Source organism: Callionymus lyra, chromosome 6, assembly GCF_982586985.1.
Source record: "Callionymus lyra chromosome 6, fCalLyr1.hap1.1, whole genome shotgun sequence".
NCBI lineage: Eukaryota > Metazoa > Chordata > Actinopteri > Syngnathiformes > Callionymidae > Callionymus > Callionymus lyra.
The window spans coordinates 27,590,747-27,662,835 of NC_141823.1; the positions used below are offsets into that span (position 1 = coordinate 27,590,747).

Below are 72,089 nucleotides of genomic sequence, written 5' to 3' on the forward strand. Positions count from 1 at the left end.
AAAGACGCAATTTCTATGTGCAAAGGCTCAATAAATGTGGTATAGATACTCATTTTCATGCTGTCCCCATAAAACACAAATTGTCTGTTGATTTCCCAAAATGTTCAATTAATTGCATGCTTGAGGTTTGCAAGTGTTTTAGTACATTAGCAAATCTTCCCCATTGGTTTAATTGCACTGCACAGGAGGTGAGGTCACCAATGGCTCTAATCTAGTGGTACAACCGGAACAGAAAGATTTATTTTGATCAAACACTCACCGCTCTGTCCCAGACCCAGGAAATGAGGACTACATTTTGACCATCACCATCATGTGTTGAATCAACATGAGGTTTTTTCTACGAAGAGAAGTCATTACCGTTCCCGACAGTTGGTTTTGTGAAAGGTAAAACAGGAAGCTGCCTGGGATTATTCCCATACTTGCTCTGTTTAATCCGCGACAAAATGTATCTCTGTGTAAACCCTGGATAACAGATTTATCTGGGATAACATCCGTGTCGTTCCATCCTCTCAGAGGCCAGAGAAACAATAATCCATCTCTCTTTACAACGGGGATGTTAAACAATGTGAGCAGATGTGGTCTGAAGCCTGTGAAATTGAAGGCAGGTAATCTCTTTTCCTCTCAAACCACCACTCATACATTTTTAAACCCGAACATTAACCTGTGGCTCTAAAGATTATAGCCCAAGGTTTTAGAGGATTTGGGTTTGGACTTTATTTACTGTCTATATTAAATTCCCGAAAAACTCTTTTTTAAAACATTTGTCAGCAAAATATTAAATAATGAATGGGATCCCCGTGATGCAAATGGTGTGTTTACCTTTATTTATTTTAGAATATTTTGTCACTCAGTCAAACATATTCATGGTCAATGACCAGGTCTGGTTGCTGGAGATTTTAGTTGGGAAGGAGAACTGCGTCCACAACTCAAGAGCGCCACCAACTCACATATATCTATCCACTGCGGCCATCCTGGTGGTCATATCAGGAAGTGTCACAATTTTTCATTTTCCATGCTTTTACTAATTCCCCGAAAAAAATTAAGTCAAAGTGACAGTGATTACTTCATTAATCTGTCGAACGAAGCGTACTGTTTAAGCATTGTCCAATCATAGCATTGCATGCCGATATGTCAATCAAACTAAACAGCTATTCCTCTACCCTTTGTCCTCTGAGCTGCAATGAAGAGTTGACACTTAAATGCTGCACAGCTTGCCTTTTTAGTTCAAAATATAGCTTCCTCATATGCACCTTTTAAGCATTTTGCCGCTTAATGAACAGTTCAACTGCTTTCTTGATAAATTTTACTTAAAACAAAATAATAGTTGTTGTTTAGACTCCTTGTAGTGTAAGATGATCTGTTAAATTTTTTTTAAAAAGCTATGAAGGCGTGGCCATAGGCAGATAAGAGTAATTTAAAAAGTAGTTTCCTCACTATGTTTCAAAGATAAAATATATTGTCATTACTCAATAATATATACACCCACCAAAGAAAAAAAATCATAAATTTAAAGTTGTCATCTAATCTTTCTATGATGACACAACCATATGATCTCGAGGGCGAAAGACTGTATTAAAAAAAAAAAAAAAGAAAAACCAATTAAACACATGAAACATGTATGTATTGATTTGAAGGTAAATAAAGTTAATAAATTACCAGCATGGCTCACTCTGCCTCCTGGAAAAATCAATATGGAATGTGAGGTGTTGGCGCTGCGCTTGATTGCCATTGGGTCAATACTAATATGTGGGTGAACTTATTAAGATCCAGAAAAGCGCCACCAGTAGATGTTGTCGCTGCCGTAGTCATACCTCTAACTGTGTTAATCTGGGATCTTAACAGGGTTGTGCCTCATCTTTTTAGCCTGTCTTGGTGAAGATGCAGTTTGGCTGATAGGGACGGTGGACACTAAAGAAGTGCATTAGGCCAGATTATCTTGAGTCTACAAGCTCATCAGAGCAAGGCTGCAGGTCCTTGATCTGGAGAATTAGCATGACACAGTGCATGTCCAGTTATCCACGTTAAGACGCAGTCGGCAGGTCAAACTGAAGGACATTAGACCAGGCATGTTTACGTCCGAGTACTTAAGTCCATCCTTTTCTTAATCATTAATAAATCTATCAAGTTTGGCTGGAAATACAAGTGGTCCAGCAGGTGCCAATTTATCAGGCTCATAAAAATAACCACTTTAATTATTTTAACGTATTGTAAAAATAGATGCATGCTAACTCATTTTAAAGACAAATAGTTAGTAGTTGAATAAAATATTGTTGTATTCCTTGACATAGTTCAGAGTCTAAATCAGGGGTCACCAACCTTTTTACAAATACGAGCTACTCCATAGACACGTGTCACACACTCCTGACATTACTTATTATATATGTTCATCTAATATACTAATCAATCATTGATTGTTCAATATTTTCCAATGAACAAGCCCATGGACTACTACTTGTCCGTGGGCTCCCTGGTGCTGGGAAATAAAAATGTCATGATCTACCTTTATATCTTTTAAAAATGGGTCCTTGACATAAATAAGTAATTATTTTAAAACGGGAAAAGAACATGATGCTGTGTTTAAAAAAATGTTTTTGACTTATGACTTATTCAGCAACTAGCTAGCTGTACCTCTGAGACAAGATGCTAAGTCAGATTTCAGACATTTGAAATGAAATGTCCTTTATTCTCTATTAACTATGATCAATGTATAATTTAATATATAACCCACATAGTAAGTAAGTAAGTAATATTTTTTTATATAGCGCTTTTCGAGACCAGGGTCACAAAGCGCTTAGACAATCAAAACAAAACTCAAAAAAGTACATACAATGGAGACATTGTGAACTCATACTTTCCACGTGACTTTCAGCTTCATAAGTTACTTTTAAAGTTAACTTCCTTATGTTACTCTACAAATGTGACAACCGTTTATAGAGCTCACACTATTTTCAAAGAATATTAATATTTAAATTTGCTTAATATGCAACATAGTGAAAACGGGGATATTACCCTGAACTCTTAATTCATTATTTAATACGTATTATTCTCGTTTCAACATTTTTTACATTAAAATATGTCGAATAAGAGGTGAGGTGTGAATGTGGATAAGGAGGATAAGCGGCCAAAACAATTACCTAATAAAAAAAACAACCGTTTATACATTTGGTTTTCTCTTTCCATCAAAATGACAGTAAGTGCTTCATCAAAATTCAAAGATTATCTCAAAGCTTTCAGAAGAAACGTGAAAACACAGACCAAACAAAGATTAGCTATAAGCCATATTTTATTGAGACAAAAACGAAAAATACAGTGCATTACAGTAATGCATTACTTTATGAGACTTTACCAACACTTTTCCCAAAACGAAGGTCTTGAGGTACAACAATTTTTCAGGCAATAAGATTCATTAAACATGTATATAATAATTAAAATAAGACAACAATCAAATTGAAATGTATCTATTTTAAGTGAATATAAGTTATATTTTAGGATGATATTGTGTATTCTCTGCTGAGCGGATCATGACCTGATTTGAGTACAAAACAAAGCCTTCATCTCGATAACAACTTCAGAAGGTCACAGGAGGACCCGGTTCAATAAAACCCAAACACATGCAACCGTGCACACAGCCACACGGACACACCAACTTCCTCCCGAAGGCAGCGTAATCGCAGATTATCCCTTCTTGGATCTTGTTGATCTCATCTGGCACCTGCAGATTATCCCTGGCCACTCTGTGGGTCAGAAGCACACCTATATTGAGCCAGCCTGATGGTTGGCAAGTGGACAAGGTAAAGTAGGGTAAACAGGTGCAACAAAAGAGACAAAGAAATAAGTCACAATATCATGACGTCAAAGATTTTTTCTTTATATGCTTATACCGGTGCCTTCTGTGTCTTGTCAATCTAAAAAGCGTTTTATTTTAAGTATAAAAAAGGTAATAAGGGTGTTTTGAATTCCATAATTCCATACTGTATTGTCATTATCAATATATATATATATATATATATATATATATATATATATATATATATATATATATATATATATTATATTTAATCAAAAACATGAATTAACACGTAACATATACAACATATACTTTTTTTTCTTTTTTTTTTACAACACCGAGACATTGTTTCTTTAAGTGAAATACAGAAGGCAGTAGATGAATCAAATTCTTGTAGGAGACAATTTCTCAAGATGAAATAAAAATCTGTACTTCCTTAGCTAGTTGCTAACAATGCAAGTTTCATTCTGCCTTAAAATATACTACTGTTGTATCTCCAATTAAATTAAAAACAAATCCAATGAATTTTTTTAAATTAATTAATATATTATTTCTCAAATGAAGGTAGTAAAGATGAATTCAAGTACTCCGTAATAATGACTCAATAAAGAGGATAGTATACGCACGCACATTTGTAAATATAAATATATGTGAGTTGAGACATTTAGATGTTGTAACAAAGGGATTTACCAGAGCTGATCTATTAAGACATCTGTGAAGGAACATTATTTAAAAGAGAAAGTAAAGAGTTTTTAAATGCTCTGTGGGTGCATTAATCAGGTCGCTCTGTCACACCGGGTTGTAATGAATCACTGCCCGGGCTCCGGCCCTGACCTCAGAGGTCACGCTTTCATAGGCGACCACTTCATCACTGAACAATCTGCGGTGCGACTGCAGACAAAAGACTCAACTTCACCTGATGACCTTGCTTCATGATCCACGGAGAGAGGTCCAGCAATCAAGCAAACAAACAGGAAGTCAGAGGAAAGAGTTATCAAATTATACTATGTGTGTGTTTGTTTGAGTGTGTACGTGTGCATGTGTGCGTGGATTCTTCTGAACGCTTGTCTTGACATGGTTCAACAAAGAACACAACATATCATAATAATTTAAAATGGCCTTGGGGTTCAATAGTAAAGAGAATAAGCTAAAAGGTCACTGGTTTCATGTGATTTTAAATTTACCTTTAAATGAATGTGGATAAATAAAATCTCTAGTTTAGTTGGTGAAATCTATACAGTTGGTCTATCCGACACAGCTGGCGTTATATATCTTAGTATATTTATCATCCATCATTTGTTTTCCATAAATCCATTATAAATAAATTACCCCAATGTGATAAAAATCCTAAAATCGATTAGAGATCTGAATTGAGGACGTTTATTTACTGTACATAAAAATACATTTTTGGGGGGTAAATGTTCCATTCAAATCTGATTCCTTTAGGTTGTTCGCATGGGGGGGGTTGGAGCATATCCAAGCTACCTAGGGCGAGAGGTAGGGGGGACATCCTGAACAATTCGCCTGTTGCAGTTAAAAAGATGAAGGTCTCTTTTATGATGATTGATCTTTAATACACTGTAGATTGTTCAGAATAAATCATTTGAAAACCATTTGACGACAGAATAAGCAGATGCTAAACTACTTATGCTGAAACATGGTTTTTCAGCTCTGTCAATGCTGATGCCTTTGGTGTGATCTTAAGAAACACGTCCTGTTAAGAGCTGGGCCGGGGAAGGCATCAAGTTGCCTCATAAATATTTAATACATCTTTTGTTTCAGTGCCTCAGCATATAATGCAAGGATGTTAACATTTTAAAGAACGCTTCATGTCTTGACAAGTCAACCGGAAAATTGTAAAGCAATGGAAACGTGTGTCTTTTTGAACACATGACTATGCATGACTTTGTAAAACACATTGTGAATAATTCTATGTGATCGAATAAGATTATTATGTGCAGCCCGTTGCCGCCCTGAGCAGCTGGGATAGTCCAAGCCTCCGGTAGAACATGATTAAATGAATTTTACGCTTTAGAACTTCTGTGCATTTAGAACCTTTTTAGATACGACTCCTAAAATATCATATTAGCGTACATGAGCATGGAGCGCTACTGTTTGTTTCTTGTAATAAAAAAAACCCATAAATAAAAGCATCATATTTAGTGAGAGTGATACGAGCGCAGTCAAAATAATTTGGGATGAAATTATGTGGCACATTTATTTTATTTTTCATCACAGGACAATGTTGAAGATTTATAGTGGGAGTCACATCTGCTGAAGGATAATGACAGGGGTGAGCCAAATGTGTGTTTGTGTGTATGAGTTCATAGAAGACTAATGAGTCTCCTATGAGCTATTATCAGTACCTTAGCTGGGTACTCCGCGATAATAAAAGCCAACATCTCAGCGCTCCCTAACCTTCATCACAACACACCACACTTCTACTAATGCACATGATAAAACTTCCACTTATGATGAACACTCTGTTCAGCAAATAAATCATAAAAAGTGAGATAAATATAACCCTCTGAACTAAAGTTATATCCATAACAAACTGGCCTAGCAGGCATATCATGTACATAGACAAGGGTGTTTGAAACTTTTGTATGTTATTATTATCAAATTCATTCACATTGTGGTTAATGTAGTTACATGTTACAGTTACATGTCGTCGAAAAAAGGAATGTGTAGTTAATTTTCTGAACCTGGACATTTTTTCTTTAGAAAAATAAATTTTGTTTTAATGTTTTGCTTGTTAAGTTTTAGGTTTTTACGGTTGGAACTCATCTACAGAAATGACCTGACAATCTTTTTTCAACCACTTGAGTTCAGAACAATGAGTCAGATTAAAGGAAATTCCTGCATCAGTAAAGTTGTTGCTTAATTCACAGGTCTTCCAGTTTGGACTTTGGACTGCCCCTGTGCAACTGTGCTTAAGTAAGTTTACTCTGTGTTTTCTGGTCTGTTTCCAGATTTCAGGCTCAAGCAACTTAGCTAATCATAAGCTAAGAGCTGTAGTACATGTCACATTTTGTACGGTGCTTGTATTTCGAAAAGCTTTATTTTGCCAATCATGGGTTTAAGTAAAGTGAGAAGGACAGTGCTGAAGTAAAGAAGTGCATAATGTGAATTAAAGTACAGCAGCAGTGAGAGCTCTCTGCAGAATGTTCTGTAGGTGACGCGGAGGAGGCTTTTTCCACAAGTCAGATATGGGAAAGTTGGATAAATCTCTTGTTTTCCAATGGAAGACCCCTGATCTAAACTCTCTAGATGGGGTACCAGAAGATTTAAAGTCAATACAGACTCAGCCAAGATCAAGACACTACCAAGAATCGACAATAATGAGACAAGATGAAAATAAAATAAAATAGTAAAAACATAATATACAAAATGACTTGCTGGAGCTGAAAACATTAGCATCATATTAGAGTCTACTTGGTGCTGTCCATTGAGCTCTGTAGAGTGGACTGTAAAGAGAGTGTCAATGTTTGTCACATGTATCATTAGCCCCTCCTCCCTCCATTATTCTTCTAGACCACTATCACGGAGAGAACCTGAGACCAAGATAACACCAAGACCATGAATAAGTGGTCTCAAAATACAAATCTAGATTCCATGGTGATCGGTCCAAATCAGAATCAAAATTCAGTTAAGTCTCAAATCTTTGGAATTAATCGTAAACCAAAGCAGGACACACTAAATCTGTCTTACGGGGTTAATCATCTGTTCAGTTAGTTTCCACGGAAAGTCCAAACACTCAGCTCTGGAGGTGTTCTAAGAAGGTTTGATTTAGTCTAAACACTTGACACTGAATCAAAGGCTACACATCCTTAAGGTATACTTAAAACTTTAAATCACTTAACTGCACCTTCTAGAAATGCTTGAACAACATGTTTACTCGAGAGAGCTAATCCCACCTCCAGATCACTTGGCTATGTTTAGCTGTAACATTTGACTACATGTTTCTGCAACTTGTTGTTTAGCTCAACACTTAAACAACAAGTTACAAGAAAAAACTTGGATAGCGCTTTACTTAAGGCATATCTCTCACACAGGAATATATAAGTAAGTAAGTAAGTAATATTTATTTATATAGCGCTTTTCGAGACCAGGGTCACAAAGCGCTTTAACAATCAAAAACAATACTCAAAACAGTACATACTTCAAAGATCAAGACAACACCGAGAACAACAAGTTCGAGAAATTCAAGGAAAAGCCTGAACAAATAGAAACGTCTTAAGATGTTTCTTAAAGGAGTCAGTAGACTCCATCAAGCGCAAAGAGAGAGGAAGATTGTTCCAAAGCTTAGGAGCAACAGCCTGAAAAGATTTCTCTCCTCTGGTCCTGAGCCGTGTGCGTGGAACCATCAGTAGCTATTTATTAATACTATGCTTATAAACGTGCACTCTATAACGCCTTATAATCACTACTCCTTTTTAAAAACAGTTTATTGAAAAAATATGTCCTTTATTCCTCCACAGTACTCCCACTTGATCCCCCTCAAATGTCCTTTGCCGCCTGTTTCCCTCTGTGGCTCCAGATACCTGCTTTGAAGGTCTGCCTTGCTCACTAGAGATGTTGCACGTGGGCTGTTGTGACAGTGGCCCACAGTGTAATGACTATACCAGTAAACGAAAGTAATAATATTGTGAATATGTTTTGCAATGGTTAGTGTTGTTCTACCACAATTAAAAGTATATAATACAATGTATAAGGCATTATATTAGTGAGTATACGGTATATCAATAATTTGTATGTATTAATGAAGTTTATAAACAAAGTTTTTTTTTGTATAATGCATTATCTATGTTGCCATTGAGTTTGTAACCATTATAAAGCACTGTAATACCAAGAACATTCTTCATTGTGTTTAATGATTATTAGTATAAAACATTATGATCATTAATGGGTTTTAATAATTTCAGATAAACGTTTTTTTTACGGCATTATGACGCATTATTAATATATTCAGAATCTGTTATAGAGATACAGTATGCATTAAGTGTAAACACAAGAGCTTTGGCCACAATTACAACAGGAAAAGGATTTTTTTTAATCCAAAATGTAATCAACACTGATTTTTATACACAAAGACAGTACAATGTGTAAGAGAGGAAGTGTACGTCAGATACAGTGCATTACATTGTTAATATACATTCCAGCTATAACTTGTTATTGTCTAACTAAATAATAGTGGGCCAAAACTAAAACGACAGCTCATCCCTCTGACTGGTATACAGTGTAGCATTGTTATCATATTATTTATAACTTATTTTAAATCAAAATTTATTGATCGTTTTTCCCCCTCCATTTTTACCCTTTTATCTGTTTACATCTGCCAAGATGTATATATATATATATATATATATATATATATATATATATATATATATATATAAATATATATATGTATATGCTTATAAGTAGTGTATCTTAGAATACGCTTGCTCGCACAACACTCACTACAGCTCAATACAGAAGTATATACGAATGCTCCTTCCCAGGTGCAAAACAAATAGACTCAAGGACTCATTCATTCCTCGGGCTATTAAATTGTATAATTCTGAGTTCGGGGGCAGGAGTGGAGTGAAAGTATCTAAATGTTATTTTCTATGTTAGTCTTTGTATCCTTTGTCTTTGTTGTTTTTCTTTGATCTATGTTTTTTATCTTTAGACTTAGATTGTATCATCTTCTTTCTCTTTATGTTCTTGTTCTTATTTTCTTTTGATTATTTTTTATGAAAAATTGCTGTATTTTCTGTGGCAATTGGAAAAAAACAATTTCAATAATATTTTACCTAAAGTTTTACCTTACCTTACCTTACTAGTGCTATTTTCAATCTTATTGAACTCGATACTATAATGATATTGCTTTGCTTAAAACGATATCCAATCATGTAATAACATACGTGTTGTAAAACAACATTAGTAACGATATAATAAAGTAAATCAACTCAGTCAATCGTATAATTGATTTGTTTCTGGATTGGAACACACTCTTGGAATTTTAATTATACAGCGGATACAGCGTACCAATAGATTATGATATTTATTCCTTGTCCAGTGATTTAAAGTTTTCTGTCATGGGTCATTAAATGGAAATTAGTTGTGAAACAGAGTGTCAAAGCCACTGAATCAATCACTCTCGGACATAAGGAGTGATGATCGCACAAGTGAGGGGTGAGGTTGACATCCATCCATCCCAGCTATGGCTCATCATACATTATGGTGGAATTAAAGGCGCCTCAGGACATGACACTCCAATCAAGGGAGGGACAGGGAGAGAGAGGGAGGGAGAGAGAGAGAGAGAGAGAGAGAGAGAGAGAGAGAGAGAGAGAATCCCCGGGGATGATCATGGTGGAGAGAAGCGGTAATCCCGTGCAGCACAGACATAGACGAACATACTGACTCGGATTTCGGAGCTTTATTTTTCAGCCGGGGTGGGCAAAGGTCCAAATCGTCACGCTGACAGAAGTTTTTCGATGGCCCGGTTCTGGAGGTCCAGCGGATGGGTACCATGAGGAATGAGTAGCGCGAACTCTTCCAGGAGTTCTGCCGGGATGTGAGCCGAACTTGTGCTAGAATGGCCTCTTCCCTGAGGGATGGCAGCTTTCCACCTCCAGCATCATCATCCGAGCGGGGACCCTCGGCGGCTCTTCCAGCGGCTCGCCGTCCTCTCCTCCCTCAGCATCCTCTGCTTCTCGCTCGTCTATCTGCTCACCGGCTGCTGCGAGACCGAACTGGCGGAAAAGTTCGACGCCAAGTCGCCTGCGCTGAACTTTTTGTTGTCCGGCCCGTACGAGAGAAACGGGAGCGTCAAAGTTCCCGATGACGGGGACCTGGAGGCGAACAGCTCCGGCAAGGAGTGGACCGCCAGCAGGAGGCTGCCCCAGGCTCTGATCATCGGGGTGAAGAAAGGAGGCACCAGAGCTCTGCTGGAGTTCCTCAGACTCCATCCGGACATCCGAGCCCTGGGATCGGAACCACACTTCTTTGACCGGCATTACGCACGAGGGCTGGACTGGTACAGGTAGATTCAAGCACACAAACTAGATCTCTCCAAACTTTTAAGAAAAAATAAGTTTTCTCACTCACTGATGGATGTTTAAGCAACAAATAAACCAGCTTCCATTTGATCCCTTACACTTCACCAAGTGATTTGACTGTCATTTACATAGTATTTGAACAACCATCAATGCATCACATATTCATACTTATTCACTATAGTTTGATAGTAAGACTTATGGTTATTACATTACTTATTATAAGTACTTAAATAACAAAATATGGCCACCATTTTCATTTAATAAGAGGAGAAAAAATTACTTTGGTAAACTTTTGTAATGGACTCAAATATACACATTAAAGTCTTAACTTGGGGCACATATAGACGAAAAAGAAAAAATATATATAAATCAAAGTAAGTGGGCTGATTATGTATAGTACAATAGCTTATCAAAACCGTTCAAATCCCTAAAGTTTTCAATTGTTTGTCTCAGCAAAGGTGTTTTTGAGTATTTTTAATTTCATATTTTACAATGACTGTTCAAGGATGTTTGCTTCATTTCATATTTGAGTCATCTATAGTTCTCACAAATTAAAAAAACTAATTCTGATTCAAGGAGCAATTTAGGCTGTAACAGGCAAAGAAAAGGAGTCCCATTAAAAGTATTGTCGAGGTAAATACATAACTTTTTGTCGCTGGAATTGAGCATACAGCAGCTTTATTGCCATTATAGTGTAATTTAGACCTACATATTTTTTTTAACTTATTTTCACCTGTTTACTATAAAACAAACTACTTTCAGTTGTGTACTAGCAGGGTTAAGATCACATAAAACCCAATTAATAATATAAAATCAGGCCTAAAAGGTAAGGTTTGAAAACAAAACAGAATAGTCAATTGATTTTTTTTCAACCACTTAAATATGCAGCATTAACATGATTTTCATCTTCATTGTAGCTTTTCCTGCATGAATCAAATTTAAACATTCAAACACTTTAAATTAAAACTCAATAGAAAAAGAGTGAACAGATTTGAAGTCAAACAATTTCCGACAAAGGCTGTAAACTGCTAAGGGATTTTCAAGTGTCAATGATTTTTTTCCTCCTGATTTATGATTAAAAATTGCACAGCAGACCGATAGACTGTATCTCGCCTTCTCAGGCAGCAGGTGTATCGTTCACTCTAGGAGTGAATTTGACGGGAGAAGAAGCGGTTGAGACTTTGCTATCACACGCCGGGCCTATAGAAAAGTGACTTATCATTGGAAACATGATCAGAAGTTTCAGTAGCAATTAGGATTGTTTGCATACCCGAACACAAGCAGAGTCATTCTAGGAAGGTTTAGGTGACAATCAAAGAGACTCCACCATCTGGATAGACCCGTCTGCTCATCTATATGTGTGTGTGTGTGTGTGTGTGTGTGTGTGTGTTGAGTGGGGGAGTGGTGGGGATGATGCTGCAGAGTAATCATCTCTGTAGCCTGTGCCAGATGTTCCTGTTGTCATGTGGCTCTTGTTCTCAGAAGCTTCCATGAAATCTGAAAATTCACACACTGAAAAAACAGTGAAAGTCTGGTGTGTCTGTGAAGTGAGACTCCTGCTGTCAAGTTGTTCCGTCAAGCAGATCCACCTTTAAGGATTTGGAAAAGAATCCTAATGTAGGATTATTAATGAGTCCAAATCTGGTCTTTACTGTGAAGCCAGATTATATCGGGGGCTCAATATTAGCACCAGCTCAGCTCTGATGTGACCTCTGTGTGTAACGACTTTAAAGAGAAGTCCAGATTACATGAAGTGATTTGGTTTCATCTGTAAAGTAAGGATGCAATTCTAGACTGAAATCACAGCCAATCATCTTCTATCAATTCACCTAATAAATAATGATTTACTTTACACTGATGACTGCACATTTTTCTACGGTTAACGGTTTAACTCAGCAGACAATTGACTCGCTCTCAAAAAGGTGGCACGTCACAGCTTGTAGGTATGCACTGCCAGAGAGCAGATTTTGACACTGACCGCTGCCTACAACAAGGATCATGTGATGAACAAGAAAATATGATTAATCAGAACGTGTGTTCCAGTTCTGATAAGCTCTAGAGTCTAGAGCATGTCATCAGTAGAGAGACTGACTAAATACCAGATCATAATCTTGACCACGTCTGCGTTCACTTGACATTTATTGAAGTAGACTGGCTTATCAGTTGGCCTCTTTCATAATTAGAGTTCATAGCTAATGCTTAGTCATCGAAATGTCTAGCTAAGAGCTGTTGCACACCCTTTATTGAAGACTCAAGTGTATCAGTCGCTGGTTCGATCCCAGTACCAGACTAGTCTGTGTCGTTGCGTACAAGACACTTAACCCTAGATTGAGTCTGATGATTCTGATGGCTGGGTGCATCGCATCCTACTGCTACCAGTGTTGGATTGTTTGTGGGAAATTGTGAGAAATTCATTCAGTTAACGTTGCATTAGATTTATATTTGATCTTGACCCTTGTGTTATCTCAGGGTCAAAGTCACCTCCCTGGCTTCCTTAAATACATAATCGGTGGCTGAGGTTCTTCACCTTGACCCAGAGGCAACACAAGGAATACCACAAACACTTTTGTTTGGGGTCTACAAGTCCCCTTCACCCCGAGATAACCAAAGGGTTAAAGTGGAACATTTCTACTCACCATCATGTCAACTAAGAGTTGGGATTATTTTCAGCCAATCAACAGCAGCATTATCAAGTCTTGTTCAAGTGATTAATGTAACGTCCATATTGTATTGAAACCTCAACATGAGGAATTGTTCCAAGAAACTTAATTGAGTATGTATTATAAGTTTGTTTGAAGCAGAAGTTATCAGTCTCCCAGTTACCACCTGAAGTCTTGCCTCATTCAAAGTGTTACATTAAAGTACACTATTTTATTGGGTAATACATCAGTTAAGGAAAGACAAATGACAGAAAGCTAGATTTCTCATCAATGCAGGGTACAGGAAGTTGTCATGTACTTGACGTTGAATTGACTCATCCTCCTCCCAATCTATAGGTTCTTATTTTCCAGTACGTTTCTCTCCATTTTATCCATCATTCTACCATATGCGTTGTGTTGACCATTGGGCCAAGCGCCCAGCCGTCTGCATCATTAAAAGATCCCTGCTGTCCGTTAGCAGACTGGCCTGTGCGTTTGCCGTGTGTGTCAAACCAGGTAATGCGAGTGTGATACCAGATTGTCACGTCTCTCCCACGGGCCAGATGCTCCTCACAGCACGTCCAACCACTTGACATTACTGTCACTTCTGTCAATTGACCTCTGACTCTGGGTCAGTTTGTCTGGGAGTTAATGATGTTCCCTTCACTTCATCACAAACATGCCGGCTGTATCTCTTTCAGCTGTTTGCACAGGGACACACTAATATATGCTCTGGGTGTTACAGTGTTTGCATTCCTTACTGCCCCCATTTACATGGTTTGGGATCATCCATGCTGCTCAAACACAACCAGCAGGCCGAGACCGACAATACAGCAGATGCTCACATTTGGTATGTGATGTAGATACAACATGTCATACAGATGACCTAATCCCCAGTAGTTGCATCATAATTCAATGTAACATGGCATGGGTCAGCGATTAAACACAAGTGATCTATTTAATGACAATCTTATCATATACAGAATTATTATTAATGTTTCACAATGTGCATCCGAACATGCATTAGAGTGTATTGAGGTGTTATTGATAAACTAAAATATTTTTGTTGGTGAAAGATTTCGGTACCCAGACATTAGTCACATGATCAAGACTTCGGTTGATTTGCTATAATGTTTACAGTATTGCCTCATGCAGGAAGAATATCTGTTTACCTGAGACATTTTGAGGTTACGCCCACAGATGGGGTTGACATGCACAGATATACAGTATATATAAGTAAATGTATAAATAAAGGATTTCTTCAATGTCCTTCTGCCTGCCAGCATGAGTTGAGGCATATTGTGATACATAGATCTACGTTCACATTTATCTGTGTTGTGATTGAGTGGTGGGAGAAACAATTAATTTCAGTGAGTTTTTTTTCAAGCCATTATTTAGTGAGACTAAACATTTAAATGTAAGTCTTAGGCAGCTTTTGAAGTGAAGGTATTGGTTTTATGACTGATAGCCAGCCCTACTTGAGTTTGCTTACAGACCACCATGTGCTTCTTATTCTTAATATGGTATATTTTCCTTCCCTCTCTTGCATGTCTGAGAGGTACGGGAACTGTGCTATTCTAAGGATGTGTTGGTTTGCAACCTGGACTGTGACCTTTTATTGGATATCATATATGATTTTTTTTCTCAAAGGTCAAATCTCTGCACATTCTTTACATTGGTAGTGTAGTGAAATCTCAAGTGTGAGGCAAATAGTCACAGTATATTGCAAAAGATTTTAGTCTTTCTCAAAGGTGTCAAACTCAGGCATGCAAAAATGTATTTATGTATTGACGAGTCTCTTACATTGATTTTAAACAGAATAACCTGTAAGTCTCTTGTTTTGAGAGATTAATTAAATGTCTTATTAATACAAAAATCTTGTTGTCTGAGGCTTAAGATATATGTTACATTAAACACCACTTTTTTTTTACAAATTATTCCGAATAAAAAAGCTACTGAATTTGGCAAGTTCTGACTGCAAAAAAAATAATCGAATTAACATTATTAAATAATTATTAAAACATTAATTTAAAATGTAGGAAAAAAAAATCTATAAAGATTATTTTAAAAGGATTTTCAATTTCAATTAATGAACAATGTGTACAATCTTTGCAGAGACAAACGAAGGTTACATTGTCTTTTTGTTCTATCAGAGCAGACAGCTGAAGTCACCTGGAGCTTAAGCTTCTCTGGTTTCTCCAATGAAGTGAACAGAACTCTATCTCCCATCTAATCTGTTCAACTAAAAACATTTAGTTTCATGTGGCAGAATCTGATCAGAGGACAGATCCACTAATAGCATCTGGAGGGCAGATTGCATCAGGAGTGGCACTGCGATGGATCCAGAGATGGCCAGTAAGTTTCCTCTCTGCCGTTCTGTCTGGGATCGATACCTCCATCTCCTCTGCCTGACCTTCGGTTGACTCTGGCATTAGAGAGCACAGCAATGGTCAGCTCAGCTTCTGTTACAATTAACAGGAAGCTTTATCCTCCGCTGGTTTAATCCCCCACCCACAAGCCCACAAGGGTCAAGTTACTCACAGCCTCGCCCCCCCTGGATTTATCCACGTCCGGGCTGTACATTTGCATCTTACCCATGATCCTTCACAATAGAATGATGGCAGGACAAGTCGAAAGAAAAAGACAGGAGGGAATAAAATGGGGAAAAGATAAGGCTCGACTGAGCAGGAGGTGAAAGGGTCAGTGATGTTACTGCAACCTCTCTATCTCCCCTGACCTCTGCTTCAACCCGAGGGACCGTCATAGAGCCGGACCTCTGCGTGTGTGTCTGTGTGTGTGTCTAAAACAACTACCTTCAGTGACAGTCTAGACAATGCGCTGCCCTCCAGACTGTGCCACAGAGAGTTATCAATATATTATTGACTTTTAGTGACTTTAAATGTTGTTTAATGACTTGGTATTGGCTGAAGAGAAGGGAAAGTGAACAGCAAGCGAAAAGACTAAATTTGATCTGCTTCATTTCTCAGAAGTCTAGAGCTGACTGTGAGATTATGGGAAGTTCATCGGCAGCATGAATCTATGAGCTAAAAAAAACATACATTCTGGAGAATATCTGATTCCATTAATGCCATTGCAAAAACACTCCTGCTGAGAACCAGCTGCCTAATGACTGATTAAGTTAAAAATCATGTTGCTAAAATTCATTCTTCCAGGTTCATACCCATACATTTTTGGGGGGGTTGTGCTGCCCTGACACAACACATGGGTCTTTTTGTGTTCAAACAATGGTAAATAATTGCCTCACAAATCAAGCAAAACAAAGAGGAAGCAGTGTTAGTTGTACAGCAGCATTAAGGGAGCGATGACAATAAAATGTTTGTTTTTTTGTGGGTCTGATAGAAAAAAAAACAAAATATATTTAGAAGTCAGAGTTCGTCATGGTTCCTTCATCTGAAAAATAAAAAAAGCAAACTAAAGAATAAACAAGAACACAAACAAATTATTTTATACATAATTATTAATAATAGCTTCTACATAAACCATGAAGGCAACAAATTACTTCCATCATTAAAAATGAACGAAATTATATTCCTTTCAGTGAAGCTATTAGCAGTAACATTTTGAAAAGTTGAGAAAGTGGTGATTCATTCTCCATTAAAATTTGATGAGACAGTGATGAAGTATGAGGAGGAGGGGCTGAACGAGCTTTGGACCGGGGTTCAGGTGTGTTCTGTCCTGCACTGGAGGGGATCACCCACCAGACCCAGACGGGTGTGGCCATCAGGCTCTCATTAAGACCCTCTCATGGGATTTGAACACCAAATGTGGGAGGGCTCAGGACGCCTGTGTGATGGATGTCTCCTGGAAGTGGACAGGGCAGAGCCACAATAGGTGGACCCTTTAATAGCTCCCCCCCTAATCCCCCTCCTCCACACAAACACAGTCCAAGTGGTTGAGAGGTCCCTCGATAAAACACTCATGCATGCATACACAATCAAACACAATGAAATTGTGTTTCTGGCTGATAAATTTGCAGTCAGGTGTAGGTGAACAAACACACACACACACAAATTACCACTATGTCACTGTAGTTCGTCGCTTTGTTTCTATTCCAGACTGAGCTGGAAAAGGATTTTTTTCATATTTACAAAGTGTGAACAATCTTTTATTTCTTTATTCATCTCTTAATGTGATATTTATACCTCTAAGAGGTTTTAGGTATTTTTTAGTGACATCTATATGACTTTCTACTGAAGGCTATTAGTGGGAGATCGACAGAGTAAATGTATATACATATACAAGATATGTATATATATATATATATATACAGTATATACATACATACAGTATATATTAAATAAAATTACAATTACTTAAAGGGTTAGTTAATCCAAAAATTCAAACTTAACTCATATTCTACTCACCCTCATGTCGACTAAGGGTTGGGATTATTTCCACAAAAATGTATGGCTCATCTTTGTCCAAAAAGATTAATTTAAAAACATCCTCAACATGAGGAATTGCTTCCCAAAAATGTAATAAGTCTATATTTTTAGTTTGTTTACTAGCAGAAGCTGCTAGGAAAACAGCCTTAATCGCTGACACTTGTTTTTCAACAAGGAATGACATTAGGCAGAAGCCGAGAGACTTATAACTTCTTCTAAAAACGAACTTAAAATGTTTTTAAGTTTAAAGTTTTTTCGGTACAATTAATGACGAGGCTTCAATACAAGATAGACGTCACAGACGACTATAATGAAGGTATTTGGATGTTTTAATTGTGTCTTTTTGGACGATAAAGACGAAGACAACTGAGCTCCGCCATGACCTCCCCTTCAATTTTGTTTAAATGTATTTAGTTAAGCAAATAAAAAAACATTATATTTAAAGTTATTCAAGTCTCTTTTCCAAACAGCTTTTACTATTTAACCAGGGGTGAAGGGTCTGAGAAAAAGGAAGTTAACTGGTTACGATAAGCTGCAACTTTGTATGCCATGAATGATGAATGAATGATAATTTTGTGTTGCCCATATAAAAAAGTTAATTGATGAATTCATTAAATGCTGCAATCCTTTGCCTTTTACTAATGCGATGCGTCCTTCTGGCAACCTTCCTCTCATTCACATACACCAATATAAACAGCATGTCACTGATGGGACTCCGGAGGGCCCCCACTACCCCAATCTCCACCTGCCACTCAGGGTCCCAGCTGGGGCCCAGTGTGCATTATTATTATTCCTCAAACACCAACACTTCTTCTTCCTGTGATATCCAACGCTCTCTCCCACTGACCCTCTTTGCACTGTCCTGCTTATTAACAGTTGCTATCATTCCTCACAGAGGCCCAGCAGGTCAGGGCTAATTCACGAGGGAGGCCCGCTTAAATATTAGAGAGGGGAAAAAACGAGGTCCCTCAAAGGGAAAGTGAGGTTTATGATAAGCTGCGGGATAATCCCCACGTTGATCAGACTGGCGGTTTGATCTCGGCTGCACTGATAAATGGACAGCGTCAGGAAGTGTCTGTAAACAGAAGCTTTAAACTGCCAATTAATGCAGCTTGTTATGTGTTTGAAGGCTTCAGTCCAGAACACATGCTGCCATCAGCTGCTGCTTTTTTATCGATGCTCCTCTGGGCCCACATTCTTATGATGATACGTTGGACGGCAACTGCAGTATCTAATTGGATGTTTTTGATGTTAAAAGACCCTTTTTCAACCCTTTCTATGAAGGGTTATTCTATGAATGATCTAATTTTCTAACCTTTTTATTGCGATTAAGTAACATTTTTGCTCAGAAAACATTAACTTATCTTTACCGCCCCAATACAGGATTGTGTAATTGGAGAATTACAGAATTTTGATTCTGATCTTCAAACCTAATACACACAACTGTTTCCCCAGTTGTAACCATCTTGCTAAACTAGCAAGTATACACTTAAGCAAAATTTTCTATAATCAGAATAAGGAACTTTTGTTTGAAACACAACCTATGTTTTTTTGTGGTCCCATATAGAATAAAAGAAGAGGATGAGATAACACACAATAGAAGCAATACAACAGAGAACAAATCACCAATTCACAACACTGTAGATTTTATTCCATTTATTTTAACATTCTCTTTATCTAATAAACATTATGAGGTGGTCAGTTAAAGCTAAAAATACAATGTTACTGACAGAAATGGCAAATAAATGTATCAAGTTTCGTGAGGATTTGCCTCCTTCATGTAAATGTTATAAAGGACATAAAGCATGTTTTTTATATGGAAAAAACTTTCTTTAAAATTTAATACAATGAAAATAAAGTCATTCTATTCAATAAAAAAATGCTAGATTTAGTAGAAGAGATAATTTCTATAATAAAATATTGAAAACTTTGGGGGGAAAAATGAACATTTTCTTAATTATGTTGCTGAATATGGTGTTCATTCAATGTAGGACTTTCCAGGAAGGCATGGAGAATTTTTCAGGTTATCTTGACATGTTTTGAATGATTAATGTGAAGGTAAAGAGCAGGACTATAGGGAGATAGAGGAACCACGTGATCATGCAAAATCTTATTAACTGTGAGGTCTTTAAATGATAATTACATAACATCCTACATTACAACAAAGAAACCGTCAAAACATTAAAATATCACATCTAAAGATAGTCTTAAAGAACCTTCCTCTGGCAGTTGTGGGAAGATCAATACATAAACTAGAAGTACTCAATCGACTCAAATGTCTCCAGTGCATAGTTAGGGTTTATAACATAAACATGTTTATAACATAAACATATCCTGCACAGTATAATGTGTTCAGCTCAGCAATATATCTATCGTTTCACAACTCACTTACACCTGTAGACAACTTAGAAAATCAATCTCTGTATCTGTGCGGACTGAAGATGGGAAGCAGAATACCTGAAGAAGGGCCTCACAAGCTAAACACGGAGAGGACCTATATCCGCCCAAACAAGAAATGAAATGGCCAAAAAGTACAGATTAAAGCAGGCTAGGGTTTTTTAGAGTCAGATTTCCTTTTACGCGCTACAGCTACAAAGAGCAGGAATCTGAGGAATTAGTTAAATGGTTGTTTCTAAAGTAATGCAGTTGTGGCCAGACGGTAACACATCTTCATCTTCCTGTCATTTGTGTCCAAAGTGGAGAGTGTGTGCAAAATTCATCATGGAAACATATTTAAAGAGCACGTCTGGCCGTGATGGTGCTTTTACCGGTGGCGATTAGCTCTTTGTGATGATCTAATGGTGCGGAGCTCCGTTCACGGGCGGACTGCTAATGGAGGCGTGTTTGTATCTCCTCCCATCATTCCTTCATCCCTCACCCTGCACTGTCACTTCAAAAAACCGGCTCTGAACACACACACTGAAACACACCGACACACACGCAGACTGCCTGGCTCCTTCTGCTTACAATATTGGAGTAACAAAGGAAGTCCTCAGGCTGAGTGTTGAGCACATCCTCACACTGATCAGATCAGGTGAAGTCATTTTCTGTAAGTAAGTGTCCAGACGGATGTGTGTGTTCCTATTGACAGGAGCTTGTGTTGCGAGCACGGTCGAAACTTTAGCGGACACGGAGCCCAACCTGTCCTTTAAAATGTCCTGAGTGAAGGTTCAGAAAGTACAGAGTCGGGTAATCTGCAGAAGGTGTTCAACCGATCAAAATGAAAAACAAATTACCAGATAAAATGGTAACAAAACTTTATTTGTCAAAATAAAAAAAGGTTTAATTTATAGATCAATTCTGAGTATACCCTGCATTATCATGAATGCTACTTTTATTTTAACCATGTTAAAATCTTAACCTAAGATAAGAAAAGATGATGATGGGGTGTCCCCTACCTCTAGCCCGTACAAGCTGGGATAGGCTCCTGCGCCCCACGACCCACATAAAGAAATAAGTGTCAGAAAAGGAATAAATGGATGATTTGTCTAATTAAAAAAAAAACATGTATAAGCACTACACTATAATAAGCATGTCTTCACATTTTTTCACATGTTTCTTTATCGCTATAAAGACAGCAACCTCTTGAGGTTTATTTTTGTTTTCATGGTAGATACGTTTCATTAAATTAATTATTTGTTTTATTTGGTAGTCTTTTGCTGACTTTCCTGCCATTGTGTCTTTATTCTGTTTATTCAAACGAATAGAATGAATAGTAAATAAAAATGCATTTTTGTACACTCTGACTGTCTTAATATTATCAGTTTAATGGTTCAAGTTGTGTTTAAACTATGTATCCACTCTAGACTATTAATGTGTCAAAAAACACAAATCCACCAAAGAGTTAAATGAATACGCCAGTCATTTAAAGTAACAAGGGTGTCTCATCCTGAACGTCGCGTGTCCTCAAATAGCCAGGTTTATGGCAGGTGAGTTGGCATATGTCGTACAGTCTCCAGCTGGTCACGTTTTAAGCAGCTCTAAGTGAGTTCCATCTGTGGTGACTACTCTCAATAGGCTTCTCTCTGCTGCTATCTTCTGTAAAAAAAGAAACATAAAACAGCATCAAAACATGTCATTATTGCTGAGTTTGGACAGTTTGGACAACATCATGTATGTCAGAAAGGTTGATGCAAAATATCAAGATATACTTCTTCTTTCTTGTAGAAGCATGATGCCGAAAGCGTTGGAGGGCCAGATTGTGATGGAGAAGACGCCCAGATACTTTGTCAACGTGGAAACGCCAGCACGGATCCATGAGATGTCGCAGGATGTCAAGCTGATTGTGGTTGTTCGTGACCCTGTTACCCGGGCCATATCTGACTACACTCAGATCATCTCCAAAACCCCTGACATTCCCAGCTTTGAGAGCCTTGCCTTCAAGAACCAGAGCACAGGTCAGTTTCTGGTTACCTTACCAAGATGCTGTCAAAATACCACGGAAGAAAGACCACTATGCAGACAGCCAAACTAAACAATGCCTTTCCTTTTTATTTTAAAGGTCTGATTGACTCACTTTGGAGCCCCCTATGGATCGGCCTGTACGCCCAGCACCTCGAGCGCTGGCTGGCCTGGTTCCCCCGGAGTCAGATTCATCTGGTCAGCGGCGAGAAGCTCATAACTGACCCTGCGGGGGAGTTGGGCAAAGTCCAGGACTTCCTTGGCCTACAGAGGATTGTCACAGACAAGCACTTTTATTTCAATAAAACTAAAGGCTTCCCCTGTCTGAAGAAGCCTGAAGGGAGCAGCAAGCCTCACTGCTTGGGTAAGACCAAGGGGAGGACTCATGCTTCCATCGATCCACAAGTGTTGCAGACACTAAGGGACTTCTACAAGCCTCACAACCAGCGTTTCTATCAGATGGCCGGCCAGGACTTTGGATGGCAATGACTTGGTGTTAACTGCATATGGAGTTTGGTTTTGTTGGTACTGTTACAAGAAAGTATTTGGAAGAGTAAATTAAATGTTTTTGAGACCATGACTTGTATTAGAGGTCAGTCAAAGGTGAGGGTCATATTCCTGTTGCGCCCAATCCCATCAGCATTAATGATTCTACCTTTTAAATATATATATTTGGGCAAAACAACAGTCTTATCCTGAGCTCTCTCCTTATATTTTTATGTGGTCATAAACAACTGTGTGGTTGCTTTCGGTTACGGCTGTAATAATAAATATTTCTGAACTAATTCAGAAGCCCTTGTTGAATCCTTGGTTACTTAATGCAACAGGAAGCGATGGGTCCAGCATGAGAATGTGACCACCAGCTCAGATTTAGCTGAGTGCTTTTTTTCTACTGATGAATAATGAATGTGGATTAATGGATGTAGGTGTGTTGGTCCAGACCTGCGTGTCTGTCGAGTCAGGCTCAACCTCAGACGCTTCAACTGATACAGGGTCTGATTCTGGTTTGCATGTATTTGCACTGGTCTGAGAGAAAAGAATAAAACTATTTTCAGGCAAATTAAAATGTCTTTTTTTCTGTCTGTTGATATCAGTTGAACATAAAATTGAAACTGCAGATTTCTATTGACTCTGCATACTATTCAGGTAAGAGTTACTATGAATATTTAACACAAGTTTTAAATACAATCATTCATTTTTAACTTGTCCACCAAAGTCTCTCCAACGTATCCAGAATACGTTGGAGAGACTTTCCCTAAGGTCTCTTCCAAGTTGGACATAATCTGAACAAGGAATAGTCCACACTACCTTATTAAAATTTTGGGGACTTGATTTGTTATCTTGTATCCACACATTTTGAGACCATAGATGAGAGCAGGTACAAAAAAAGTTCATTTAGAGGTTCATCGTTTTAGCTCAGCTCTTTATTCAGCATTAGACCGATACAGGATAAACAATCCTACCCATCCATCCTTTAGTAATCCTGTAGTTTGTCTTTCATGTCATAAATTACTTGTTTATACTCCACCACACTCAATGTCTCTCACATAAACATCAGTCCATAAATTAATCCATACGTTCATAGGCCATTTTATGTTCGATCATTCCGAAATTACTCCCACCAGAAACCCGACCTCCATCGTCTCAGAGACGTGACCTTCAGGATTAATATATGAGTTGGTTTCACTCCAGGCTTTACATTGGAATGATTGACACGAGATCTTTGAAGCGCACACCTCCTTACACGAGCACTATTTACTTTCATCATACATACATTCGTTTTTATTTTTATATATGTCCACGTATTTGACTTGTTTCTAAAAATTTAGAAAGCTGAAGCAACAGTGACATCTCTTGGTCAACCATGGAAATGAACTCACATTTAAAAATGTTCATCTTCTTTATTTAAGCGTCTTGTTTAATATATAGTCAATGCACAATAAATAAATTTAACGAGAGAAAAACAAGCTTGACAACATTTGATAACACAATAAAAGCATGCCTGTAAAAAACAGAAGCAAATTAAAAACAGTGAAATGTATCTTAACTTTTAATTTGATCAGAAAAGAATGAATACAAAAAGTAATCCCATGAATGCACTGACTGTACGTAAACATTTTAGTAGTAATAACCTCAAACTAGTGTGAAGGAATGTGCAGTTCTGAGAAGAAAAACATTTTTTTTACCAGGAGTTTAAGCAGTTTGTCACGTGTAGGAAGTAAGAACACAGAACATGCTGTTACATGAGAGTCATGCTACTGTGATGAAAGGCACTCACCCTTACCTTAAGAGAGTTCTATGACAGAATTTGTCACTGACCCTGACTAACCATGCAAGGACAAACATATATCTTCTTATCGAAGATATTCACATAAACTGGACCACATGTTGCTTCTAAACATGTTTGTCTTATTGTGTCCACAAAAGTCCCCGTTATCAGTTCAGTTCTCATTTTAGCAACATTCTATAAAAGATGAATGAATATTTTGTAACCAAATATGTTTTCATCTGTGCAGCTTTCTGGAGTATTCCTGAGCTGCAGGTTACAGTTTAAGTCAAAAGTGGTCAAGTATGTGATGGCCAAGTCAAATAATGCTAACAATGCGTGTGTCTTCAGAAAATTCTTATTCATACACTTTTCAAAGAATTGCAATAATATTTATAATAAAAATAAAAACATTTGCCACAGATGAGTCGAGGGACCCTGTCCACTGCAGAAAGAATGGAAAAACTGAGCTTTCCAACTGCTTGGATTATGTTCAGGAGCAGACGTTGCCTACTGTGTACGAGATAACATCCCAGTGATTTACTTTTTATGGTCTGTTTTAAACCACTTTTGTTGCTTTGGCACGTTGATCCAAAATGTGTTTTACAGAAACCCATAGCCGATAGTACAAGTGTATTAAAAATTTGAGTCGCAGCATTTCTTCGACTTTATTGTGGATCAAAGGACCTCTCTAAACAAAGTTACCTACATTCATATTCTAACAGCAAGAGAAAAAGACACAATATCTCTGCTACTTGTGTGATTTCCCGCCTATTAGCTAAAGTGATATCATTGTCAAATAGATAACTGAACATAACGCATGATAAATAACACTTCAAATTTAAATCCAATATAATTTTCTTTCGTCGGCTTTTTCCTACTCCGCCAGAGGGCGCTATAGCGACATCAGAGAAAAAGTGATGTTCTTTGTTTGCAGGAGAGATAAACAGATTCATTTTGTTTAGTAGTTATCACGTTAATCTTGTTTTACATAAAAAAAACAACACTTTATAAAGAACAATTATTAACAGTGTGAGACTTTTTCCACAATAAAGACACACTGCTAACATTCACAAATTCTCGAGAATTTGGCATCCTATGGATCAGCAATGGAAGTCTACACTCAACCTTCTCCCATCATGTGGATCAAATCCCCAATTTCCCCGATGTGTTTTCTAGCAGTATTCCTCCCCTTGTGCATCCGGCAGGTCGTTCAGGTCCAGGAAGATAGAAGTGTTGGAAAGTTTGCGGCAATTGGATGAGAGATCGAGGAGCTCTTCGGCTGTGCTCGGCACCGAGCTGATGTACATGTCCCACACCTGCTCCGGAGAGTCCAGCTCCAACAGCTTTTGCTTGATCTTCAGGTTCTTCTCAATGTTCCTCCGCTTGTGCTTGAACTCCAGGATGGTTTTAGTGTAGCGATTGATGGTGGTGACGGATGACGCCATGCACGCTGTGAAGGAGCTCCAGGCTAATCTGGGAAGGACAAAAGTAACATAATGGTTTCATATATTTTCTGAAAGATGACATCTTTACTTGCATATCTAGCAAAGTCAACATAGTCCCATGACTTTGGAAGAAATATTTATAAGACAGTGGTGGACAATTACATGTCCTCAGGGGCTGTTGTGAGGGGGCATCAAGCAAAAATGTATAATATTTTTTTTCTGTCCTTTTTGTTTTTCGTTATGTGATTATATCTGCCCATGTTCCAATACTCACATGTACGACCAGCTGTAGTCCCACGTCTGAGGTTTCCAGTCCTCTGGGCCCAGACTGACAGTCAGCTGGAAGGCTGTGGTGAACATCATGTGGGCCACCATCCCCAGCAGGCCTGCGCATGGGATGTCATTTTAATTTTCAACCACTAGATGACAGTGATACATTGCTTTGAGGCTACGTGCACATTTGGCATTGTTTCCCGCTAAAATCAGAAAACCCATCACTAGATTGTTTTTTAAACATTCACCATCAAGCCAAGAAATACATTTTTAATATATAAGCATAAAATGATTCTTCTGTGGATTAGACTCTCTCTGTCATTGTAATGAAAACATGTGGTCATAGAACCCAGGGATAAGTAATTAGCACTGAACTCCTTATAGAGAAGGTTTATTTGAAAGAACTTTGAGGATACATAAAGGTCAGAACCTGATCTGTATGACACTAGACGGCTCAATCTACAATCAAGTAACAAAATAGGCTTATCTACAGAGCAACAGCATCTGTATAATTAGAAATGTAACAGCGGAGCTCTACTACAGCTCATGGATTTAACTTCATGTTCCTGAGTCAAACAACACTGGTAACTTGATTTTCATTTGATTTCTTGGAAACATAACATGTGTAATTGGCATTGCACATTTGATTTGACACTTTGGCCATCACAATGTTAAATGTTGCAGTGTATTTTGGGAATTTTAATACTAGATAATTATTGTATATAAGAACAATTATTAGATTGTAACTTAAATACATATATTTGATGTGATTTTTCTTCATTTTACTATGTCTATGTCTATTTTCTGTTTCAATATTGTTTTTTCAACGGTTATATTTATTCTTAATGCTAATTTAAGCATTATGAGTCCATGGAACATTTCCTTTTCTCTGGAATGTTTTCAAGTTTACCCTCAGCATCATTTGTTTGGGTAGTTTCAAAGGCTGCAGTGAGAAGAAAGAAAACGTGCACAGGGGATTGAAGAGGAGCTCCCTGATCACCTGTAACCAACAAGGGTACAGCCTTTTTTTTTTTATCCCTCAATTACTACACAATCCCCGCTTCTCTTTTCCTGCTACGGCAACATCCGAACATTTGAATTCCCATCTGATCCTTGTCAGGGCTCATGTTTATTCCTGCTGTTATCCCACTCATAGTATTACCATAATGCTATTCAGACCAAGCACGGCTTTGTGTCAGGATGAGCGTAACACTGTGAGCTCTAATTCATGTAGAAAAAAAATAATAAAATAAAGCAGGCCTGCGCTGCTCATGGAAGGTCGTGTTATTTCCAGCAAGTGTCCGTACAGGTTGTTTATTTTTAAGGTGCCAGAGTACTCAACAAGGACACAAGGAATAATGGAGAGAACAACATTGAAACAGACAAGAGCGGTAATTTAACCTTAAACATCCAACCTTGAGATATTCTACTTTAGGTTAAATTGGAAAAACTAGAGCTTATTTTAGAGAGTAACTGCTCTAAAATAATCTCAGTGGACAATAATGACTCTGCTCCTCTATCATCCACCTCAGTACCCCTGGGTAGACCTTACAGGAAAGGCTGAGAACAAGATTGCTAAAGGTATCTTGCCGGGATGCCAAACTTGTAAACAAGGGATAATTGGTCCACATTTTAGGCAAAAAATGTCAAATTCCTTACCAGTTACAGTTGAACTCACCCAGGCCTGTGCTTTATCATTGCTTTATAATTTTTTTTGAAAAAATGTCTTTGTGCTTTCTATACTTTTGAGTTTGAAGATCTCATCTCCATCTTTTACAGATGATGTAGTAATGTTGGTTTCATAAGGCCTGAACCTTCTGAACTCAGCGTTTGGATTCACTGCCCAATGTAAAACATCCAGATGAGACTTAGCCCGTCTAAATACGGGACAATGTTTCTCATTCAGAAAAAAAAGGCTGGAATATCCATTCCTGGTTGGAAGCAAGATGTAGCATCTTAGGGTCTTGTCCATGAGAGAGGGAGAAATTTAAGCCATGAGGTCTTTGTATTTGTCAGTTGTCATGAAGAAAGAGTTGAGCTTGAACGTGAAGCACTCGATTTACCAGTGGGTCTATGTTTCCATGATTTTTTCTCATCTCATACTGTAGGCTCAGGAGCTTTGCACAGTGGCTGAAAACAACAAATCGAGGTACAAGAAACCAAAATAAAAATGATCCATCTAGACTCTTTCTTGAAGTCGACAATGAGGGAGGCTAGTTAAAGCGGCCCTAAAAACTTTTTAGGATGACTCCTGAAAACCTACCTCTGGAGCTGTTTCGGGCATATTGCATGGAAGAGAGCTTGTGTAATACATGACAAATTATTCAAAGTATTAAACATAAATTGTATTTAAACGAAATAGAAACCTCAAGATCAATCCCAAAACTAGCCCTCAAATTAAGGAATGAGGGTCATTTGGGGACTTAGAAATGGGATTAATCTTAAAAGCAGATACCTCATCGAAGGTCGTCTATTACCGTTGACTGATAAGTCTGTTGACAACAACAGAACCTTCAAGAATGGCGCTAGCAGCATTGTTGAGTGAAGGCTTTAGGCATGTTTTTACGATTATCAGCTGCCAGACTAAGAAATATTTATCAGAGAAGAATTTTTTGACACATAGACATACTTCTGAATCAAACGCATGTATGAAGAATGTAGTCTTGTGCCTATAGATTTCTTAATGTAGGTTAACATTGTGAAATGGCAACGTTCAAAGAGAATTAAGAGCATTGATGATGATGATTAAACTTTTGCATACACTGTCACACTATTGACTACTTTTTAAAACGTCATTTAAAGTTTAGATTTTTAAAGAATTTAATCAAAGGGGTTCATTGTTTGACAGATGATGAGTAGTTTTACTGCTTTCTGCTTGCCACAACTTTTCCACAACATCCTCAACACTTTCCTTTTGATATTAGTGCCAAAGTCTGGCGGGAAACTCCTCTCTTCAGCCTTAGAAATGATTTTGCTAGCAGCTATCTCAGAAACGTCTACACACATTTGAAGGCATCAAAGACAGGACAATATGAAACAAACCCGGGTGAGCTTTGTGATTTTAATAACTGTATAAGTGTGTATTCTTCAGAACCATAACCAGCGGTCCCTTGGTTATTCATCTTAAAGAAAAAGTTACAAAACATGGTAAATGTAAATTAAATAAATAAAGGTTAATGCTGTCAGTCATCCACACCATAGAAGAAGTCAACTCACACAACGTTGCTGTGATACTTCAATCAATAGAAGAACTCTTATCGTTCTTTGAGTGCTTTCTTTATATCAGGGGGATTTTAGAGTTTGATGTTGCAGATCTGATAGCCAACGGGTCCCTCAATATAAAGTCCATTACAAGCACAATAAAGAACTTCTTATGAAGTGTTTCACAAGCTATAACGCAACAATAAAAGAGAATGAAATAATTATGTTTTATATTGTTCCTCCTTGCTTTAGCAGCTTTAAATGTTGAGATACAGACAATTGTAGGTGTAAAACTACAAGGAAATTCTTCTGAATAATGTGTCTGTGAATGAGGTTTTTGGAGGTATTTGGTAATCTGCTAACTGAATATTTATTTGAAAAGCCATAGGCCTTGATTCCAGTGAGGAAGTCTTAGTTAGCACTTTTCACTTCGGGTGAAGTGAGTTATTTTAGACCTTATTTTGTCTAATCAGAGTTAAGTAGCACTCAGTTACACCCTTGCACCTTAAGCAAATACAAAATGAAACAGCAAATAATCATCTGCTAAAATTACTATCAATCACACCTAAATATGTATGAAAGCTGAACTAACTTAGTATGGTGGTCAGAGAAGGTTTCATTAAACTTTGGGGAAATTTTAAGGCAGAGATTATATCAGAGGTAAATTATGGCGTCTGTCGCACATGTTAACACGATAGACAACAACATGCAACTGATGAAATATAGGGAATATTAAATAAAACGGAGTGTAGGAGATGTATCGCTTCTGACTTCGTATATCATGAAAGTTAAGCTAAACCAAACATCCATTGCATGCATTCCTTAAGCGAGAGTGGTTCCAAAAACCTTTTACCCATCATACATCTCTTTAAACTATCCGCGATGTTCATATATTTGATAAGATTAAATGACCAACTCACTCTGTTTCCGGTGTGGTTAAAATCTGTGTACAGTTCTGTTAGCAGATCCGTGTTTTGATCCTTGAGGGTTTGAATGGCCTATATTAACAAATTACAAATTATTTTCACATCATCAAGTGAATTTTTTATAATCGTGTGACCTGAAGATAATTATTGTTTAAGACTTTATGATGTAACAGGAACCAATTATACAATGTAAATTGGAAAAACATTTGTCAAGCCATCTAAATGATTTGAAAATTCGAAATAGTTTTCTTGATGGCAGAACAAACCTGACACAAAAGGTTTAGGTATATGGGAGTAATAGAAGATTACTTGTTGGGAATTTAAATGTAGAAAATAATAAATGGGATAATATAAGTACAAAAATGTATACCTGCAGAAGGGCCGGTGTAAGATAAGCAGCAATGCCATCAAATGAAGCAACAGCATTTGTTCGCAAAACAAAATAAAGTCTCCAAGTGACTCGTCCCACAATATGTTTAAATCTTTGTTTTTTTTAATCATGATTGGCCCAATTGCATCGTCTATCCTAGTGAATCACACAAAGCAGCAGGTTACTAATGACTCACTCAGACTATATTTTATTACTCAACATTGAATACAAATCTTTGTTTGAGTGCTGCTGGGAAATATGCAAATGAAATTTGCGTAGACAATCATATTTGTATTCTGCACTGCTGCACATGTGAATAGATTAATACATAAAATTACACACTAATGGTAGTATTGCTCTGACATTTATGATCTATTAGTCATTCAGCCTTGGCTCAAAAGGAGAGTAGTGATTGTGCCTTCCTTTCAAATCAGTCCAACAGAGACTCAATCATTCTCTCTGAATGCACCTCCAGGTTTAGCGAGCTGCATGGGAGTTCTTTTGCAACCCTGACCTACAGTAAACATGTCCTATATCACCAGTGTATTCAGATAAACATTCAGAAGAAGGAGCCCTGTCTATCCTCTGCATCTGCTCATAACATCCGCATCATTTATTGCCTATGCTGCTTCTTGCACACTTTAAAGGGGGTCTGAAGCTTACAAAGTGAAAATAGATGTTCTGTTGGCATCATATATATATATACATATACTGTATATTCGCCTGATTTTGTAGAACAAAACATCAGCCCATTGCTACATGCGTGGTCAGGTTGACTCCTTAAGGCTTAAATACCAATAATAATAATAATATTGGCCACATCCCCAGTAGGAAGACAAGTAAACAGACATGTCATTTTCAAGGCCTTCAACATTTTCTGAACATGCAACCCTGACCTACCTTCTGTTGTGCCGCAGAAGAATACAAATAATGTTTTTATCATCTAGTGACTTCTGTACATGTGAGCTCAGTAGGATAATTAGCTTTTTACATCTACAAGCTTTGAGAGACCCATGGAATTTAAAGGATGTACACAAATTGTTTATAAAAATTCTCACACATGCAGCTTTTTCAGATGAGATTGAATCAACTTAACCCTGAAAACCTCTCAACCGGGTCTCAGGGTGAGGGTGACCCGGCGGTCTGAAAATAAATGTGTTTATGATATCGCTTGTGTCGTCTCTGGGTCAAGGTGAACCACATCCACTACTGCATATGTATTTATGGAAGCCAGGGAGGTCTTTTGTTATTTTGGCATTTTGGTATATGCAGCCATCCTGACAAGCCACCATATGCTTTCAGACACTGAACATTTCAAAGGATTGTGAAATTGTATATTTATTGTGGCACATGCTATGATGTGAGAGAGACCCAGATGTTTGAGTGCCATCTTGATTCATGTTTTCTTTTGTGTGAATATCTGAGTACACTCAGAACATATCGTATTTAGTTAGCTCTCTTTCTGGCTCTACCTCTAAATAATGCAACACCACTATTAATAATTATTGTCTTATTTTAGACTGTTTAGTGCTACCTATCACTCCTTTAAATCTTTGGTAAGTGTTTATGTTAGCTCAGGTGTCTTTAATCATCCTGATTTCAAATATGTAATATCATGAAGCTACTTCCAAATGTAATATCAAAGCTTGATTCTTTTCACCAGTGAAATTTAGAATAGGATCTACATGGTGCATCGAAATTCACAATTCGGTAAACATACTTTACTGTCATACGTCAACATTCCCCTTAAACAGCTTCCTCAGAGTCGGAAGCACTTCTGTGTGACACAATAGATCAAACGTGAAACACAAAGAACCCAAGCAGACGTCCAGTAGTTAGCCCTGCGGCTCTTTCACACGACCCCTCGATCATCTCAGGTGTGTAAGTGGACCGGTGCAAGTCATTGTTGTAGAGAAGAGTGTGGCACACTTTTGATTTAATGCCCACGGTGTCGTGGAGGGTTCATTTTCACAGAGTGGATTAGAGGGAAGGTCACCACTAAGTCCTCCACAGAGAGAGAGGGAGGCTGCCGGCGCGCGGTAAGTCCGCACAGAAGCTGGCAGTGACCTGGATATGTTGAGAGAGAAACACCAGAGACAAGAGAACTCTGGAAATGTATTAGCCTGCCAAAATAAAACCATTAGACTTCCCATCCTTTTGTTCCCGTCTAATCCGCACCATGGTTTCTATCAGTGGCTTCGGCCCCCGGCGGACTTTACTAAGCATCACTTGAGTCTGAGGTTGAAATGTAGAAAAGTAAAAAAAAAAGTTTTTTAACGGGTTTGCCACAGTAACTGAGTTGTAGAAAATACTGAGGGCGATTTTGGTTATTAAATAATTACATTAATTGTTAAAATTACATTTCTCTTTATGTTTGAAGCTTCTGAATAGGAAGTTTTTCCCCCTTATATGCCTGTGTTGATAAGGCCTCATGATACAGCATCAGTTGTTGATACACTCCTGTATCGTGAAGAAGTGTCTTCATTTTAAAAAGCCAATAGATGGCACTTTTTGCATTATTATATTTGTCTCCGATCTATTTACTCAATGAAACCTGGCAGCATTTTCATAGAGAGCCATCTGGTGGCCTTTCAAAGGTAACTGCGTAATGATACAGCATCAAACAACTGATGCTGTTTTATATACCAATCACTAATGCCTGTGTATGTGCTTCCTACATTGCAAACATTGCTAACAGTTTTAGCAGATTCCTTGTATTGATGTGAAGAGACAATAGGTATATCAAAAGGAAAAGAAGAAGCTGAGAAGACTGAAGCTTCTTCTTCCTCCTGGCATCACTGAGATATTCTATCTCTCCCTTAACAGCCTCTCCACACCTTCCATGGCAGCCTCAGGGACCGTGTTAAAGTCAGATGAAGCAGAAAGTGGCTTGTTCCTCCATCAAGTGCAGCCAGAGCAGGTGCAGGTAGGATCAGAGTACATTTTCTCCAATATTATTTTTCTGATTCACTCTGTCCAGTCATAGCTGGAGTTTGTGCTTTTTACATACCTTTTTAACGTAAGGTTTGTGAAGGCGACCAAAATTAATGATCATATTTTATGAATTAATGTTCTTATTTATCTATCTTACAATTGAGCTTGTGTCCAACCAGCAACTATTATTTGATTCTATTTTATTTACACTTTTTCACAGGTTTCTGTAGGTAAATTGAAATTTATCTTCAGAATAATACTGTATATTTGACATATTTAGCTTATGGTTGTGATCACCAGCACTGGTTCACAGTAATGTTTCAATTTGGCACGTGAAGGAATGTGAAGGCAGTAAACAGTGTGACAAAGGTAGAAGATGTGCTGCAGATATATGCAAGTCAAAATAACCACAAACAGAATTTTCCTTTGGTGTCCAAGCTAAAATTGTAAAATGTTAGAAAATTACTTTTTCTTTTTCTTTTCTTTAATTTACATAGTGACAAAGGGAGTAAAAAAGGACAACACAGGGTTATAACAGTATTTGGTCCGTCCTGTGGTGAGGTATACCTTGTCCATTATTGTTGTGGTAAATTAAATATTGGACCTGATAGAATGAGAGCTGCACATTTATATATGTTTAAGTTAGGCATCTCTGTATCATTTCACAAAGATCGATTGTGAGGTTTCAATGTTTAATATTTATATTGTTACTATACTACTGGTGCAGATCTAGTACCCTGCAAGAGCATGCGATAATGCAACTGTAGCAAGGAGAAACTGCCTCTAGGCTGCATTAGATTAATATTTTTAATAACAGTGAAGAACCAACCTGATAGCACAGTGAATATGGCAGCGAAGGCGTTGAGCTTGAGGCCGTCGATAACATTTCCAAACTGACAGACCTCTATCGACATGAGGATGCCCCCGGTGGCCAGCAGGAGGATGTACAGGCACTCGGCAACGATGCAAAGCCACAGCACCCCTGAGGAGAAACTTGGTGTTATCAAAGCTGGGTCTTGTCGTGTGGGGGTTGGGCAGATATGCTTGGGTGAATGATGGAGGAGATGCAGCGAGCCAGAGATGGAGAATATGGGTGAACAAGGGCAAATGGAGGGTGAGGGAGTAGAGAAGTAGTGCGAGGGGGGGGGGGAATGGAAGATGTTAAAGGTAGACCACTGACCCCCATCATGCATGTCATTAACCTTCAGAGTCAGTTGAAGGACATTGAATCCACCTAGAGACAACCGATTCAGAGATCGGGCTGCTAAATATCTGTGGGCCTGTACTGTGTGTACAACCCTCTGGGGGAGATTTCATCACCTGGAGTTCACAACAGCCTGCATTATTAAAAACAGAAAATGAGAGCAGACATTTCAAGTGGTTTATAATAATTGACAAAAGCCTCCAAACAAAGAAATGTGTTTGAGTTACTGAGTATATATTTTTTGCCTAGTACTGCTGATTGGGATTGTTTTCTGCTCTCATGACTATATAGAGACACTTAAATTATGAGAGAATACTTTAATCAGATTTTCAAGCTACATTTGAATACTTACCATTGATAACTGGAGATCTTTGAGTACCTCATCAGACAGATCGTTAGATCTATTCATTTGACAAGCCTAGCTATTTATTATTAATTAATCATTGTCATCTCTTTTTAAATGATACAGCCAAAAAAGCAACTTTTGAATACAAAACTTTACTTATACAGTTTGCCAACTTATAGTGTTAAGTGTCGAAGTTAAAAGTAAAAAAAAACAATTAAGTGTCATGAGTGATTTTAATTTTTCAGCAGAGAAATGAACTTGTTAAATCCTTTATTTTACTAGTGAAGTTGTAATAGAGACTGCAAAGCTCTAACAATGCACACAAACAACATGTGCATTGTTTACAAAACAATATAAATACTTTTGTATTTCAGAGATCAGTTTCTTTATGTCATCTTCCCAGTAAGTTCAAATAGGAAATTAAATTAAAACAGTTTGGTGGTCACATGATACACATACAGACAAAGTTATGTAGTGAAGAATATGGTTAAAATAATAGTTCGATATTTCTACTACAGGAGTCATAATTGTTCAAAGTTAAATCAATCATTACAGAAAATAAGTTTTTGAAGGTCAAATATTACTAAAGGCTGCTTTACAGTTTTTCTCAGTTGCTTTGGTGCTTTTCTCAGATCAGAATGCAGGTTATCCACTAGGTTTTGCAGTTTGCACTTATTGTTTTGAGAAATGCACTGAACTGTTGTTCAAATGCTCACTGATGTTCGCGACTGAGAAAAACTGTAATATTAGATTCAGTCAGTCTTTCAGTGTTAGTAAAATAACCCCAAACACTAAAGAACATATTTCAATTCAAGTTCCATGGAATGTTGATAAAGGGACAGAAAAACTCATTTTTAGATCTACCAAACTTTAAAGAAACCGTCATTCTCTGTGCTGTAACATTTCTGTGTGGTGTAAAGTTTGGGAATCATACTGCCACTGGCTGTTCCATTAAGGTTGTGGCTTAAAAAGGACAATGTCCAGATAAAACGGGCAATAATGTTTTGGGTATAACTTTATATAGGTAACTGAAGGTTTTCTTTCTGCACTTTATCATGAATTCAACTATAATGTTCCCATAAATTACTCTGTCTGAAGGACATAACTCCCATATTAAGATTCAGACATTTGACTCTAGGTGAGATCTTTTAGAAAATCAATATACTGTATACATTAACACTCTCAGGTTTGACACCGAGGTTCTCCAGATTTTGGAAATGTGAGTGAATGGAGAAATCATTTTAAACAATTAAAAGGTTTCTTTAATTAAAAAAAAATGGATTCAAGCTCTGACATTGGTAGTGGAAGGTGCACAGTCTTTGATCTCGAACAATTATGATGCTCATTGTGAAAATTATTATAGATGTTGTGGGTACATACCTATCTTCTTCAGCTACACAAAACTTATTAAAGTGGATGAGTATCACAGCTAAATATTGGAAGCTATCTTAGATGAAAAAATGCTAAATACAAGAAATTATTGATTATTTGAATCCTGTTCCTGGAGCTTCACTCATCAGGGAATAATGGGAAACATCGAAAAGATCGAGTCAAAGAGGCGTACTATTATTACTGTCATCAGACAATTATATCCGTACAAAGCAGAGGTAACTGAGAAATCACAGCTCTTATTGTGGGCAATCTTTTTTTCATGATTATCTAAATCAGAGGTTGGAAAGTTAAATTACCAAACAACTACATCATAAAATGTGACTGTAATGAGAGACAAGCGAGCCAAAATTACAAAGTGATCCAGAAAAAATAATGAAAAAGCCTTATGAGGGCCACATAAATACCATTAGGATATATATCCTTAGGATTAGAAATAAGTGTATCTCACTGTGACATTGTTTGTTTTGCGAATACACAAACAAACCAAGATACAGATCAGACTTTTCTTTGTAATTTCCTGTGTGATGGAGACAGTCTTCATCTGACCATCAGCAGAGCTCATAGACGCTGACATCAGTCATGTCCACTATATTAATAAAATAACCTGCCGCTCTCACGGACGTGGACTGCTTGTGCCAGTGGCTTGGGCTTTGTTTTGATGTGTAGAAACAAATGACCTAAAGTTGACCTAAAGAGATTTCTTCCCCTAACAAACCAATAATTTGTTGTATACAAAGAAAGCAGGCAGAAGTCGCTGATGAATTCAAGAATCTCGTGCAGGTTTTAGTGTGATGGGTGGTTGACAGGAGTCAGTTTGAGCTTCAAAACAACGTACCTCTTTCATTTGACGGAGCAACATAGAGGAAGCTTCGGCAGTTTTCACCTGCAAGCAAAACATGTAAAATGTATAAACTACAATTTAAAGCAGCAGAGGATTGGAGAGAAAAAAAAACAGGGTGACACAATTTTTGATTCACATGACAAGGCGTACAATAATCTTTTTGGGGAATTGGAAATTACAACCCAATAAGGCAATACAGCAAACAAATTGTCAGCCTAAAAGAAGATACTGTTGTTAAGGAAAAACAATCATGTTTTAAAGTCCAAGTTGCAAGAGAACAAGTGGAAGAAGAAAAAAAAGGTCATAAAGGGATAATAAAAAATCATGGTATATAGGCTGCGAGAGAATACTGTAATTTTATGTGATCTGAATTAAGCATCACTGATGCTTACCCGTCCTTTTCCAACATGCATTGTATTAGAAATAAAGCTCATTTGTGTTTGAAATGGTTTACCTAAACACTGCATACAATGTGCACATTGTATCTGTGATGTCATCTGTTTCTGAACAACGGATTTCAATCCAATCATAGGTCGCTGACATATTGGAAATGTAATTTTCTGGTTCAGGCAGATTCGGGTCGAGCAGGCTGAATTATGAATGGGCAATAAAACCCTGGTCATTTAGTTGAGGCTATGGCGGCTAATAAATGATCACTTGTCAGTCAAGTAAACCACGCCTACTATTATGCAAATTGAATGGAAATAATAAAAGGGGATTGAATAAAAGAGGAAATGTTATAAAAGTACAGTCTGTGATGATAGTGAAACAAGTATTTAAGATCGTGTTTTGAGCTTAGCTGTAATTATGCACTTCCACCTTGGATTCACTTTGAAATACCTGATGTTGCCCCATGTATTCACATAAACAAAATAATGACTCAGCATGGGCTGTTTGTCACAGATTTTTTGCGACACAGTCTTGAAAGGTGAGTAAGCGAATTAAATGATTGTCTCCGGTCTGTCTCCATGTGACCATTCAGCAACATTAATTCAAATAATTCACCATCAATCGTCATTCGAGATGACCAAATTCATCTCTTCAGACGACACAAACAGACTTCAGAATTCCTGTTTTGATTCCCTAAGTGGACCATCAGTGGATTAGGCATAACATTTCCTTCGTCAATGAGGACATTTTATACTTTAGAATAACGTTCTCATTCTAAACGAGGAAAGTAAAAGGATTGGAGAAGAAAAGAAAATAGATGTAAAGATCAAAGTAATATTAAGAATATGAGGGCTGTAAATTCAGACACATATTTCTCATTTCTATTCCAAGGAGGCACAGGTGGCACATCTCATTTGGCTTTATGCTTTGATCCAATCAAGCAAATCTAGGGATATGACACTGAAATTTACTGATGTCCTTAACTCGAGTCACAAAATCCTTTGAATCATCTCATCAGTATTATACTGTTTTCGTAGAAGTGCTAGAGCCTCAATTTTTGGAATGTGGTTGATATGATTATGAACAATTTTTGTGTAAGTTGTTGTTGACTTCGAAAGAGAGGAGGGTGTATTAAAAGTGATGATGTTGGCCTTAGATGTTAAAAAGTGGAATAAAAGTTTATAACAATAGATGTTTTAATTGGTCTTCTTCAGTTAAAAAGTTACCATGATAACTGTCTGTACAAATATAATTACCTGCAACCAAATATCACATTCAAATTTAATTGACAATTGACAGATGACATTTTCTGGCATTCTTCCTCATTGACATTCTTTTAGGTTTTTGCAGGAAACATGACAGATGATAGATGATGTTACACAAATCAATGTTATCCAATGATTTGTGCCGCTATGTTTAACAGATGGATAAAACCTCCTTAAGCAGCTGTTTCAGTAGCTCTACCCTGGGTAACTGACCTATGACTGAGCAACTTAGCTGCTTTGAATAAATCATCCAAAATAAATCTATTTTCTAATTAATTTCAGGCAAAATAATTGAGACAAGAGATTAAAACGTACTTTAAAAACCCATACAGAGAATACAGACCGATTGACAAAATAAGAGGAGCTTTGATGAATGAAACTGTTAAAACTATGTTATATTTTGGACTAAAAAAATACAAAAATATTAGAATTTATAATTAATTTTTGATACGTTTAGAAAAGAGAAAGTTCAAGTTGAAATGAACGAAAGAAGAATATTTAATGAAACGTTAAGACCAAACATTTAATCTCAGGATGGATTATTTTTTAAAGAGGATTCTGAATAATTTATTTGGGTTTCTGTTTTGTGACAAAGAGATCTAAACAACATTAGTATAAAGGAGATTACATGGCTCCGGTTGCGCCTTGCGCGCACGGCTGACCCGCGCGTCCTGAACCCGGGGCTCCGGCGAGAACACCTACCGGTCATGTTGATGTTCTGCTCGCAGGAGAACCAGATGCCGGTGTGGAACTTCCTCATCACGTACTTGTCCTCCCCGGTCTCCCAGATGTACTGGACCAGGCGCGTATCGTTCAGGTTGGAGCTGTTGAAGCGGATGCAGAAGGACTGCTTGGTGGTCACGGGTCCGGTGCAGAAGGGCTTGACCACTTTCCGGGTCCCCTCGCACCAGTAGCTGGAGGTCAGCGCGGACACGGCCAAGAAAAGAGCCACGAAGTTTAAGGTGAGCGCCAGAGAGCCTCTCCTCCGCCGGTCGATCCCCATCGCGGCGCCCGGAGCGAGCGGAGCTTCGGAACTTAATCCCGCCGTGTCGGACCGAAGACGAAGGTGACTGGACCTCCTCAAAGCCTCATGATCTCCTTCTTCTTCTCCATAGATCCGTGGCCACTTATCTCACTGAGAGTGTCCCTAACTGCTGGAGCTCCTCTCTCATCTGTGGCCGCTCCAACTGAGGCTCCCTCTTTATACCCGACCTGCACGCACACACCAACAACACACACCAGCGCACATTACATGCATCACTGTTTTACGAGGAGGAACCCGAAATTAAAGCTGCTATTTTACATTTTTATTTACAGATCATGTTGTTGCAATCATAATGAAGCAAAACTAAATGCAAACTTGCTCATGGATATGTATCTTTAAGGCTGGGTTTGATTCTAAATATGATCAATGTGATACAATTATGGACTTAAATTTTTATTGAAATTGAAAATGGCTGGAGAAAAGAAAAAACAAGTCTGAAAAAACAAGATCAGAATAGAAAAAAAGTTGACATAGCAAATGTATCTCAAAACACATAAATAAATGAACTATGAATTATTTTTCCATTATTATGTGGTTACATCCATTTATATATATATTATGACTATATAACTGGTTTAGTCTGATGTTAAATTACAATTTTGAAATGAAAAGGATCTATCAGATAAAATATAAAAAAATCAGAAAATGTTTTACTGATTATGGCAAAAGACATTGTGGATGTCTCAGTGTTTGTGTGTGTGTGTGTGTTAGTGCATGTCTGTGTGTGTGTACATGTCAACCAGTTAGTGTAGGTCAGAAGAAAGGTCACAAAGGAACGAGAAAAAGACAGATAGATTTTAGTCTCTGGGCTCTTGAATACTCTTCTTCTAACACAACCTACTCCTTTTGTGGTGATCTTTCAGCACTCAACTGTATTTTAGATTAAAGAAAAAACATATTGACTAAATCCAGAGAATGTGCAGGTTAAGCCATGTATTTACAGTTTTCATCCATAGATTTTTTTTTATAGTGTTCTATTTAAAAATGGCTGTCTGACTAATGTTCTTTTTATTTTCCTCAAATTAACTTTATTAAGTGTTTCTCATTTTTTAATTAACTGTGAGTTTTCGATTTACATTCCACGCAGAACTGTGGAAAATTTAAGCAAGAAACCAACAAAATACATTGATGGATCACTATTGATCGCAGCATTCCCGCCTACTTAACCCAGCAGCCTATACTATTCCCCAGGTGACACTAACAAGGCTGTGCAATCCGTCTGTTCGTCGAGTGATAAACTTTCAGCTGGGCGACGGGTGGAGAGGAGAGCAGTTATTGCAGTGGAGCGATGTTTTCTCTCGCTTTCTACTGAGCTTAATTAACTCCACAAAATGTTGCACAAGTAAGGCGATCCTGCTGAAGTGGCACTCAGCCTTGAGGGTCTCTGGTGTAATGTGGCTCCGATGAAAAACACTTCTTCACACTCCAGAACTACTTGAACAGAACATTCTTCAATTATTTGTGTCTTTGATGCTAATTTAGGTGCATAAAGAGAGTTGAATCCACAATCTTCCAGAGGTGGTTGCAGCAGGTCCAGTGGGTGAGTGTTGCAGAAACACTTGAGTGGTTTACACCCTCGCAGCAAGAACATCTGAATCCTGCTGGACTAAACACTGACGTCACAGTGAGTAACAGCAACATTGACTATGGATGGCAAGTCTTGGATGATGTCGATCAAGTCTCTGAAGAAACCCTGAATCAAGGGAGCACAAGTTCATGAGGGGAAAATGTTCTAGGGTTAGTGGCTTCTCAATGTTTCTCCATGCAACAGCAGCGACGAAAGCTGGTGATATGAGAATGAAGCTGCAGTAAAATAACTTCTTTTTTTTTTCAAAATAAAACAATATTATTATATATAACAATATAATAGATAATAATAATAATATTTCGGCATTATGTTTGCAGAGAAATTGTGTTGACAAAGATGTGCGTCACAGGTGAGTACCAGTGTAGTGAGTGGTTGACGAAGTTGCATGAGAAGAAAGTGTTTCAAATTCATCATAATATTTCTGTATTATAAAGATTAAAAAAAAACTTTTTTTTTCGTTGCTTTATATCAGTTTTTCTCCCCGGTATCTTGTCTTTACATGTTTTATTGTGTTTATTTTTATTTACATTCAAATTTGCTAGGTTGGAACGTGTACGCTTCTGTGACAGGTTGAAGTTGTTGTAACCGTTTTTGTAAATTATTCTTTTTTGTACAGTTGTACTGATGATCAAATACACAATTCCACCTTTCAAACATCTGTCTCTGTAATATCTGAAAACTGTATATTTTTCACCTTGGTCTGTTTCTTTTTTTCAATAAAGAAAACAATTTTATGTTTCATCTAGGTTTCTTCAGAATCAAATATCGAATTCCAGACCAACTTTATCGTTGAGAGAACGTCCTTTGGCTGTAAACGATTGGCATACTAGATGTCCCCTCACTCCTGCCAAATAAAAATCTGAATTGGCCTGTCAGGACAACAGTTTCTGGATTAGATGTTTTTCGATGACCTACTAGTGATAATTTTAATAACAGCGTAAACTAGACTCACAAGGTTTTATTTGACTGATTCAAAGCTTAAGAAAGTAAAAAACAGCATTTAGGGTCAAGGTAATAAAAAATATTTAATGTTCACCTACAGTCGATATAACTGATGATGTTGTGACGAGGCACCAACAAACTAATACTTTTTGTCAATGAAAATCAAATTTCCACTTTATATGATGATAAGTGAAACACAATCGTTTATCGTTTTATAACAACTATATGCACATTTAAAAAAGAAAATCTGAACAGTCATAATTCACAAAATAGAACAATCTTACTTTTATTTCTATAATTCTCCACTGCGTAACTTTGTCTTGAAGTCCCGCCTGGAGAGTCATGTGACCATCGAACTGGTTTATATCAGTGGGTCAGAGACAGTGTTTTAATATGTATTTCTTCTTTCTCAGTACTGAGAGACTTTTTCAAGTTGTAGGTAGAGCCTTAATGCTTTGTTAACAAAAGTGTGGGCTGTAATGTGTCAATGTTTTACAGTTAGAGGGTTCTGACACTGGAGGGGGCAATGATCTTTTTGTTAAATCTTACATATTGCGGCTTTAATGCAAAGGTAGACAATGTAGACAAATACATTGAGTGGTGCATTCAAGTAATTTCATCTCACATGGCATGCTTATCAATTGAATGAGAATGAATAATTCATCAATTATTTTGGCCAATTGTCTAGTATCATATCATTCCAATACTACAAACTATGGGGGGACAAAAGTGCTTCTGGTGGCCATATTTCTTTCTCTATGAAAGTTTGACATCCTGTCATGAGGGAACCATGTCAGTAAACACATGACCACACTTGCTTTAGCTGTAATCCAATTTAACGGTTCAATTTCTCCCTCTTCTCAGCTTTCCAGGAATCGAAGTGCAATCATCATAATTATTATGGGTGATGTATGTGTAGCTCCTCTTCACACCCCGACCGTCACTTTGTCACTTGTGTAATCAATAGAGGGATGTAGCATCTCACCGCGCTGATCTATCACTCTCACATAGAGTGCTCGATCCTGCAGCTATTGTGAGTGGAGGCAGGTAGTCAGTCACCCTCAGCTTGATCTATATGCTGACTCTTCAGGGGGGATGGAGGCTGTACCCAGAGCGAGACCACCACCACAGATGTTTGACTACCCCTGGTGATACGATTGAAAAAAAAAAACTGCAAGATGCTATAGATCCTCTCTACATGACATGACCTTCTACGGTGGGGGATGGCGAAAGATCGCTGACTGCATTTATAAATATGAGTATGAAGCCGAGCATAGTCCTGTTACAGGGAAGCAAAATCCCTTTTTTTAAACAAGTGATTTCTATCGATCTATTGATTATAAGAAGTCACAGGCGTGCTTCACCTCCTGTTCATCACTACCAGGTCAACCTTATGTTGCAATTCCTAACCTTGATATAAGCAACCTAAAAAAGAGTAGAGCAGTTCGAAAGCTGCATTTACAGACAGTAAATGAAAGTCTAATGTCAGACTAAATGAATGGATTGGTTTGTATAATCAATAATTCATCGGGCTCTAGCCTGCCTATTACAACAGCTTTTAGAATCTTAAATTCCTTTGAGTAGAATACTTAGGACATGTAGATTCATTAATCTCAGATCATCCTCCAAATTAAATAAGAAAACTTTAAATATGTGGAAAAGTTCATTGAAGCACATTTTAAAAACACTGGAAAAAAACAACTTTAAATATTAATTTCAGATAAATGTACTAAACAAAAATATGACACTCTTTGAACAGATGTATGGCATTTGCCATCAGATTGTCAGTAACTATGTATATCATTATGAGTGTTTCTTGTACTGAAAATATCTGTAATAAAATAATATCAAATCGGAGACAGACGGACAGACAGACCGACCGACCGATAAACCCTCAAGGCAGCAACATTTTGTATATAACTGGGTACGAGGTGGTTTATTCAGAGCATGTGACAAATTGACATCACGAAGTACCGTTGGAGCGTGAAGGTAACTAAAACTGTGAAAGCTCATAGAAGATTCTAAAATTTGGAAAAGATACAGAAGTAAGAAAAGTAGTGTAGAGCTAATTACATTAGACATAATAAAATAATGAATCCCCATTAGAGAAGCATGTCACTAGAATCCCATCATATTCATATTTTACTCATTATTGTTCAGCACTTTTGATTATTTCTTGTGTACCTTTTTTAGCACTTGAAATATTTTTGATTGCAATAAACGCAAGGTAACAAGTGGAAGTAGTCTTCTGGAGCATGTCCCCACAACACACATAGTAGGAGCGAACAGGCGCTACAGCTCTCTAACACACACTGTCCTACGGTAGTTTTATCATTACATAACCTCCAAGATAGAGGGTATATTAAAAGTTAAAAAGAACTCAAGAGTGTGCTCACCTCCACCAAGGAGGGTATTTCATGACTTCATTGAATACAGCATACAATCAAATTAGTAAATTAACTTTTGCAATTCAAGAATATTTATAAAAATGCCCAAGTAAAGCACCTTGATTACGATCACACTATATATGATGTATAAGATTTAAATAAAGTTACTAGTTGACAAAGTAATTTAATGATCAAAACTTCTATTATGTATTTATATTTTTGTGGATTTAAATGGTAACAAAATGTTGCTGAAGTCTAAACAAATCATTTTATTCTTGCATGTGGAACTTTGTTTGAAAGTGAAAATAACAAAACATGCCGCAGGTGACTCTGTTATACTGCAATATTCCCAAATACGGCTACAAAGCAGATGTCTAAAGGCTAGAGTTGAAAGCAAAATGAAGAAATAGACAACAAAGTCTCCATAACAACATCTATTGCATGAATCACAGACTTCATGCATGTTTAATTTAGCATTCCATTAACACGTCTCAGCTCGTTACATTTGCAAAACAAGCCAAGAGCTCTATCAATATTTTTTTTTAAAGGGCAACTAATGTGGTGATTTGAGTGTCTTTTAACCCTTATGCTATCTCAGGGTCAAGGTTACCCAAAGCCCGAAAACAAATGTCACCTTGACACCAGTGTTATCTCTATATTACTCATCAATATGTGTCTGGTTGTACAAAATCTCTTTTAATTTAAATATTTGTCTTCGAAAATGTGCTTAAGCCTACCAGATGAAAACGCTTAGCTTTTCAGGAGATGAAATCTTGTTTAAAATAACCACAACCACTCTGCTATGATAAGTCAAGCATAAGGGTTTGTCACCGCATGTCAATTATCTAGGAAATCTCCACTTCTAAGGGACTTATTGTATAAACAAAGTGTGCATATTATATTTTGCTAGAGGAATGATGCCCATATGGACTCCACTCTCAATATCTCTTGTTTTCCAAGATTTTCAAACGGGGGGGGCAAACTCCACAGAGAAAGGCAGCAGGTTTTAGAGAACAGTTTCCCTATATCGTACCAGGAGTCTTTGAGGAACAACAATCTCAGTTCATTTGACAAAATTATTCTCAGTGAGATGAAAAAGACTTTCATGGCTTTATGCATCAATCAGTAATTCTAATAGCATGCACTCGCCAAGCGTTTTACAGTGTGAGGCGTGGCCTTTTCACACAGTTCAATTATCCAACAGGCTTTTTCAAAAAGAAAAGTAGGGTTTATAACAATTAAACTTTATTAGGTTCCTTCAGATTATAGAATGTTACATTGATTTTACAGCCATTAGTCATTTATGTAAATGTTCATCATTAAGTCTGCCCTTACAGAGTCAATAAAAGGCATGTATCGCTTTTATTTCCTGCCTTATTCGTGCCAAGGAACTTAATTTGTTTCTTTTTATTTGCTACATCCACTTAACAAGCTGACATTGATTCTACTGTTGTTGTTTTTAGCTATTGATTTCACCTGCAAGCCTTCAAACTCATAAAGGGAAAACACTGAAACAAGTCAGTCTGATGCTGAGCGGTTTGGGCGGCAATAAAGTAAAGTCTAAACAATGGATGTAGAATACAGTCTCTGCATTGAAAGAACAGTTTGCAAAGGTTTTTGTACCTTGTGTGGTCCATGCAAACCTCTGCGATTAGACTTTGAGTTTAAAAGCAAAACAAAAGACAAAATGTAAAAATAAATCCTTCAGTTGATTGTTTTTTTTCAATATAATCTATTATATGTAAAATAAAATAAAACACATAAGGAATAACTTCTGCTAGTTCTTGAGAGTCCAAACATCTCAGTTTTGACAACTTGGTCAATTTTCAAACATTTTCAAATTCAAGATTTTCCCTTTTACCATTGACAAATGTGTTTGGACTTTTTCTACATCAATACCTTCCAGCTCCAGCTCTGGGCTTTCTATCCTCATCAATACAGGTTACTTTTGAGAGGGTTGTGATAGCTTGTGACACATGCCAGCAGTCAGCTCTTCTTCCTCCTCTAATAACGACAGCCCTGCCACAGAGAGAAGCATCATTCATTGAGGTTTTGATCATTCAGCTTGTCCAGTCAGAACATGATGTCGTTTATCCATCAATTATGCTCGGACTAACAATGGGTTCAGTGACATTAAATGCATTAAAGTCATTTTTGTAGGACTTCAGTTTGGCTTTATTGATTTCAAAATCATATTCAACAACAGAAAAAAATAATATTCCAGATGTAATGAACTCTAACATTTTTTATGATAAAAGTGAACTTTGTCTCAATGGCAGTCCCTGTCTTTTCATGTTTTTTTCTGAGTTGAAATCTATACAGAGGGTCTTGTTGACTTTTTAAAAGATCTGAGATTGGGGTTCTACAAATAAGGTAAGTCTTGTCCTTGTCTCCGACCAGTAGACAGGCATAGGACTCTGACAAGGTGACATAAGTAAGATAAAAGTAAGTAAGTAAGTTAGTAAAGGTTATTTGTAAAGCTCCTTCCTAGACCAGGGTCACAAACGCGTTAACAATCAATAACAATACAGACACAGGAGTCCTAGAAAATCAGGTAAAAGCCTGCACAAATAAAAATGTTTTCTGTCCAAGATATAATGCAAGAAAGGCTTACATGAATTTAAAGATGAAAAGGCTATACTACCACCTGAGCCACCCTTTTGACTCTCCAATAACATAACACCTGCCCCCAGAACATTAACCTTAACTTCTTTAGCTGTAACTTGAGGCACGACAGGGTTTTTTCTGTAGGCAGGAACCAGCCATCACTAGGGTCCCAAAGATGAATAGGCAAACAGTTTGTTTGTAGGTGGTCTTTTTGCAGAATAGATTATTTAACAACACAATGATCCCATCTAGTGATGATGGGAGACAATGACTCACACAGTATTGTAACAGTGATTTGATTTAAAAAAGAAAATGGAAATTATATAAATATCTAAATAACATGAGGTGAGCATGCGATTTGTTGATCAGATCGACCTTAACGATGAATAAAATCGTTATATATATAAAAAAAAAAAAAAAGCTAAAATAACACTCATTGAGTCGAGTGCAGATGAGCTATTCATTAGCTATGAGTCATTTCAGACTGCAAATCTGCTGCAGAAGCTTCATTAATAATGTGCATTATAAGGCATCATAATAAGAGAATGATGGAAAAGGGAACATTCATTATAGGTTAGATAAAAGTTGTTTACTAAGCTTGTGTGATATTTTGGCAGGATGTAGTGAATGTCAAAGCAATGTACGCAAGTAACTAAATGGTGCACACAGTTCATCTCAGCATCATCCAAATTCACCAGACCCTTGTCCCTGATACCCCCACACCTCTTTGAGATGATGAGATACTCTCCCACGGCGCTTGTGAAGACCTGTAATGTCTGACAGCTGTAATGTCTCTCATTTGTGGAAATGCAGCGTCATTTTCAAGGTTAAATAGAGTGACCAGTGAGAGCTTGTTGCGACTGGGGTCTGTCTGTGAGCACAGGAGTCTCGTAAACACTCACATTCACCATCGAGGCTGCACGGACCTTCTGCTTATCATAATCATACATGAAGTAGAAGCTCTGGGAGATTTACAGCAGACATTTATGTCGTCCCGTCTCCAGCTAATGGAGGCGTTTGCGGGGCTCTTTCTCTGAGCTAGTTAGTGGAGTAATTACACTTACCTCCGGCTCAGGTTTGCAAAGACTCTCGCCTCTGACCATTAATCAATTTTTCAAATGTTGAACTGTATCTGGAGGCTGTTGGAGGACCGGGGCTGTGGTGCAGATTCCAGCCACGGTGTAATCTTTTTTAATTGGATTCAGAAATAGTGTCTATAACGGCTCCTCCGGGGCAAACTAATATCACAGAAAGAGACTTCAGCAAATTATACCAATAATGTGTCAAATGAAGTAGATCGTCTCCATGCTCACTCTGCTCTTCAATGAACACGACTAAATACCAACCACATTTGGTAGTCACGGATGATTCCTCTTTTCTAAGAGTTAGATTCCGCTAGTCCACATGTGTTTACATACTTCACATGTGTGAAGTATGTTAAACATTTATAAGTTTCCTTTTAAAACCAGAGATAAACTATTGCCTATATACACTACATAAAACATACTTGATATAAAGCTGCCAATGAGTTGCATTATTTCAATATAATTCGTTTTTAAGCTATTTCTATCTTGATACTATTCTATCTGGCACACCACAAGTGACAACCAACGATCTTCAGCACCCTAGACCATCAGACAAACTGGTCCTCCAGGTACCCTTGAGTTCAGCGTTGACAGAATTTCCTCTGTTTATCCTCTAAGCTCTCAATGCCCTCTCCTCCAGAGTGGCCCCTGTCAATAATTTAAACACCTACCTGTACTGTCATTCCTTGCCTTTGACTAATGCTGATGTTAAGGAATTTGACGCCATCTGCACAGTCTGCAAACAAACAAAAGGTTCATTTCTTTTGCCATTTTTAAAATGTTATATATTAATAGAATTGCTCAAAGATACAGACAAATACTACAATGATTAAATGACAACAGATGTACTGTAAAAGGCCCCATGATCTGGTTAACTGTTCCGACAAAAGTTTGCTTTGAAATTGTTTTGTTTTACCTCGAAGATATGTTTGTGCATGGCTCATTTTAAATCATCACACATACATTTGCCCTCAATTGATTGGTCAACATTTAATTATTAAAAAAAAAAATAAGCAACAGACTTTTCAACATTGAAAATATGTTTGCATTCTGGTCTACACTTTTACGTTTCCTTTTTGATATTCTTGATTTGGTTGACTTGACTGACAGTTGCTGTTCAGTTTGAAAATAATAAGTCAGGGGCACGTCTCCGCCAGAGAGCAGTCCAGGTTGAAATTACATGGATACAGTGAGCATAATGCAATACAACATTATAAGAAACTAATCAGAAGGTAAGACTTTTAAAAGGTATCTGGGATTCCGGACCTACTAGTGGACAAAGTCACTTTCACGCAAAATTATTGTTGATAAATAGTGATGCCTCTATGATGGGCTGCCATGATTGGTTTGCTGGTCACAGCTGTACTACTTCTGCTATATGCAAGACCGCCTGACAATTTTCAGTGAAGCACATCCAGTAGGCAAAGACACAAAGATGTGTATATACTTTCTCTACTACCGTATGAAAAATCATAAGAACTGGAGGTGTCATGTCAAACTTGGTGATTTACATTATTTAGTCAATGCTGACTTTCCATCTATGCTGGCTCCCTCAGATAAAAATAAAGTTATGTATTTATTATCCAGTTTTTTGTTTATTCTGACCCAGTTTTCGGGATCTGTCCTGATACGCAGGCCGTCAGTTTTTACCTGCAGCTGCTTGAGCTGAAAAACCTTTATCTTGGGCTATCGCGTGTCGTTGGTACGTAAATATCCTTGACAACCCAAATCCTCCTTATCTTTGTATAACTATACACTTTATGGATAAACACATGCTGTGATAAAGCGTCATTCTATAAACTTTTTGGCCGAAATGAGAAAATAAAATAAAGATATATGGAAATGGAAGATTTTTCGTCACATTGCATCATCCTCCGAGAAGCATTCCGACAGCTACATTTATGTGTGTGTCTTTCAAAAGATAGTTAATGACAAACCAGCATGGATGGCAAACCCATAGAGACACGGACAGTACTTGTCTCGCATTAGTTTGATTTACACATCGAACCCAATGTCAGAGCAACATTGATCGCACTGGTGACACATTTAGGTTGTCAATCTGCTCGCATGACTCACGATGTCAGTTGATTTACCCTATTTTTGGGAAACAATGTGTAATAGCAAGTTGTTGTGTCAGCTGCTAGTTAAACCAGAAGGTCATCTGAACAGCAGGAGGACATTGAAAGAGATAGAAAGAGAAAGTCCTCTTTACTCTGGCTGAGAAATATATACATATATATGCGTAAAAATACATATTGTTTACTACAGACGTTGAACATTGTAAAAGGGACTCCTGAAATAACAAACAGCTTCAGTTTGTTTATATATTTTTAAGGATTATAAACTTCATATGCTGGATTATCCAACATTTATATTCCATTTCAATCATACATTTCTCACTGGTGACATGCTGATCAATTCCTCAGGAAGTTAAGAGAGCCAGCTGACCTACTTTTCCAATACTTGATTTTGTGAGAAAACTATAACCCTGCGTTCACTTCCTCTTGCTTTGGGAGGTTAAGGTGGTCTCAGGTGGCGGGACACATTCATCAATAAGACGGAGGATAGGAATATAGCAGAAAACAATCGCTGTCATGGCGCCCCGAGGAAGAAACGCAAGTGTGGGGTAGTCGGGCCACAGCCAGATGAGACAGATGGGGATTTTTGCTTCTGAGAAATAGATCTGAGAAAAAAATAAAAATGTATAAAACAGCATCCATGTTGGAAAGAGGAGGGTTTTTTGGCGCACCTGTTTGGCGGTTTGATGAAAATGGCACTGGAGTAATTAACAGTCAAATGTCTGACAGCTTAACAAATGACTTTGTCTCAGGCTGTAATAGAGGATCAGCCTTGATTGGTGATTAATATTCCTCCCATCTATCATCAAGGTTGTGATTGCAGCCAACTATTTAGGGATCACTGGGTCTGCAAGCCAAAAAATGTTAGCTTGAAAGTCACAGTTTGTCTTGTTCAGAAGTGAGTCATTTGACTCATATTCTGGATACAGCAATTGAAAATGAATGAGTCAACTGTAGAAATTAAACTTTTGTTTTCAAAATACCAAAAAAGGCAACTTCCTAGAGTAGCCTTGGACAATTTATCACTGATTTTACAAAAGTACTGAATAGTGGGTTTAGGAGTAATTTCAGATTATTTATCAAGTGGTTTTGGGTCAGGTGATAGTCCCTTGAGAAAACATATAAAGACAGTTTACATGAGCAACAGAATTACACAGGTTAGATTTCATCAAGTCAATGCTTAATCCTTTAACACAAGCTACCATGTGATATTATCTTTACATATATTTGCATACAACTGAGAGCTGCCAGAGCTGAGCGGGAATCACAAGGGCTGCCATGCACCTCCTGCAGTTTTATTACCAGCTTGTTACTTGCTTGATGGTTTCCTAGTTTTCCTTCCTGTCACGTCAAGTGTTTTTGGTTGTTGTGTATTCTCTTGTACTGGATGTACGAAGATTTATGATAGACGAGTCACAGTTTTGTTTTTAGGAACTGTCCGATTGATTTACTTTCATGTCACTGTATGCAATCTATACAGTATGTATGTTTACATGTGTGTAGGTGTGTGATGAAAAACAACATAGATTGAAAATTAGCATGAATTTGCCATTTGTAAAGGGGCGTAAAGGAATCCCATAGACCATTATGGAAATTCAAATACGGCCAAATTTGATGAAGACTAAATTGCTTGAATATATATATGTAGATGACTTACCCTCTCAGTAAATGTTTTAGGAGGGAGGGTAACTCAAATGGGTCTAGGCTAAGTGGGCATAAGGGGGGCAGAAGACCCTCATTAAAATTGAAATACGTCTATTTATATAGCATATTAAAATAAAGAGGATTAGTAGTTTCAGTTTCCTTTGGGCAATTGAAGCCGATAATCCACCTGAACTGTATTTTGGGGGTTATTTGTGTTAAAATTAAAAAAAACAAACCACATGATAGTTCCAATTCTAAATGCATTTAAATGTTGCATGACTGTGCACATAATACATAATAACAAAGGGTCTTGAAATTAAGTGTTCAATCAATATTTATCATCTACTAAGTGATTGTGTTCTATTAACTTATACATAAATCACACCAAACAATTCAGTGTTATTTTAAATGTATTTGACATAACAGTGTTTGAACAATGTTGAGCATGGTGTTTGCAAGCTCTGACATCCTGTTAAATTGAAAGTAAAATGCTGGAAGATTTGATTTGCTGATCAATAACTCATTTGTGCGAACATGTGAAGGCGAGAATTGATTGTATCCTGTCATAGAAAGACAAATTAAATGCAGGAAAGATGGAATAAACGTAGTAAAGATTTACAATCTGCTCTTTCTGATCATATTTAATGTCTAATGTAGAATTTCAACATTGTCACTGTTCGTTCGAGCAAAAAATAAACACGACTGCCATCATGCTTCTCCTAACAAGCGTGAGAGAAATCAGTTTATTGATTAATATACTTGCTTTAGATCTCTTTTCATCACATAATCCTTTTACACGCTCAGTGGATTGGTATATGCCGTCATGCTGCTGGGTGAGATATTACTCAATGTGGCAGATAACAAGAGTCAATAAGCTTTTAGATACGGCGCAGTCCAAGTGTGGCGCCATCTTAAGATGTATGACTGAATAAAACAGTGACTATATTTTATTGAACCAATCTGAGATTACCATCATGGGAACAATGGTAAAAAATAATGCAACATGCCACTGAATTATAGTTTTTGTCCAAATATTTGGACACAAAATAACAAATAGTAGTATAATATGGATTTACATAGTTTTTTTTCTCCAAAAGTCCTAAACTTGATTAGTCCACAGTTATTTTAATATATTCTCTATTGTGAGCGTTCAGGTATGACACATTAACTTCTGTATGTAAAAAGTACGTTGTACTAGTGATTTTTAAACCACATGATCACGCACATCAAGTCATGCTCGACGGTCTGTGAAATTTGTCTCCAGAAAGGGCCTCTTGACATTAATATTCAGTGATATGTTTTATTATTAATCAGTCAGTACCAAAGAGCACTGCTGTAGTTTACACTAATGGAAATTGCAAATCAAATCAAAATTAATTTAAAGAAAAAGCAATACTCATTTTTTTGGTAAATGGCCACGTGTTTGGGTGGATTCTTCGTGTGAGTGTTTTTGTTAAACATTAACATTACATTTTGTGAACATACAAAATTTCCTAATTTTCATTAAGATAAACTGAGCTGATGTTGACTTAAGATGCCAATCAACAAATACATTTTCTGAGGTTATTTCTACAAACGAAAATGATCTGATAGTGCAGTGTTGCAGTTTCCATATCTCACATACTTGAAGTGTAACCGTTACAGCTGCTAATGCAGGAGGCCTATCAGGTGCAGTTGCCTTGTGGGACTCCTGGCGAAAGTGTTCTACAGCAGTGGCTGTCACCAAGGCAAAATCAAAGATTGAGAACTCTTCGTTGGGACAGACAAAAGGGATTTTCGGTCACACTCCAAGAGATTCTGGTCCATTTGATGGCCTCAATCCAGGTAGTGTCAGAGAACTACGTTTGCTGAGGTAGTTAAAAAGAACCTCCAAGGCCATGTCCCGGCAGCGGCCTGCAATATTTCAAGGCTCTTGCCCCGGAGAGCACGTTCCAAAAGACACGGTCAAAATGCACAGCACGACTGTGACTATTGGGAGCCTGGGGATGCTTCAGACAAATTGGGTAAAGTGTCAGGAGAGACGGAGGTCTAGACTGCTGACCATGATGACCTTTGACAAAAGACCACGGATTAAATTCTTATGAGAACATTTCACTTTGGAACTTTTTCCATTTACTGTTTCCAACAGACCACAAATGCCCCATTCCCTGATGCATTTATTTAAAAAAAAAAAAATTGCCAAATCTCTCTGCAGAAACATGTTAATTAAATTGGAACCAATCATTGTTGAAATGAGGTACAATGGCAGACTGAATTATGGGGATTTGTGGATTTTCAGAAATTGGACATTTAAGAAAAAAAAGTGCATGAGTTCAGTCCTAGAAATGTATGCTGAATGCTATTTGGAGTTAATGTAAAGATACATTAGAAATGGCTGGACATTTTTTTCAGAACACCATTTAAAAATTCAAACCAAAGCATCTCATCTGGAACAAAATGTATCTTCTCATAGAAACACAAACTAACTAAAAGGTTAAAAGGTCACAGGAAAAGGTGAGCAGTGGAGGATCAATAGTTCTATTCCTCTGGGAACAAGCCGGGAAAGGTTCACGTCAATCAGACACTGACTTCTCTATCTTTGCACTTTCACTCACGGTGAGGCTCGAGACTGATTCATCACTTTCCTCCACACTTTTATGTGCTAAATATCTTCCAGAAACAAATTAGGTTCTGTTTAGCACTTGTATGTGACACACTCATCATGAGAATGTGCATGTGGACTGATCAATATCCTTTCATCTAAGCTGTGTGAAGATAAATCATTTCTATGTAATAATACTTGACAGATCACAGGCTTTTAAACAGGCTTATGACATTTCACCATTGTACAAGTATGATGACTTAAATCTAATAGAAGAACACATGCAGTGTAGTTACAGAGTAATGCAGATGAATGAATGTTTACTGACGTATCTGCAATATCGTTAAAAAACAACGAGTTTGCTATGAAAATAATAACAACTACATTCTAGATAGAGACATTTCTTTGCCTGCAAGAATAACCAAGCTTCCTAACTTTAATCTCAGAAAATGCTGAATATAGTGAAAATGTCTGAGTCAGTTTGCTTTTAATTGTACATAAATATTACTTAAATTCCTCCGGTGATAATAAGAACGTTTCTAAAGGTTTCAGTGTTAACACTTCCACATTATCAATTGAAGATGTCTGTTCTTCATTTCTTTTGATTTTCTATTTGATATTTGTCATCAACTATGGCTTTTACAGAAAAAAAGATATATATCTTGGGGTTAATATTGCAGATTGTTGCCATCAGGACCTTGTGCTAAATGTGAAAATAATATTGTAATAGGATTTCTCTTCTCAAATTGACTTTAAACAAAGACAGAGGCTGGTATTTCACAAAGTCACATTGTCTGTCCTGCAAACAATAAAATGGTCACCGACAGATTTTCGGGGACAAACATGGTAGATTGTAAGTCACCCTGAATTACAGAGGTGGGTGAGATTTTGTTGACAGCTAGGAGTAATAAAGAAATGTGGCTACGAGCCAGAAAATAAAAAAAGTTCTGTTAAGCAGCAGATATACAGGTGAACAAATAAGTTGAAAAAAGACACTCTCTGAGGTAGGGTTAAACTAATTAGATATTGCTTTACTAAAGATTATTTTAGTATTTTAAGATCCCGACTTGCACCTACTTACTGGCTGTCACATTTTAGAATGTATCTTGCTGGACACAGATAGTGGGTGATTTTTTAAAATGAACATTGACGTTGCAGACAGATTCAATAAGATTTAGTATTTCAGGGTTTGCAGAATGTCAAGTTTTGAAGCGTACATTTGAATGTGTCAAATTATTGCGTAAAGCATAATTTTATTTTGGATTGGAACCAATATTTTGGGGGAAGCTTTCTACTCGAATGCCACACATGACCCTAGAAAACAGATGTCAGTCCATCATTGATCAATTGTCATAGAAATACAAACATTTGGAGTCAACATGTGCGTGTGACAGACTGGAGAAGAAGATGCTAAAAAACGGTCTAAAATGTTCTTAAAACATTTTTTATCATCATCACACAGCTTGTTTCATTACAGTGAGTGAAAGGTCTTGGACAAACCTGCTTCTATGACAACAAGGCCTCAGTAGATATCTTGAGTGATGGTACAAGCCTGAATGGAACTGAGCACAGAGAGTTTGAAAAAGACAGTTTCAACTTTTGCTTAACTAGAAAACAACACATAAAGACTTTTATCTGATCTAAAACTACAATATCAGTCCATCTTATTTCTGACAGTTTTGGGCTCGTACCCAAGACAGACAATACTGAGAGATTTAATCAGTTCCAAAATCTCAGGGAGAAGAAAAAAGAGGCTGTAAATCAGGGGTCTGGGTACAGTTCATAAATGTCCTGGGATTCATGCCTGCTGGACAAGTTCCAGATAAGACTGTCTGAGGAGCCAGTGTGAGCCAAAAAAAGATGACTTTGTTATCTTGGAGGAGTGTTTTTTTTAACGATAACAGATAGGGATTAGATACTTATACCTGGATAAAAAGAAATCGGTCCCGGGAGTGAGTCAAGATTTATAAACAGAGAAGTGAATCTGTATGTGTGATTAAAGCGAAAAGATGAAACACCTTATGCCAAGAAAGGCATCTAGGCAAGAAGATTTTCAATTATTTTAGCAACAAAAATGTCAAATGTCTTTGGTTTGGAAAGAAACAAATGAAAGACATTTGGTAAAATTCTTGAAATAATTCACATAGTTTTACAAAGGGAGAATGCAAAGGCATTTCTGGACCAACAGAGTAACATAGTCTCTTCAACTTATCCTCGGTTTGCCAATTCGACATGCCCAGATTGTCTCACCGGGTAGGCGTCCTGGAAGGATTCAAAAGTTATGCATGAGCCACCACCGCTGGCTCTCCTTGAGCGGTTTCCTACTTACATCTCTCCTTGAGTTACTCGCCAAAAATCTAAAAGATCCTCAAAAATTATCGACTTACTTACTTTAGTTTTCTTTCAAGGAAGCACCAAAGAGCCAAACTGGTTCAAGTGCATGACTGACTGGTTCTAAATACAATGAAGTAGAGGCCTTCACAGACCACATCAACAAAGTTATACCCTAACTGGAGTGTGCAGTACCCTTTGAGATGTAGGTACTACTACCTGGAATTGTACCTTCTCTTTGATTTCTACTGTAGCACAAGCTCTTTGACACTCTTTAGCACCTCTTTGTCTCAATGCTGCATTCAATGACAATGGGATTGCTATGGCATGTTCAAGAATGTATGATATGTTATAACTAAACGCAAAACACTATAACTGAACACTGTATCACTTTAATTTAAAAATAACGCAAATAAAACATAGACTTTCTCTCTGTCGGCCCAAACGACAGAAATGTTTTATTAATTGTATTCTTTGATTAGTTCACTGTTTTCTGTACTTGTTTTAGAAGTCATTTAGTTTATTGACAACTTCTTGTGTATCGTTTTTTATTTTCCTTTAAAGGTTGTTTTGTTTTGAATAAAAAGGATAACAGGCTTGGACAGTAAAAGTGAGTCACGAACAGGAAACTGCAATCCTGCTTTCCTGATTAAAGTTTCTGTTCCTCAAAAGGGTTCTTCGGATATTCATATTCATACATTGAAAAAAACATTCTGCACTGTTGTTGGCAAAAAAGTCAAACTCCTATTGAGTTTGACAGTTACAGCAAAGGATTATGGCTTCAATACAGGTTTGGCAAGGCAACGAAAGAGATTCTTTATATCGCCCCACAGAGAATATGATGTGACTGAGTGTTGCGCTTGAATAATCACCTCGAAGAAATGTCCACATCTCCTTCCTTGGAATGAATAGATAAATGTTTAAACTTTTTAAAATCTAAATGAAATTTGGTATCTGCATTCTTACATGGTACGTTGAACATCAGGGGTAAACACGCCAAGTGTTTCTCCCAGAGGAAGAGCATTATACAAATTTTGTTACGAACAACTCTTCTTTTGCAGTTCCTGGATAACAAGTACAAGTAGTTATAGATGTGCTAGTATTGACCGTCAAGGCTTTGAGGTTGTGTTGCAGGGGGTTAAGATCCAAAAGAATCACAATGTGATCAGAAAAATGTTCAAGCACCCAGACCCCTGGGTTCACAGTGGTTCTGGCCTAGATTTGCTAGAAGCTCAGGAGCATTGGGGCAATTACTGGAGAGAAGATTTCACAGGCGTACAAACCGATTACACATGCACTTTTAACTGCAATAGAATTGAACAGAATACTTTTCTAAAGGGTGAGAATCGAGATGTGATAAAAAATAATCAAAGCAATTCCTTTTCATACAGACTTGCTCTATTTGATTCCCCTTCCTATGTGCCTTCCATCGCAGCAGACCTTCCAAAAAACTATGACGTCTTTCTTTCGCAAAGCCTTTTTTTCCCGTATTTGATCAGACAAGCTAAAAACAAGCGAGTGAGAAAATGGGTCAAGGAGGTTTCTCTGCTTTTAAGAGCATCTTATGATGCCTGGCAAGCACTCTTCATATGCTCAAAATCAACTCGATTCATTCAGCCTGGAATATTGATGAGTGTTCATTAAAGAGTGCATTTATCTGTCAAAATATGTTTGTGTCTCATGGCCGCTTTTCTAACCAGTAGGAAATAAATCAAGCATAAAAACACTCCTTAAGGTGCAATTATTATGGAAGAACTGACCCTAGCCTATAGAATATAAGACTATATGATAAAATAATATATAATAAAACATATTAAAATTGTACACGAAATTCAAACTACTCAAGAAAATTGGTGATATCTCAATAATAATTAAACCACTTTTACGCCAATTTAAAAAGCACTTTTGAGCATCAAAGCTGCCAGAAATGTGTGGTTCATCAGGATAGAATTGTGAAAAACATGCCTGCATTATTCATTCATTATCTATCCTATTATCTAATCGTGGGGCTGGAGCATGGAGAAGGGCACATGCAGACATATCAATTAACCCCATTAGTTCTTTAGACTGTGAGAGGAAAGTGGAACTCATGCATGCACAGGAGAACCTTAAAACTCCACACACAAAAAACAACATATAAAGCTGGATTCCAATCAACAGATTGTGTGATCAAATACACCAGCCATAAATCCAATCATGCATTTTCATGATCTTGGTTAAGTTGTAGGTTAAACTTAGAGAATCCTGATCTTATGAATAAAAAAAGAAGACCAATTATCATTTCTGTTAGTTTAAAGTGAAACTCCAGAAAGCAGTAAGCCTGTATTATGGACAACGCAATCTGGTCAATTTTGTAGAATTGAGTTTGATTTACATCATTAACTGCAACCAGATGATGATAATAAACATGTTCACATATCAACAGAAATTATTTGATATTGTGCTATACAATCAGTGACTATAGAACATCAACACCATCCACAAATTAATTATTTCTTCAACGTCACTTTGAAGCACAGCTACATTCTTGTCACTGCTGCATTCCCCCCTCTGCTGAGAAATTGTACTAAATGTGATGAGAATGACCTTAGATGTTGTGAATACTGAACTGCCTACTTTGGAACAACAAGCTGGAGAAGGTGGCAAGTAAAGCCAAGCGGGTATTTTTTTTCATTGAAGTGACTTTTTTGTGAAAAAAGTTTTTAAGTCTTTTTTTTTTTTTTTATTGAGGTGAAAATACTAATTTCAGCATGGTGGCGTCGTGGTCAGCGCAGTCTAATCACAGCAAGAAGGTTGCTGTTTGAAATCCAGGCCGTGTCAAAATTTCTGTTGGGAGTTTGTATGTTCTCCTTGTGTTGCATGGGTTTCCTCCCACTGTCCAAAAACATACAGAGGTTGATTGAGAACTTTTGGAAAATTTTCCATAGGTATGAGAGTGTGTATGAATGGTTGTCTGTCTTTGTGTGCCCTGCAACAGACTGGCGTCCTGTCCAGGGTCTCCCCTGCCTCCCGCCCTATGATACTGGGATAGGCTCCAGTCTCCCCACGACTCCGGTAAGCAAAAAGCAGTATTCAACGAATGAATGAATGAAAGATGGAACGCATCAAGGCCAATCCTTCCCTCCTACAAGCAATAAACCTCCTGAACAAACAAAGCCATTGCAAAACAAGCTTGTCGTCCTCTGCCAAACATCTTGGAGAACACCAAAAGATAAATGTCAATATGTATTTAGAGCATATATTTACAGCTGTGCCTCGTTGAGTATGTATCAATTCAACAAACATTGCAAAGTTATTATTCAGACAAATGGAAATGTACCAGCCATAAAAACGAGGCGAAGCACAGGTTACTAAAGTGAAAGCAGGAACAAAAAAAGGAATAGGAAGTTTATGTGGATCAAGACATCAGCAGTTTGAAAGTTCTGTATATTTTTTATGGAGTAATAGAGAAAACACCATAGTCATTGCAGCCTGTGTATTTGTTATACAGGCTGTAAAGAAGATTTTTTTTTTTACATTCTGGATTGTTATTCTGAAATGGAACATCATTGTAGGGATTCACACAACAGAATATAATTTTATATACAGAATAAACCCTTAAGGATCTCATGTTATTTATTATACACAAATTGAATCCTGACAATAGTGAAAGCATTTTCAATAAACTGTTAATTGTGGAATGATTAAATCCTGTGTGAAATCCAGACCCATGAAGTCAATCCTACATTTCTAGAGCGAATGGATGACACACTTTGATTTTAATCTTGTGTTAAATTATCAATTTTACACAAACTGCAGCATCCAGTGTGGTCTGACAATAAAAGAGGTGCACACTGAGGCTTTTCACCTTTCACTGTCCATTTTTAAAAGTTCTCGTTGTTGCTTGGAACAATCACAAATTGATTAATTGAATCCATAGTGACACAAATTGAATGGTTTCCTCTATTTGTCTCAGGCATGATTTGTCTCCTGTTGTTTTGTCCAGCTGGGGTTCTCTGTTGTTCCCTCATTATCATTCAGAAGGAGACGTCCGTCCTCCAAACTCACCTGTACAGACGCCAGCATTTTACACTGATTATAAACATCCCCAAGCGAGAAAAGCCAAACAGCTGCTTCCAGCTCCATCACAAACACTTTTTAATCTGATAGTGATCAAAATCTTAATTTTCTCCCCTAAAATAGAGCGCAATAAATGGTATATTAAAAAAGTGAATAAAATCAAATAAATAATCATGAAATCTATCTATTTCAAAGAGGAATTCATTTTGACTAAAATAAACAGTGTTTTTTGTTTTTACAAAATAACATACATTTTTGCTTTCTCAAATGCCACTTTAGGTAATTTAGTTATTTGGTGATATTCACTTGACAGTTTGTTAAGTTCAATTTTGTACTATTAAGTTATTATTCTTCAAAAAACAAAATACAATAGAATTTAACCATAATTTGATACATAACCAAAATAATGTTACTTTGATATAACAAATGCATACATATTTAATATATTTGATATTGACCATTATTGTACAAAAAAAAGTTAAAGTTATGTTATTTACAAAGCCGTCATGAATATCATATTTCATTATCCACGATCTGATTCATTACCGTATAGGTATCCATCCTTCATTCAGCCAATGGAAGTCTGGAAACAGAACATTTGTCCAACTGCTGCAAACCGGAGCATAGCAACTTTTGCGAAGTTTAGCGAGTGCTCATGGGAATTGTGTTAGGCTAAACACTACCACTTTAGTCCACTGGCGTCGCTCGACTTCAAATTGCATAGAATCGCTTTAAGATGAAAAAAAAAACTATACTCAAGTCTTAATTTTAAAATTTGAAAAAGCTAAATCTTGAAAATATTTCAGATAAATCCGTCTAGTCAGGAGATGGGAAAGTATTACTAATTCAATATGTACTATATCCATCAATATGTTAAAGAATGTTTTTTATTCCACCTCTGGAATGAGCAAGAGAAATAGGACAGTCATTTTAAATGTATTTAATTTAAGTTTGCAAATAAGCAAACAATTTTACATTTTCTAAGCAAGACTTGTCAGTTGTAGCAACTGGAAGTGTGTAACTCAATTAATTGAGTCAGTTCAATATGAAATACCTCATGTGAACGAACTGATGCTCAAAGGACATTGAATAAGATTTTTCTTTAGTAACTTTATTTAAAAAAAATGGATTTTGTTTATGATTATGTCAGGTAGTGGACAGCATGGATCCTTGGAGAAAGAAGCTACATCTTATGTTTGTGCATCTTTCACATTCTTGCATTTCCAAATCCAGCTACTCTTTTTTTCTGTCCACCCAATATTTTTGTTGAAAAAAGGAAACTGGCTCTGATTGGATAGAATGGATCCAACCTTTTGTCCAATACCAACTGCAGCTGTGGCATGTATCACTGCAACACAACTATGCAGTTTCGTGTGAATGAAAATATAGTTGAAAACGATAATGTTTGTTTTTTCAAATACAGGGGGTTCTTAAAAAATTAAAAAAAATCAGCTACATTGCCAAGGCACCGTGTTCTCCTGAAAATAATCCAATATTCTCTCAACTCTTTAATGATCTATAAATGTATAACACTGTTCCATAGGGTCCATTATCATTCATAAAAGCCTGATAAATGAGCAGAATAGGTTCCCTTATGAATACAGTCTAACAAAGCATCTTCGATTAGACAGAAATGCTTGTAAATACAATGTGCATTTCTTACTTTGACATTGCTGACTGTAAATATGTACAGCACAAGCATTTAAATCTGCTCATTGTCTTCTACCGGGTTCAGTTGTATTGGTTAAGGGTAACTGGAATGTGCCAAATGATGGATACTGTTTTACAATGCCTTAGATTCGGTGAGGGAAAATTCTCATCTACATACTGCAGGTCTGCATTTCTCCCATAAAGTGGAAGAAGAAGATACCAGTGTTGGTGTCAAGTGTTTAAATGCATTTTCCCATTTTGCCGTGAAAATATTTGTGAGATAAGCAGGATTGTATGACTTCAGGAGGAGGCGAAGGGAGAATTGGCAGATGTGCTTTAAAGCTCCAAAATGAGCTGCTACGTTTGCGTCACTAAACGTTCCATGTAATGGAACCCATGTCATCAGCAAGAAGGCGTACTTGTCTAGTCAGCACAATTTCGCTCCATAGATCTGGGATTCAGTGAATTATGTACAGTTTTATGTGGGACTGAGGAATGGTTCACTGGTTAATAAAATCAATCAGGGGGGCTGGGTGCATTTCAGGAATGAAGAAGTTGGTAGATGCTGGATGAAAAAGATTGCTTAAAACAAGGTTTAGAACATTTAGGGATTATCTGCCGCCATCTGACTTGTAGAGATTGAGGAAAGCAAATATGACCGCAGGCTGATACACACTGGATCAATAAAGTATTAGTAGGAACTGCAATAACAGGAACTAAGTGTGCTTCCACAGGATAAACCAGATCAAATTAAGCTGTGATTTATTTTGTACGTGTTTTTGTTATAGCATTATGGGCTTTAAACAGGGTTTGTTGGAGAGGTATAATCCTTTATCCGTAAATGTTGTACACATCAGGGCCCCCATAACCCCATCATTCTTATGAAATGGAAAGCGCTGGATCGCTGTTGCTCTTATTAACCCTTTCAAGAAGAGTGACAGACATGAAGCTGACACTTGACCATAAAAACATCTGAAGAATGAGGGTATAAGAAATTCAGCCCAATACTGTGACTTAACTGTGAAAATGATACTGTGAACAGGAATTCTCATAGGTCTTACACTTTTTTTTTTAATATAAATTGTAGAGTCATATATCGGATTTTCTTCTTTTTTTTGTATTTTAGCGTTGAATTTCGCCACAACAGCAGATTAAAAAAATAACTCTTTGTTGCTATCATATCAATTGCACAACTCTTCATGGGAAGAAGACACGATTACTATCTGGATCGTTTGCTGGGTTGTCTCTTAAGACACCCACAGTATATGTAGTATTCCTCGGCCTTTACAAATGATAAAACACTAATGTCAAAATTGTGAACTGGATTTAGTGTTGAATCCTTACCAACTGCAATTCAAATTAGAGTTAACAATTAAGTGCGTTAAATGAACATAATAATGTTTCTTCTTGCGAGAAACAAATTCAAAATGGGTACATACAAAAATACAAAACTATAAACTTTTGACATTTTTACAGGAAGTTGAATTTACACAATTTACTTATTGAAAATGTATGTAGATTGTTTCATTTACATGATGTACTTACTAAAATGATATTTTATTGTGAAAGCCATTTAGGTAATTATTTCCGGTAAGAAAGTTCGATTTTAACTCGGCCTGTATCGGTTCAACTATTGTGCTAGATTGTAAATGAGTAACACATGGATAAAAGGTTGGAGTTTAGTTTACATAAAAAAGCAGTATCTTCTGTCATGCACATTAAACTTCAACATAACCACACTACACGTTGTAAATGATGAAGAGAAACAGTGTAGTTCGCTTACCATTTTATTTTCTGTTTCCTCAAAGACGAACTGGACTTGATTTGACTTTACTTGTAGTGATAAAGTCTAAAAGAGATTGTCGCCTTGAAAAGCGTTTTAATTGTGTGCGAAGTAACCGATTAGTCAAGAGAGATGTCAATCATCATTCAACACGTGCTCATTGTTTGTCGTTTTGAGACTTTGTTACAATACAAACACAAATGTATGCATGCATTCGTTGACATTCATACATTTTTCAAGTAATTTATCCATTGAATATTTGATCTAATTCTGAAATGAGTGCGAGTGAGCAACAGAGGCTCCTGGGTGTTTGGAATGCTTGGCATCAAGGAGAGACGAAGGAAACTATTCTAAGTCTCAGCCAATCACCTCCTTGATTAATAAGCATGTTCGAAGGGGAAATGTTATTGTTTCAGATGGCTGGCGATCCTACCACCATCTTCAGGATGAAGGTTGCAATCGCCTCACAGTCAACCATCAAAATGTTTTTGTTGACCCTGTTACAGCAGCTCATATCCAAAACCTGGAGAGACTCTGGAGTATGTACAAATCTGGAGATTGCAAGGAAGACGCACAGAAACTTTGTTAAAGGATCCCATTGATGTTATTGAATGGACGTACTGGAGTGCTAGGTACTTTTGCATGAAATTAGATAAAAAATATCCTTTGAAATGAAGATGTTGACCTGATAGTTCAAGTAAAATGTTATATATTCTGTTTAATAGTGTTTTCTGTGCATTAAAAGGACAACATCCATTCATGCTTTTTCTTATTTTGTTGTCCATTTATTACGTTAGTTTTGTCGTGTACTAAGTAGTATGAAGAGAAGGTCACTTTAGAATAGGGAACAACATCTTTTTTGTAAGGCCTTAATATTGGATAGTTGTGATGCTAATAACAATAACAGATTTCTCTTCTTCCCCAGTATACATAGACAGTGTTAAGAGTTAAGATATTAAGAATAGGGAACATATTCTCAATAATAAAGACTTATCTTGAGTAATAAGGATGCGATTAATACTAATGTTTTTCCCCTTCAAAACAGACAGTATAAATTGTTAATCACTTCTCTCATGGTTTTTGCACCTAATAATGGGGCAATTGAGACTCAGACCCACGATGCAAAACATGAAGTAGTCAATGAAAGGACATTTAAAATAAATAATAAATAAAAATAAATATTTAACAATAGTTAAATAATTAATTAAAATTAAACAGAATATCACCCAAAAAAAATAGTTAATGCACTGAAGAGACTGTGGGATAGGTGAGTGGGGTCACCAGTGATCCTGATGGCCTTATTGTTGATGCGGGTGTTATAAATGTCCAGGAGGGGTGGGGGGGTGAGAGACACCAATGATCCTCTCAGTGGCTCTCACGAGGCGCTGTACCACTCAGTGATGTAGCTTGACAGGATGCTCTTGATGGTGCCACTGTAAAAGGTGGGCATCATGGGTGGTGGGGCATCAAGGAAGTACAGGCGCTGCTGGGATTTGCACCACGTGGTCAGCCTGTTGACCTCACACCTGTAGACCGTCTCATCGCTGTAGTTGATAAGACCCACCACAGTTGTGTCGTCCGCAAACTTGATGAAAAGGTTGGAGCTGGATGATGGAGTGCAGTCATGGGTCACACATCCTTGGGGGGCCCCTGTGTTCAGTATGATGGTGCTGGAGGAACACAATGAACTAGGTGTGAGTTGTGACGATATTATAATGGTTAATAAGTGGCTAATTTGATGTTAATACACATATGAAAACATTGTTTATTAATAGTTAATATGTTTTCCCCATTTTAAAGGGTTACCAAACATTTTATTGTAGCATCAGAGCCTAGGAGAAAATACTGACCTTGCAAATGCTTGACCAAATTTGAACTCAAACCTAGTGGCTGCAGTACACTGACGGGGAAACCAAAATGACACTGTTTGATAGGCAAGTGGGCATGTAGAAGTAGGGGGGTCATATTATATGAAGGGTTACACCCTGGCTCTCCTTCACCCTGCCGCAGGAACAAGTGACTCTTAAGGAGTCTCACCATGCTAGGGAGCTGGTTACCATGGAAGGTGACTTGCTGGATGTATGTTTTTTCTTTGGCAATGTTAATTGACAGTGCATCCGATTATGTATTTATGTTTTGCTGCAGGTGTGACATTAAAAAAACGATGTGAAAGATTCCCCCTGTTTATGACCTGTTTACATTTTGCAACTAGTTCAAAATGGTTGGCTTCATCAAAAATGTGCAAATCTTCACTCACTATATTCTCAACCTTTTCTTTCTTTTTGTTTTTTTAAATAGTATTTTATTGATAATATCAGTCTGGAAGAAATTGTAAATGATGGCTCAGACAATTAGTTAATCAGTTATTGACAGTGGGCTTAAAACACACAGAAATTGACAACTAGCAAAAAAAAAGGAATTGTCCTAAAATCACTAGTTGGCTGATGAGAGATTAGAACTCTTTTTTCCCCTCCAAAAAACTTGTGTTACTTGAGCCAAACCAAAAATTAAAGGTGCAGTTAAGTGGCATCCGGTCTTGCTAATTCACTAATATACAGATCTTTGTATTTAGGTCAGTGCTGTGCAGATGGTGATGTCTGCCAGGAAGCCAGTCCCCATAAGGAGAGTCACCCTGCAGCATGTAGGCATAGATTCCCCTTTCAAAATTAAAATTATTACTTTCTTTATGTTTATTGTACACACATATTTGGCATCACAAACATACAGCTAGACAGATAGATAAAGATTAATAAAATACATACAATTCAACCAACCTACATCAAAAAATATTGACAATCATCTGAAGTAAGCAGAGCAGAGCGCACGATGCGAATGAGAAGTTGACATCTTGTTGCCCTTCACTCTTAAATTGAAAATATTCTCTTGCAGATACGAGTCACCCTCTTGAGGGAGGCAGCCCTGCCCATCAAGGTAGTAGTCATTTTGTCACACTTTATTTTTAGGAATTGTAAAAAGGTATGAAACACAATTATTTTTGGGGATTCTGTTGAGACAAACCACCTGAACATAATGTATTATGGTAGTGTATTTCAACAATTGAATTGTTTATTTAAGCAGCTCCAAGCATGTGGGTTGAGTGATGAATTTAATAACAAATAGATTTCTCATTTTTAACTTAACATTTTATAAAAGCAGCTCTGGGTAGTTTGGGTACCTTAATATTTTTGCAGTAAAATATTTTCTTAATATAAACTTAAAACTAGCATTGACTTGTTTTTTTCAATACAGTAAGTGCTACTTGTTGGGGGTAATTATAAAACACAAAACTACAGTGTGATAGCTGTAAAAAAATGAATGAAAAACATTTATTTTTTAAATAGTGCTTCCTGCTGTGGTAATGTTTGAGGCAACTATCACACAGAAACGAAATCTTAAAAAAAAAAAATGCAATAATCCTCCACATTGTTGTTCCAAATATATACAACTTGAAAAAAAAACAGTTAGGCGGTTTTGAGAGAAATACTTCAGATTAATTTCAAATAATTCTCAATTAATGCATCAAATTTGTGTAAATGGAAATTACAAAGAATGGTCTTCCAGGTTTCAGTGCATACTAATTGACGAGTTGACAGTTACCAGGATTTGGAGTCAATGATCAGAACCTTTTGTTTGTGAAATATGTTGACTTGACTAATATCGATAAGTATTGCAATTACAACTTCATGAATAAAAGGTGGGGTCAATTTTTATAGTATGCATTTGAGGTTTAAATAGAGTCCGCAGGTACTGGGTCCCAAACCATTCCAGGGTTTGAAGTCCAAAGATGAAGTTGTCCCAGGAGCAAAGGATCGTCAGAACACTAGGATACTTTAGACTGCAATCTCTTAGTACAGGGAATGAATGGAAGACTGATGAAACAGGTGAGTGATCTGTTTTCTTAAACAATTTAGGGTACCCAAGTGAAAAGAAATACAAAGATGCGCAAGTTACTTTGGTTACCCAAACCGGAGTACTGACTTGTTTTCTGTACTCAGTAAGTGCTTCCTGTTGGGGTAACTGGGATGACAAGTTTACACCCATGTTCACTTTTCTCAAGTATATGGATGTATCAAAGATCAAAAGTATGTGGTACTCATTTGATATATCCTTAAACGGATTCACTCATGATGAATAATTCCCATAAGTGCTTCCATTTGGGCTTTTTTTTTGGGAGATTCTTCAACCGTCTTAAGAATGTTTCTTTGGGAGATTCTTCAACCGTCTTAAAAGTGAACAGTAGACCAAAAAAAGTGTGTTCATTGTTGGGGTTCTATAAGAGCTTTCAGTGTAAGATTCCCCAAAAGTAAGCATTTTTTTAATTGCCTTATTGTGAAGGATTGACTATATCAACTTGAATATTTATTCCTTCAACCAAGCCTCTGCCATTACCCTACTTTTAGCATTGACTTGTTCTTTCCAATACAGTAAGTGCTACTTGTTGGGGTGATTATAAAAGGCAAAACTACAGTGTGATGGAAGTACAAGATAATCAGAAACACTCCCACATTAATATTTCTGGATACGTTCCTCACTGAGATATCCTCAAATGAAGTCACTCATGATAAATATTGATCATAAGTGCTTCCATTTGGGGTTGTTTCTTCTGGGGCTTCCTCAATGTTTGAAAGTTGACCAAAGACAGGAACCATGTTAACAACATAACCCAGACATGACTTCAAAAATGTCACAGTTTGAGTGAAATACCCAAGATTCATTGCTAATAGTTTTCAATAACGGATACTTGTGTAAATGTTAATTACAAAGAATGGTCTTCCAGGTTTCAATGCATACTAATTAACGAGTTGACAGTTACCAGGATTGGGAGTCAGTGATCAGAACCTTTTGTTTGTGTGAAAAATGTTGATGTGACTAATATGGATACTTATACAATTAGAACTTCATAGTATGTATAGTATAGTATGCATTTGAGGTTTAAATAGAGTCTGCAGGTACTTGGTCCCCAACCATTCCAGGGTTTGAAGTCCAAAGATGAAGTTGTCCCAGGAGCAAAGGAACGTCAGAACACTAGGATACTTTAGACTGCAATCTCTTAGTACAGGGAATGAATGGAAGACTGATGAAACAGGTGAGTGATCTGTTTTCTTCAACAATTTAGGTTACCCAAGTGAAAAGAAATACAACGAAGGGCAAGTTACTTTGGTTACCCAAACCGGAGTACTGACTTGTTTTCTGTACTCAGTAAGTGCTTCCTGTTGGGGTAACTGGGATGACAAGTTTACACCCATGTTCACTTTTCTCAAGTATATGGATGTATCAAAGATCAAAAGTGTGTGGTACTCATTTGATATATCCTTAAATGGATTCACTCATGATGAATATTTCCCATAAGTGCTTCCATTTGTTTTTTTTTTGGGAGATTCTTCAACCGTCTTAAAAGTGAAAAGTAGACCAAAAAAAGCGTGTTCATTGTTGGGGTTCTATAAGAGCTTTCAGTGTAAGATTCCCCAAAAGTAAGCATTTTTTTAATTGCCTTATTGTGAAGCATTGACTATATCAACTTGAATATTTATTCCTTCAACCAAGCCTCTGCCATTACCCTACTTTTAGCATTGACTTGTTCTTTCCAATACAGTAAGTGCTACTTGTTGGGGTGATTATAAAAGGCAAAACTACAGTGTGATGGAAGTACAAGATAATCAGAAACACTCCCACATTAAATAGAGTCCGCAGGTACTGGGTCCCCAACCATTCCAGGGTTTGAAGTCCAAAGATGAAGTTGTCCCAGGAGCAAAGGATCGCACCGAATGCCAGGAGGCAGACAGGAGGAGTTTCGAACCTGGTTGGAGGAGGATTATGGGCGGACGCTGGAAGAAATCTTCCATGAATACAGGCGGGAGCCGATCCTGATGAAGTTTATGTACACAAGTCAATACGACAACTGCTTGACGTACCGGAGAATCTACCTGCCACCGGAATTGCCGTCCTACCTGATACAGCCGGGCCTCTTCAAAGGAACCTACGGCAGCCACGGACTGGAGATCGTCATGCTCAGCTTTCATAGGATGTCTGCCAGAGCCACCAAGCTCACGGGCGACCCCACTGTCCCTGCAGGGCAACTCACTCTGGATGTCGACCTGAGTCGACTGGTGATTCTACCGGACCTGGAGCGCCAGCGGAACATAGAGGAGCTCTCACAACTGGTGTTGGGGATCCACGAGCAGGTCCAGAGGGAGTCGGAACAGCAGAACCAGAACCCGGCTCCTCCCCCGGCAGCGCCCGCAGAGGAGAGGGAGGGTGATGCTGCGAGCGCAGCAGAGGAGATGGAGGAAAAACACCTCGGCGGGGCCTGTACAGACGGGTGCCAGCTGGGACCCGGTACCAGCACCGAGGCTACGGACTCTCGGCCGTTTGTCCTGCCGCTCGGAGTGATGGCTCGTAATGAGGTTTACCCTCGGACCTGTCAAAAATGCTTCTATGGTACCGGCCTGATCGCTGGACACGGCTTCACGAGTCCGGAGCGCACGCCGGGCCTCTTCGTGATGTTCGAGCTGAAGTCTTTCAGTCTGTACAGTCGCCTGACGGACCAACTGGCCCACGCTCACGCCCCAAACATGGAGCGGTTCGAGGCCATGCTGTGCAACATGCAGTCCTGGAGGTTTTGATGGACGTAGCAGCAGAATGGTACAACCCATCGATCCGTGGACTTCAATCTCTAGAGATGTCTTTGGAGGCGCTTAAACTGTTCCAGAAAAAGCAGTTGTATCACTCAACCCCCTACACTCGCGCTGATGTACCCATGCAAGCACTCACTTGGAATGACTCTTCCAGTGCCAATGACAACAGGTCACTTTTTATTTATTTATTCATGATGAAGGAATGGTACGCTCAACCACTAATCATAGATCACACTGTATTGTGCCTCAAAATCACATCCTAACCCGTGTTAAGGTTGTTTTAAGTATTAAACCCCAAAGTATTATACCCGAATCCAGCGGCCACCACATTGCAATGCATGCTGCGCTCGGCTATCTTAGCCAAAGGTTTAGACGGCAATTGAAAGGTAGTGATCAGGTACTAGTCCACGCTGAAGCATGGCCGGATTGTATCTTGTGCTAAAAGTTTAAGACTGTGCTGAAACTATTTAAAATGATAATCTACATTTTGACCCTCCAGGAATTCCTTTAAAAATCAACCAAAATTCACTGACGGATTA

The 72,089-nt window shown here is 37.4% G+C and overlaps 2 protein-coding genes and 1 pseudogene across 2 annotated transcripts; 2 read left to right on the top strand and 1 right to left on the bottom strand.

Annotated features, from left to right (window-relative positions):
- Nucleotides 1-10,274: 10,274 nt before the first annotated feature.
- On the top strand, nt 10,275-22,776 carry hs3st3l (heparan sulfate (glucosamine) 3-O-sulfotransferase 3-like). The gene is made up of 3 exons (XM_087794578.1): nt 10,275-10,817; nt 22,046-22,275; nt 22,380-22,776. Exons 1-3 carry the CDS (start codon nt 10,390-10,392, stop codon nt 22,766-22,768), a joined length of 1,047 nt encoding a protein of 348 aa, XP_087650704.1. The 5' UTR covers nt 10,275-10,389; the 3' UTR covers nt 22,769-22,776.
- A 1,267-nt stretch (nt 22,777-24,043) lies between these two features.
- Nucleotides 24,044-40,226, bottom strand: gsg1l2b (gsg1-like 2b). Its single transcript, XM_087793454.1, has 5 exons — nt 39,838-40,226; nt 37,475-37,522; nt 34,527-34,679; nt 26,268-26,379; nt 24,044-26,021 (listed from the first exon to the last, which is right to left on the bottom strand). Exons 1-5 carry the CDS (start codon nt 40,136-40,138, stop codon nt 25,721-25,723), a joined length of 915 nt encoding a protein of 304 aa, XP_087649580.1. The 5' UTR covers nt 40,139-40,226; the 3' UTR covers nt 24,044-25,720.
- A 30,454-nt stretch (nt 40,227-70,680) lies between these two features.
- On the top strand, nt 70,681-71,567 carry LOC148078016 (F-box only protein 31 pseudogene; annotated as a pseudogene).
- Nucleotides 71,568-72,089: the final 522 nt, after the last annotated feature.

Excerpts from the sequence above, each read along its gene's own strand:
- hs3st3l (XM_087794578.1), top strand. The coding sequence starts at position 10,390 with ATGGCAGCTTTCCACCTCCAGCATCATCATCCGAGCGGGGACCCTCGG. Across the intron at positions 10,818-22,045 it reads CGAGGGCTGGACTGGTACAG|AAGCATGATGCCGAAAGCGT; the intron begins GTAGATTCAAGC and ends TCTTTCTTGTAG. Across the intron at positions 22,276-22,379 it reads CTTCAAGAACCAGAGCACAG|GTCTGATTGACTCACTTTGG; the intron begins GTCAGTTTCTGG and ends TTTATTTTAAAG.
- gsg1l2b (XM_087793454.1), bottom strand. The coding sequence starts at position 40,138 with ATGGGGATCGACCGGCGGAGGAGAGGCTCTCTGGCGCTCACCTTAAAC. Across the intron at positions 34,680-37,474 it reads TGCTCCGTCAAATGAAAGAG|GGGTGCTGTGGCTTTGCATC; the intron begins GTACGTTGTTTT and ends GTTTCTCCTCAG. Across the intron at positions 26,380-34,526 it reads CATATTCACTGTGCTATCAG|GCCTGCTGGGGATGGTGGCC; the intron begins GTTGGTTCTTCA and ends TCCCATGCGCAG.